Consider the following 66,900-nt stretch of genomic DNA (forward strand, 5'->3'; position numbering starts at 1 on the left):
TTTTCTTTGAGACTGAGTTTCACTCTGTCGCCCAGGCTGGGGTGCGGTGGCACAATCTTGGCTCACTGCAACCTCTGCCTCCCAAGTTCAAGCGATTCTCATGCCTCAGCCTTCCGAGTAGCCGGGATTACAGGTGCCTGCCACCATGCCCAGCTAATTTTTGTATTTTTAGTAGAGACAGGGTTTCACCATGTTGGCCAGGCTAGTCTCCAACTCGTGACCTCAAGTGATCCACCTGCCTCGGCCTCCCAAAGTAGGATTACAGGCATGACCCACTGCACCCAGCCTGCTTTGTTTTTTGAGACAAGGTCTTGCTCTGTCACCCAGGCTGGAGTGCAGTGGCATAATCACAGCTCACTGCAGTCTCAAACTCCTGCGTTCAAGCCATCCTCCTGCCTCAGCCTCCCAAGAAGCTGGGACCACAGGCGGACACCACCATGCCTGGCTAATTTCTTTTTCTTGTGTAAAGATGGGGTCTCGCTATATTGCCCAGGCTGGTCTCAAACTCCTGAGCTCAAACAATCCTCCCACCCGGGTCTCCCAAAGTGCTGGAATTATAGGTGTGAGCCACTGTGGCCAGCTAATTATTGTTGTCTTAAGAGTTATTTATGGCCGGGCGCGGTGGCTCAAGCCTGTAATCCCAGCACTTTGGGAGGCCGAGACGGGCGGATCACGAGGTCAGGAGATCGAGACCATCCTGGCTAACACAATGAAACCCCGTCTCCACTAAAAATACAAAAAAATTAGCCGGGCGTGGTGGCGGCGCCTGTAGTCCCAGCTACTCGGGAGGCTGAGGCAGGAGAATGGCGGGAACCCGGGAGGCGGAGCTTGCAGTGAGCCGAGATCGCGCCACTGCACTCCAGCCTGGGCGACAGAGCGAGACTCCGCCTCAAAAAAAAAAAAAAAAAAAAAGAGTTATTTATGTATTTTAGATACTCCTTTATAAGTGTTTTGCAAATATTTTCTCTTAGTCTGTGACTCGTCTTTTCATTCTTTTTTTTGTTTGTTTGTTTTTTGTTTTTTTTTAAAGACAGGGTCTTGCTCTGTTGCCCAGGCTGGAGTGCAGGGGCACAATCCTAGCTCACTGCAGCCTCTGAACTCTTTGGCTCAAGTGGTCTTCCCGCATCAGCCTCAGCCTCCCAAGTAACTGGGACCACCAGCACACGCCACCACACTCACCTAACTTAAAAAAAATTTTTTTTTTAGAGATGGGGTCTCTCTATGTTGCCCAGACTAGTTTCAAACTCCTAGGCTCGAGCAATCCTCCCGCCTTGACCTGCCAAAGTGCTGGGATTACAGGCACAGGTCACTGCACCCGACCTCATTCTCTTAACATGTTTTAAAGGTCTCAAACACATTCAGAGTCCCCTGAAAAGCTCATAGACCCAAGGCAGATGTGGTGCCTAATTGATTTTCTTAAAAAATAGCAAAAAAAAATTCTCTACACAGGTAGAATAATGGGCATATCTGGGGGAAATGGCAGCTGTTAAGAAACCAGACATCCAGGAGTCACAGCTGGCAATCCTTCCTCCAGGAAGCCCACCAGGATTGCATCAGCCCATGGCACTCTCTTCTGCCTCTCAATCCTTGACAGGTGTGTGAAGCTGGCTTCAGCTTCTCCTGCACACCTATCTCAGTGCTGATCATTGTCCCCTAGGTCAGAGACCTGAGGCGCCCTTTGGATGTCTCCCTGGCTCCTCACACTCCCGAGACTCCACGCTGTCCTCAGCATCTCTCCCAAAACAACTGTTCCTCACAGGTCCCTGTTTCAAAGTCCACCCCATCCAATCCCTGGGCCAGAGCCCTGAGCCTCACCCTGAATCCCCTCCCTTCTTCCAGTTCATCAAACTTATGACCCATTTACTCTGCCTCCTCCTTCCTTCCCCACAGCCCCACCCTGGCCCAGCAACTGTCCTCACCCTCCATCCCTCATCCTGCTCCAGCCTCCTCCCTGGGTACCCAGCTCTAGTCTTACCCACCATCTTTCCCCACTTGCTGACTCAAAAACTATTTATTTTTGAGACACAGTCTTGCTCTATCACCCAGGCTGGAATGCAGTGGCGGGACCTTGGCTCACTGCAACCTCTACCTCCTGAGTTCAAGCGATTCTCCTGCCTTAGCCTCCTGAGTGGAGTAGCTGCGACTACAGGCGCAAGCCACCATGCCCAGCTAATTTTTGTATTTTTTGTAGACAGGGTTCCACGATATTGGGCAGGCTGGTCTCGAACTCCTGACCTCAAATGATTTGTCCACCTCAGCCTCTCAAGTGCGGGATTACAGGCGTGAAACACGATGCCCGGCCTAATTCAACAACTATTTCGAAAGCCAGGCTCTGAACTGGACACCAAGGAGAAAGTGATGGCCTAGGCAAGCCCGCTGAGTGAAAGTTCCATAAATACTGCCTTTCCTCAGGGCCCGTCTTCCTCTGCTCTGGTCTCATACTGATGCCCACAGCGCATTCAGCTCTCTGACGGGGCCCAGCAGGCTCGCCAGAGCTCCAGCCCTACTGCTTTCTGGGCATCCCGCAGACCTCTCACACCTGCTGTGTCCCAAACTGACCCACCCCTGCTGCTTATTTTTACCATCCCTACCTGGTGGTGTGTCTGTCTCCCCACTGAACTGTGAGCTCTGTACAATAGGGACAAGGGCTGTCGTGGTCACCATGTTGTCCCCAGCATCACCCAGCACAGAGTCAGCTCCCTGAGTTTATGGAATGGTAAGCACAAATGAATGGGAAAATGCATGCCAGGGAAATGTTAGGGTCATACTATCTGCCCCTACCCTCCACTCAGACATGGGACACCTGTTTCTGAAATCAAAGAGCAGTAAGTCCAGGATCTCATTCCCTGGTTCCAGTCCTCCTAGGCTGCAAGTCCCATTTTGTCAACAAAATAAAGGGGGCGGGCACGGTGGCTCACACCTGTAATCCCAACACTTTGGGAGGCTGAGGCGGGAGGATCGCTTTAGCCCAGGAGTTCAAGAGCCCAGAAGCTGAGACTAGCCTGGGCAACATAGTGAGATCCCATCTCTATTAAAATAAAAATGTTATTTTTTTGTTTTTGTTTTTTTTTTTTTGAGACAGAGTCTCGCTCTGCCGCCCAGGCTGGAGTGCAGTGGCCCGATCTCAGCTCACTGCAAGCTCCGCCTCCCGGGTTCACGCCATTCTCCTGCCTCAGCCTCCCGAGTAGCTGGGACTACAGGCGCCCGCCACCTCGCCCGGATAGTTTTTTGTATTTTTTAGTAGAGACGGGGTTTCACCGGGTTAGCCAGGATGGTCTCGATCTCCTGACCTTGTGATCCGCCCGTCTTGGCCTCCCAAAGTGCTGGGATTACAGGCTTGAGCCACCGCGCCCGGCCTAAAATAAAAATGTTTAATTAAAAGAAGAAGAAGAAAATAAAGGGAAGCATCAAGGACTGTTTTGCCTCTTTCGGGTTAGCTGGTAGTGAGCGAGAGAACGAGGGAAGGCGGGCGGGGCCGCCGTCTCTCCACGCCCTTTTCATTTCCACTCAAGGAGACCCACCTGGGAAGAGTGAGCGCTGCAAGACCCAACCTTACCACGCTAAGGTTACTACGCAGCGCCGGAGCCCGCTGTCTGCCCGGCAACCGATGACGTCCTGTTGGCGCGTCCGTGACGTCAGAGGCGGGCGCCACACTTGAAGAGGCTGAGGGAGGCGGTGGCGCAGCTGTGGCGCTGTCATGGAGCTAGCGCGGGAAGCGCGGGAACTGAGTTGCTGGGCGGCCGAAGAGATGGGGGTGCCCGTGGCAGCCCGAGCCCGGGAATCGACGCTGCGCAGGTGAGGACCGCTCCTGGAGTGAGGACTCCCCACCCTGGAGATTGAGTCTCCGGGAGTGAGAGCTCCACCCCTCATTGAGGACTCGACCCCCCATTCCCCATCGAAAGTGACCCGAGTTACTGAGGGCTCCCTGCCCTGGGAGGCTTCCCAGAGTGAGGTCCCTAGCACTGGTGAGAATCCTCCACGAGTTAGTGAAGATCCCTCTCCGTATGGAAATAGGATCTCCAGGGTGAGGCTGTCCCCGCAGCACCTCCCCTTCCCACCCTTACCCCAACCAAAAAGGACACTCAGGAGTTAGCCGTGGCCACCCCATCGGGATTGAATCTGTAGGAGTGATGCCCCACATCTGGCCATGAGATGGCACTTCCTGGCAGTACATCCCCCACCTCCACCTCTGAATGTGACTGGATAACCCTCTCCCAGGAGAAAGGGAGCCCTCGCCACTCACCCCCACCCCCACCCCCCATCCCCCACCCCCGCCTTCCCGGGGAATGAGAATACCACCATACTTAGTGCAAAGATCCAGTCCCTACAAAAAAAAATGTTTTACCAATTAGCCGGGTGTAGTGGTGCCTGCCTGTAGTCCTAGCTGTTCTGGAGGCTGAGGTGAGAGGATCGCATGAGCCCAGAAGGTTAAGGCTGCAGGGAGCTATGATCATACCACTGCACTCCAGCCTGGGCAACAGAGCGAGACTCTGTCCCTAAAAAAAAAAAAAAAAAAAAAAAAAAAAAAAAAAAAAAGCAAAAAAAAGTTTGGGCCTTCCCTCCCCAAGAAGTGAGAACTCCCTAATAAAGACTCCCTACCACCATCACCTTGGGAATGAGGATCCCACACCCTGTGTGCTGCCCCAGGCATACGCTTACACACTGTCCCCACAGGCTGTGTCTGGGCCAGGGGGCTGACATCTGGGCCTACATCTTGCAGCATGTGCACAGTCAGAGGTAAGTTGGGCTAGAGTAGGGGAGGGGGCACAGGTGAGGTCCGTAGTAACTCCTCCTTTTGCCTCTGCACTGTAGGACTGTCAAGAAGATCCGAGGAAACCTACTCTGGTAACTGCTTCTTAAAGCTATCCCTTCCTATCCCCACTCCCATCTAGCCCTGTCCTCACCACAGCATCACACCTGTTGCCCTCCCCACTGGAAGCCCCACTCATCCACTGACTCTGGTCTCATTTTCCTAGGTATGGCCACCAGGACAGTCCACAGGTAAGAAGCATATGCTGCAAGATTCTCTTTCATCCGAAAAATGATTTGTAGATCTCCTGCTCTAAGCCCAACCAGGTGCTGGGTGATGCTGGGGACAATGGGTCACAAGATAGCCCTGATCCCCATCCTCATAGGGCTTAAAGTCCAGTGGAGATAGCATTAGCTCAGCTGGGAGCAGTGGCTTACACCTGTTATCCCAGCACTTTGGGAGGCTGAAGCGGGCGGATCACCTGAGGTCAGGAGTTCGAGACCAGCCTGTCCAACATGGTAAAGCCCCATCTCTACTAAAAATAAAAAATTAGCCAGGTGTGGTGGTGCACACCTGTAATCCTGTCTACTTGGGAGGCTGAGGCAGGAGAATTGCTTGAACCTGGGAGGCAGAGGTTGCAGTGAGCCGAGATCACTCCACTGCACTCCAGCCTGGGCAATGCAGTGAGACTCTGTCCAAAAAAAGAAAAAAATATAAAGAGATAGTATTAGCTGGGGGCAGAGAGGTGGGACATGGATATGTGGCATCAAAGCTGCTGAGAAGAGATGAAGGGACAGGTTTGGGAGAGATGCTGAGGCCAGTGTAGGACCTAGTGGGTGTAAGAGGCTCATATGACACCTGAGGGGAGGCTTCCAGGAGTCCTTGGGACTTCTAGGTGCAGGGCTCCAGGAAGAGATCAATACTAGGACAAAGATGTGGTTGTCATCAGCACAGACAGGAAACAGGAAACAGGCTGGAAGTATGGGTAAGACAATCCTAAGAGGAAGGAGGGAGCCAGTACCCTAATGCTTCTGCGTCAGACACAGAAACTGCTGAGCAAAAACCCTTTGCCACCAGTTGAGGAGCCTGGTACCCCCAAAAGACAGGCCAGGCTGAACCCCGATCAGACCGTGCATCTCACCCTGAATCTGATCCTCCCAGGTCCGTCGGAAGTTAGAGCTGGAAGCTACTGTGACCCGCCTGCGGGCAGAAATCCAGGAGCTCGACCAGAGCCTGGAGCTGATGGAGCGAGACACTGAGGCTCAGGGTGAGCCATGGGGCCAGAAAATGGGCAACAGAATGTGGGCCGGGAAAGGTGCTGATGGCCACCCTTGTTCCTCCTACAGACACAGCCATGGAGCAGGCACTTCAGCACACTCAAGACACCCAGCGTCGAGCTCTCCTCCTCCGGGCCCAAGCTGGGGCCATGCGAAGACAGCAGCATAGGCTCCGAGATCCCATGCAGCGGCTGCAGAATCAACTGAGGCGCCTGCAGGACATGGAGAGGTGGGCCTCAGGGACCCACCCTCACCAGGCTGGGCAGCCAGACATTCTCTTAGAGACCTCAGGGCTCTGCCCCGATCCCTTCTTGGGTTCCAGAATTCTCAACTCCCACCATTAGGATGGAAGGTCCATGAGGCCAGGAGGTTTTGTCATCTCAGTCACTTATATTTCCAGTGCCTAGAATAACAGCTGTATACCTAGAACACCAGCTCTGGGGAAACAGCCACAAACAAAGAACAAGTCCTTGCCCTCCTGGAGCTTACACTGTGACACGGAGAAGACAGATAGTAAACTAGGAACCAAACAGACCCTATCATTTCTGGTAGAGATGAGTGCTGTGAAGAAAAGCCTGTAATAGAAGGGAGAGGGAGATGCTGCCCTAGCGAGGGAAGGCCTCTGAGGAGGTAACATTGAACTGGGAGAGGAATTTCTGTGCAGAGGGAATAGCAAGAGCAGAGGCAGCGTGCTCAGCATGCAGGAAGAGCAGCCAGGGGCCAATGTCAGCTCGAGTTTCTCAGGCAAGACTGAGAACCTGAGGAGGTGAAGTTGGAGGAGTGGACAGAGAACTGTGGATGATGTGTTGCGATTTTGCCCTGAGACTGATTCGTGCCCTGGCTTGGCCACTTAAAATTGAGTGACCTTAGGCTGGGTGCCGTGCTCACACCTGTAATCCCAGAACTTTGGGAGGCCGAGGCAGGCGGATCACTTGAGGTCAGGAGTTTGAAACCAGCCGACAAAAATTAGTCGGGTGTGGTGGTGCATGCCTGTAGTCCCAGCTATTCGGGAGACTGAGGCAGGAGAATCACTTGAACCCGGGAAAAAGAGGTTGCAGTGAGCTGAGATTGTGCCACTGCACTCCAGCCTGGGCTACGAGAGCAAAACTCCATTTGAAAAAAAAAAAAATTGGGTGACCTTGGGCAAGGTATTTAACTTCTGTGTGCCTCAGATTCTAAGATCTGTGGAATGGAGATAACATTAATACCAAGCTTATCGGGTAGGCATGATCGTTAGGTGGACTCAATCATATGAAGTGCTTAGAAAAGTGCCTGTTAACTGTTGTTATTGTTCTGGGGTTTTGTTGGTTTTTTTTTTTTTTTTTTTTTTTTGAGACAGAGTCTGGTTCTGTTGCCCAGGCTGGAGTGCAGTGGCAGCTCACTGCAACCTCTGCCTCCCGGGTTCACACCATTCTCCTGCCTCTGCCTCCCCAGTAGCTGGGATTATAGGCGCATGCCACTGTGCTCGACTAATTTTTGTATTTTTAGTAGAGACGGGGTTTCACCATGTTGCCCAGGCTGGTCTTGAACTCCTGACCTCAAGTGATCTGCCCACCTCGGCCTCCCAAAGCACTGGGGTACAGGCATGAGCCCCCACACTGCGCCCATTGTTACTCTGAATGTGCTGGGGAAACATCACATTATTTTGGAGGCATCTGAGCAGGGACATGATCTTCCTCGGGTTTTAACAGGATCATTGACTCCTGGGTGGAGAACAGTCTCAGGGGGCAAGAGCAGTGGAGAGGCTAATGCGATATTCCAGCTGGGAGGTGACAGTGGCCTAATCTGGAGACGGCTTCCGGGATCTAGGCTTAGTGATTCCTCTGACTGGCCTTGCTGGCAGTGAGAAGAGATGGGGCACAGACATCTGTTTTCCCAGGGACCCCAGCCCCAACTGCACTTCTCCCTCCAGGAAAGCCAAAGTAGATGTGACCTTTGGATCCCTCACATCAGCAGCTCTGGGCCTGGAGCCTGTGGTCCTGGTAAGAGTCCCCGATCATGGGAGAAGGGGCAGGGAGCCTGGAGTCAGGCAGACGCCAGGGTCCCCCTCAGGTCCCTTCCTCTTCTCCCCAGCGTGATGTTCGAACAGCCTGCACCCTCCGGGCCCAGTTCCTGCAGAACCTCCTGCTTCCCCAGGCCAAGAGAGGCAGCCTCCTGTGAGTGTTCCTATCCCCCAGAGACCCTGCAAAGAACCTGGGTTTTAAGAGGAGGGTGTCTCTTACTAATTCCTCAGACACTGAGCTTCTGGGCTACGTTCTATAGAAGGGGACAGACTCATCACAGTGACAGTCAGGTGGTCAGGGCTGTTGGGGGAGTGAGGAGGCCTGAGAGGCTCTGGGCACCCAGAGGCAGTGCCTTTCCCAGCTAAGAAGGTAGGGAGGGGAGAGGTTCTTTGGTGAGGAGGCTCAGCTGGGGTGAAGGGTCCAGAGAGTGTCCAGATGAACAACCCATGTAAAGGCCCCAAGGCCAGCAGGTTGGTATAATTGGGGAACTCAAGTCTAACAGGCATAGGGACGATGACAGCCCCTACCTTATAGGGCGGTGGTGATAACTAGAGGATAATTGACGTGTCTTGTAACATTTTCTGTCCCCTTACCCAACCCTACAGAACCCCTCATGAAGACCACTTTGGCACTTCCTACCAGCAGTGGCTGAGCTCTGCGGAGGTGAGAGGGCAGGGCTCTCAGGAAAGGCACACCCTCCCGCCCCATGATCAAAACTTAGGGTGCCAGGACCTAACTCTTGACGACAGCCCCATTCCCATGGGGTCTCAGCTCACAGCCCTGCCCCGATCCTGCCCTGACTTCACCCTCCCTCCCAGTAGATGCTGCTGACAAACCACCCCCCGGGCCACATCCTGGCTGCCTTGGAGCACCTGGCTGCAGAGCGGGAGGCAGAGATTCGGTCCCTGTGCAGTGGGGATGGGCTTGGCGATACAGAGATATCCAGGTGTGGGGCAGGGTATCCCTACAGTTGGGGAAGGCCACGTGAGTGGGTGAGCTGGGATAGCCTCAGGACCTGGCCCAGCCACCTGCTGACGGGGTGGAACTGAAACCCACTGCCCAGTGGGGTGGCAGGACTGACACTGGCCACCCTCGAGTACCAAGGCAAGGCCACTGCACGGCTCCCTCAGCAGCTCTTTCCCCACCCCAGACCCCAGGCCCCGGACCAGTCAGACTCCAGCCAGACCCTGCCGTCCATGGTTCATCTCATCCAGGTGACCCCAGGGCTCGCCTCCCCACCGCATTCCAAGACTTCCTCAATCCCCTCACCCATGGATCATGCCCTGGGTGTACCCTGACTCTGTACCCCCCTTGCAGGAGGGCTGGCGGACTGTGGGTGTGCTGGTCTCCCAGCGGAGTGCCCTTCTGAAGGAGCGGCAAGTCCTGACCCAGCGCCTCCAGGGCCTGATGGAAGAGATGGAGAGACGCGTCCTGGGATCCAGTGAGAGGTGAGGGGCTCCCCAAGCAGGGGCCTCTAGGCTGTCTCGCTTCTGAGCGTCTCAGCCCATTGGACTTTTTCAGCCCCTGTGACTCCCATCCCTCTCTCCTCTCCCTGTGGTTTCTCTCCCTGGTTTATGGTCCCTTGTGTGGCTCAGTCGCCCTCCTGTCCTTTGCTCTCCTCCGCTTGCCCTGCAGGCAAGTGCTGATACTGGGGCTTCGGGGCTGTGGCCTGTGGGCGGAGCTCAAGGCCCTGCGCGCTCAGAGCCAGGAGCTGGAGGATGCAGCCGGGCATCGGCAGCTCCTGCTGAGGGAGCTACAGGCCAAACAGCAGCGGATCCTGCACTGGCGCCAGCTGGTGGTGAGAGGCTGGGCCTGGGAAGAGGTGGCGGGGCCTTGTGGAGGGCCAGAGGGGAGGCTTGAAAACTGGCTAAGAACTGGACCTAAGCCCAGTGTGGTAGCACATGCCTGTGGTTCCAGCACCTTGGGAGGCTGAGGTGGGAGGATCACCTGAGCCCAGGAGTTCAAGGCTGAAGTGAGGTATGATCACACCACTGCACTCCAGCCTGGGTGACAGAGCAAGATGCTGTCACTTAAAAAAAAAAAAAGAATGCTGTCACTTAAAAATTAAGAACTGGGGCCGGGCGCGGTGGCTCAAGCCTGTAATCCCAGCACTTTGGGAGGCCGAGGCGGGCGGATCACAAGGTCAGGAGATCGAGACCACAGTGAAACCCCGTCTCTACTAAAAATACAAAAAATTAGCCGGGCGCGGTGGCGGGCGCCTGTAGTCCTAGCTACTCAGGAGGCTGAGGCAGGAGAATGGCGTGAACCCAGGAGGCGGAGCTTGCAGTGAGCCGAGATCGCGCCACTGCACTCCAGCCTGGGCAACAGCGTGAGACTCCATCTCAAAAAAAAAAAAAAAAAAAAAAATTAAGAACTGGGCGTCCTAGGCAAGAGCCCAGGTGAGACTCCCAGGCAGAAGCAGGACCTAAGTAGAGAGGCGCACTAAGGCTGGGAGCTGGGAGGAGTGAATCTCAGGGTATCCTGGTTCCTCAGGAGGAGACCCAGGAACAGATCCGCCTGCTCATCAAGGGTAACTCAGCCAGCAAGACCCGCCTGTGCCGGAGCCCAGGGGAGGTGAGATGGGCGTTGGGCTGAGGTCTGGGTAGGGCTGGATCTGCCAAGATGGGGCTGGGTGGACGTGGGCTGCCCCACCCATCCCTCGCCTTCCCCGCAGGTGGTATCTCTGGTCCAGCGAAAGGTGGTCCCTACATCTGAGGCAGTGGCACCGCAGAGCCGGGAGCTGCTGCGCTGTCTGGAGGAGGAAGTCCGGCATTTGCCTCACATTCTGTTGGGCACCCTGCTGCGGCACAGCCCTGGAGAGTGAGACTGGGGCCGCCCCATCCCTGCCCTGCATCCCCTGCCATGGGTGACTGTCGCTCCCTGAACCTCCTCAAAAAAGATAACCCCAGACCCCCAGTGTTCCCAGGCTGCCAGACCTCACCCTTGGGTCGGCAGCCCTGGTCTTGGCATCCTAGGCCCCAGACCCACCTTGAAATTCCTGGGTCCCCAGAGCCTCCAAAACCCAAGGCCTCTTCTCAGTACCCACCCAACCCAGACTTCTCCCCACCCCTAGGTTGAAGCCCCTGCCCACAGTCCTCCCATCCATCCACCAGCTGCACCCCGCATCCCCAAGGGGCTCCAGCTTCATAGCACTGAGCCACAAGCTGGGGCTGCCCCCAGGGAAGGTGAGTGCCTGTCTCCTGTGACCTGTCTCCCCAGCCCCGCCCCAGATGACTATCCTTCCCTCCCCTTCCAGGCCTCGGAGCTGCTCCTGCCGGCAGCTGCCTCTCTTCGCCAGGACCTTCTGTTCCTGCAGGACCAGCAGAGCCTCTGGTGCTGGGATCTGCTCCACATGAAGACCAGCCTGCCGCCGGGCCCTCCCACCCAGGGTAGGCCTGCCCTGCCGCCCCATCCAGCCTCCCCACCCATTCCCACTACCAACAGCCTCCACGAGTCCTTACCAGCAACCCCGTTGCTTACACAGTGTCCACTGTGTGCTAAGGGCTTTAAACATTCTCCCTTCTTTCATCTGCACAGCAGTCCCATGAGGTAAGTGCTGCTGTTCTCTCCATTCTACAGAGAAGGGAACTAAGACGCAGAGGTTAGTAGGTTGCCCAAATGGCAAAGCTGGAATTTGAATCCAGGTGGTGTGAAATGGGTCCGTGCTCCCAACCACTAAGCCACACTGCCCGTCGACTTTCCACGTGTTCATTCATCACCGTCACGTAGTATACCTCAGCAGTTCAAAGCCTGGGAATCCTCTCTGCCCTGTCTCTTCCTAACTGTGCGGCCTGCCCGTGCCTTAGCTTCCTCTTCAGTGGAGTAAGCATAAAGCAATGTCTTACCGAGGTGCTGGGCAGATTCAGGCAGGGGACCCGCACAGGGCACTGAACACTGCCTGCTATGCAGTAAGCACCCTGCGTCTCCAGTGTGATTAGCATCATTGTCTGTGTACACACACAGTCTCTTGGAGTCATGACCATGAGGAAAGGGACTTTAAGACCCCCAGTTTACAGATGAGGATACTGAAGGTGAGAGAAGTTCGTTAATTCCTGGATTCACTCACCAGATACTCACTGGGTGTCTGCCAGGTGCCGGCCCAGATGGCTTGATGGGGAGTGAGGAGAAAGGTCCCCACCCCAGGGGTTTCCCCAGGATGGAAGTAAAGAGTAAAGAATGAAAGGATAAATACATGGAAGAGGAGAATTGATGAGAAATGAACTGGCAGTGCCAGCAGCACTGGAGGAAGAGACTGTGTTCAAGCCTCTGAGTTTGGGGCCCCCTGCCCTCCACTTCTCCACGAGGGGAGGGAGCAGTGTGCAGGAGCAATGAGAGCAGCCCCAGACCCTGCATGGCCTCTGCCCACCATGGCCTCTGCCCACCTCAGCCTCTGCCTACCATGCCTTTGGCCCACCGTGCCCTCTGCCCACCTCATGCGTTTTTTGGTTTTGCTTTTGTTTTTTTGAGACAAGGTCTCATTCTGTCACCTAGGCTGGAGTGCAGTGGTGCCATCCCGGCTTACTGCAGCCTCAACCTCCTGGGCTGAAGCCATCCTCCTACCTCAGCCTCCCGAGTAGCTGGGACCACAGGCATGCACCACCATGCTTGGCTAATTATATATTTCTTGTAATCATGGGCATCTTGAACGCTACACATCTATCATGGAACTCCTGGTTCTCTCTACTCCAAAGAGCAATTTTGTTCCTCCTCTTCTTGTTTCCTCCCTTGTTAAATTTTCTCACCCTCCTCATCCAAGTGCTGCACCCAGAAACCCAGGGGTCATCCTGAATTTCCCCATCTCCCTAATCCCCCCACCCCCACCAGCTTCAACCTCTTAGCAAGCCCTAAGGGTCCCATCCCCAGAGTTCTCCCGGCCCTCTGCCCCACTAGCCTACAGCTCCAGTAATTCCACCTGACAGCAGACGGAGCTGAAGAAAGAGCCAGTGTCGTGAGCAAGGTCACAGGGCAGGGATGGGATGGGGTCAGGATTCAGGCCCAGCTTGTCTGATCACGCTGCTCGTCGACACTTGCTGAGCTGGGCCTGTTCTGCACACATGGAGAGGGAGTAGGCCCAGTCCCAGTCCCAGAGGAAAGCACCACTATCGTGAAGCTAGAGCAGGTGGAGGAGGAAGCCTTGGGGCGAGGAGTGTTGGAAGGGCCTCCAGGAGGAAAGATGCTCTCTACTGTGGGCCCTGGGGATCGGCCAGGTTTTGCCACATCATGAAACTCAAATACTACTGAAGAGCTTGGACTCTGCCTTGGGGGTACTGGAGAACCTTGGAGGGTTCCAGACAGGAGGGAGAGCATCAGATTTAGGCTTCAGGAAGATCCCTGTGTATAGTGCAGAGGGTAAGCCAGAGCAGGAGACCGAGGCCTGGAGCAGAGGAGAGGAAGAAACGCTCAGAAGACTGAGCGGACAGGCCATGGAGATTGATGGACTCTCAGGGGTAGGGAGGAAAGCATCCAGAAGGAGGCCTGGGTGGGGCCGGGGGGATGGTGTGGACTGCCCTTAAGATGAGAACCTGGGAGGAGGGACAGGTCCTCATCTCAAGGGCAGTCCCTCAGAAGGGGACTTCCAGGCTGGGAAGAGGAGACAGACTCATCATTAGTTTGTGGGAAATGCTGAGGTCAAGACTAGGGGACTGGAGACTTGGGGACTCATTGCTGTAAGGTACCAGCGAGCCAGAGGACTCAAAGCTGCCTCCCGGCTTTCTCACCCTCAGAGCTGCTGCAGATCCAGGCATCCCAGGAAAAACAGCAGAAAGAGAACCTGGGGCAGGCTCTGAAGAGGCTGGAGAAGCTGCTGAAACAGGCGCTGGAGCGAATCCCTGAGCTGCAGGGGATCGTGGGGGACTGGTGAGAGGGGAACGTGCTGTGGGTGGGAAACAGAAAAGTCAGGACTCAAGCCGGGGGGCTGGTGAAAAGGAGCAGGCCATGGTTTTGCGGGGAGGCCAGCGAGGGTCTGGAGGGCCAAGCCTTCTCTTTGATGCCATGCCCTTCCCCAGGTGGGAGCAGCCAGGCCAGGCCGCCCTCTCTGAGGAGCTCTGCCAGGGCCTGTCCCTGCCCCAGTGGCGGCTGCGCTGGGTTCAGGCCCAGGGGGCCCTGCAGAAGCTGTGCAGCTGAAGAGAGAGTTCAAACAGAAGCCGAGAACTTGACACTGTTCACCCCAACACCTCACCTCCCCCAGGACATTTGGAAGAAAGCGGCGCCAGGATTCCTCGGCCGTCATCCCCACCCGCACCTGCAGTCCCCTCACGTGCTGTTCTGTTGCCCCGCTCAGCTCCCTGGCCCCTGTCCTTTCATCACTTTTATTCTCAGCAAAAAGTAATTGAGCACCTCCTCTAGGCGCTGGGGAGTCCACACTGAACAAAAGAGCCGGAAGACCCTGTCTTCCAGCAGTTGAGTTCTAGGGCAGGGAGACAGAGTTTACAAGATAAGGAAAATATACATGTAGGCCGGGCGCGGTGGCTCAAGCCTGTAATCCCAGCACTTGGGAGGCCGAGACAGGTGGATCACGAGGTCAGGAGATCGAGACCATCCTGGCTAACATGGTGAAACCCCGTCTCTACTAAAAAAAAAAAAAATACAGGCCGGGCGCGGTGGCTCACGCCTGTAATCCCAGCACTTTGGGAGGCCGAGACGGGCGGATCACGAGGTCAGGAGATCGAGACCATCCTGGCTAACACGGTGAAACCCCGTCTCTACTAAAAAATACAAAAAACTAGCCAGGCGAGGTGGCGGGTGCCTGTAGTCCCAGCTACTCGGGAGGCTGAGGCAGGAGAATGGCGTGAACCCGGGAGGCGGAGCTTGCAGTGAGCTGAGATCCGGCCACCGCACTCCAGCCTGGGTGACAGAGCGAGACTCCGTCTCAAAAAAAAAAAAAAAAAAAAAAATACAAAAAACTAGCCGGGCGATGTGGCGGGCGCCTGTAGTCCCAGCTACTCAGGAGGCTGAGGCAGGAGAATGGCGGGAACCCGGGAGGCGGAGCTTGCAGTGAGCTGAGATCCGGCCACTGCACTCCAGCCTGGGCGACAGAGCGAGACTCTGTCTCAAAAAAAAAAAAAAAAAAAAAAGGAAAATATACATGTAGTATGCTGCAGGTTAACTGCTGGGTGGGAAATCCAGCAGGGGGTGGGAGGTGTGATTTGAATTGAGTGCCACACTGCCCAGATCACACTCCATCAAGGGGTGAGCAGGAGCAACGGGGTGGCTGAGGAAGAGCTTGCAGCTCAAGGCAACAGCACATGCAAAGACCCTGAGCCAGGATGTGCTGGAATAAGGGCCATAGAGGTGGACAGTATAGGTTGGGGATAAGGAATGTATTAAAAGATGAGAATGCCTTCTAGTTTGTATAGTTTCTTTTTTTACATGTAAATCAGCCATTTGGAATTTATCCTAGCACATGGATCCAATTTTGTCTTATTTTACATATATCCTAGTAGCACTTACTGAAATTCCTAGTCAGAGTGGCAGTTGCCTCTGAGGGAAGGTGGGCGGCTGGGATCAACTGAGGAGGAGACACAGAAATGTCCTAGCTGATGGGAATGTGCTGTGTTGAGAGCAGCGGAGGTGATGCAGGTATAGAGATTTGTCAGAGCTCATCTAGCTGTAGTCTTAAGGCCTGTGCATTTCACTGCATGGGTTACTCCATTTATAAAGCAAAGCCTTATGCTTTTGATATGCCACCTTTTTATGCGCTAAATGTCCATGTTTAATTGGATTATATCTGGCTTCTTTCCAGAACTGCTTTGTATTTAACCCTCCATGTGCCATTCCCACAATAGCTTAATAAAAAGGCTTGTGATACATTGTCATATCTGTTTTTGTTTTCTTTTGTTTTTGTTTTTGTTTTTGAGATGGAGTCTCACTCTCTTGCCCAAGTTGGAGTGCAGTGGTGTCATCTCAGCTCACTGCAACCTCCGCATCCCAGGTTCAAGCCATTCGCATGCCTCGGCTTCCCAGTAGCTAGAATTACAGGCACGCACCACCATGCCCAGCTCATTTTCGTACTTTTAGTACGGACAGGGTTTCATCATGTTGGCCAGACTGGTCTTGAACTCCTGACCTCTAGTGATCCGCCAGCCTCAGCCTCCCAAAGTGCTAGGATTACAGGCGTGAGTCACCACACCCAACCACATGGTCATATCTGAAATGGCTGGATGCTCTTAGGTGCTCTTTTTCTTTTTCTTTCTTTTTTTTTTTTTGAGACAGAATCTGGCTCTGTTGCCCAGGCTGAAGTGCAGTGGCACGAACTCAGCTCACTGCACCCTCTGCCTCCTGGATTCAAGCAATTCTCATGTCTCAGCCTCCTGAATAGCTGGAATTTTACAGGCACCTGCCACCATGTCTGGCTAATATTTGTATTTTTTGTAGAGTCGGAACTTTACCATGTTGGCCAGGCTGCTCTCCAACTCCTGGCCTCAAGTGATTCTGCCGCCTCTGCCTCCCAAATCGTCGCCTACTGGGATTACGGTTTCCCCTATCTCGGTAATTTTTTTTCCCCAAATTAAGTGAACATTAGATTTAATTTGCCTGACCCCAGAAGAAAAACAGGCACAGATGGTAGTTTTACTGGTGTTGCAGTAAGTTTTCAAATTTGGAAGTTTGGCAGCTTTATGATCTTAAACCTTGCTGTCCATCTCTCACACAACTCCTCTGTTGGCCTCCAGAGCCCCTTCACTCTCCCAGCTTTCCTCCTGCCCCTGGTTGCTATTTCCCAGCCTTTCCATGTTGGCTTTCCCATGCACAGTCCTTAGTGTTCCTGCTCCTCCTCTCTCTCCTCATCACAGTTCCCAGCCCCCACCTTCAACTGAACTCAACAAAATCTTCAACTTCATATGGTAGTCACATTGTTAGTAATAACACTGGCATTTTTATTTTGATAAAATAGACCGTTTAAATTTTGAGATTCTACCTTATATTTTTTGAAATTACATACTAAAGCAAATAAGTAGTGATATAATGTCATTGGGGACCGAGATTTTTAGTGTGAATGAAAAAAGATAACAAATATAAACTCAAAGAAGTAAACACCTGTAGTCTTTCATATGAACTGGAAATATCAGAATAAAGTCATGATTTTTCTCTTTCTAAAAAATATATATTTCCCTGGTTAAGTCCCCTGAAAAGGTCTAAATATAATGACACCCCAGTAACTGAGCAGCACTAGTGTACAGACTGTGGTCTCTTTTTTTTTTTTTTTTTTTTTTTTTTGAGACGGAGTCTCGCTCTGCTGCCCAGGCTGGAGTGCAGTGGCCGGATCTCAGCTCACTGCAGGCTCCGCCTCCCGGGTTCACGCAATTCTCCTGCCTCAGCCTCCCCAGTAGCTGGGACTACAGGCGCCCGCCACCTCGCCTGGCTAGTTTTTTGTATTTTTTAGTAGAGACGGGGTTTCACCGTGTCAGCCAGGATGGTCTCAATCTCCTGACCTCGTGATCCGCCCGCCTCGGCCTCCCAAAGTGCTGGGATTACAGGCTTGAGCCACCGCGCCCGGCCGACTGTGGTCTCTTAAGTGCCATTTCTGACTAAGAACTAGGGACTCTTGTGAAAACAGCTGATTCTAGGTCTGGGGCAAGAAATGTGCAAAATGTGTACAGGATATTTTGTGCCAGGAAGCAAAGAAGTCCTCCAAGACTACTGTGGCCAAGTCAAAGGAACTCAGGAGCCAGTCTGAAGGGCTCTCACTGGCCAAAGGTGGGGCATGTTGAGCAGTAAAAAGAACCACAGTGGTTTGAAGCACATCAAATATGCCTGAATCTGTAAGTTCATGTTGATACTCATATACTTCATTAAAATCACCTTTGAAGAATACTAGGCACCCATTCATTATTTTGAAAAATTTTATATGTAAAAGAAGCATGTTCTCTATTTTTCTTATACGTACAAGTAACCAATTTTTTTGTTTGTTTGTTTGTTTGTTTGAGACAGGGTCTCGTGCTGTCACCCAGGCTGGAGGGCAGTGGTGAGATTTTGGCTCACTGCAACCTGTGCCTCCTGGGTTCAAGTGATTCCCCTGCTTCAGCCTCCCAAGTAGCTGGGATTACAGGAGCGTGCCACCATGCCCAGCTAATTTTTGTATTTTTACTAGAGACCGGGTTTCGCCATGTTGGCCAATCTGGTCTCGAACTCCTGACCTCAGATAATCTGCCCGCCTCAGCCTCCCAGAGTGCTGGGATTATAGGTGTGAGCCACTGTGCCCGGCCTAAGTAACCAAATTTCTGATGAAGAGGTTATTTATGGAAGAATCACAACTAATAACTTCAGAGAAAATACTAGAATTCAAAAACCACTATTTGCCATGAATTAATTAAGTGATGGATACAAGTAATGATGATGAAGGGCTACTAAAACTATTAGGGGAAAGGTTGATTGGGCTGTCTCAAAAAATAATAACAAAAATAAAAGGCCAGGCATGGTGGCTCACGCCTGTAATCCCAGCACTTTGGGAAGCTGAGGTGGACAGATCACTTGAGGTCAGGAATTTGAGACCACCCTGGTCAACATGGTGAAACCCCATCTCCTCTAAAAATACAAAAATGAGCCAGGCATGGAGGCACAAGCCTGTAATCCCAGCTACTCCAGAAGCCGGGGCAGGAGAATAGACTGAACCCGGGAGGTGGAGATTGCAGTGAGCTGAGATGGCACCTGCACTGCAGCCTGGGTGACAGCGAGACTGTCTCAAAACAAATACATAAATTAAAATTAAAATACAAAATAAGAGTGTCAGACCTCTGAGCCCAAGCTAAGCCATCATATCCCCTGTGACCTGCAGGTATACATCCAGATGGCTTGAAGCAACTGAAGATCCACAAAAGTGAAAATAGCCTTAACTGATGACATTCCACCATTGTGATTTGTTCCTACCCCACCCTAACTGAAACGATATATTCTCCGCCCACCTTTAAGAAGGTACTTTGTAATATTCTCCCCTGCCCTTAAAAAGGTACTTTGTAACATTCTCCCCTGCCCTTAAGGTACTTTGTAACATTCTCCCCGCCCTTGAGAATGTACTTTGTACACCTATCCCAAACCTGTAAGAACTAATGATAATCCCACCAGTCTTTGCTGACTCCTTTTTCGGACTCAGTCCGCCTGCACCCAGGTGAAATAAACAGCCTTGTTGCCCAAAGTCTGCCCAATTGGTGCTCTCTTCACACGGACGCGCGTGACAAAGAGAAGAATAGATCAAGTGAAATCCAGACGTGTTTAATATTGGTAGCGTTTGAGAGGTACTTAAGAGTTCGTTATACTATTCCCCCTAATGTGCATGTTTGAAAATACTCAGAATAAAACACTTGTGAGGGCTACGGGGATAAAAAGAAAAAAAAAAAAGGGTCAGCTGTGGCCCAAGAAAGGACAGGGACCAAGCCCACGGACGTGCTCCTCTGAGTTGCACTAGTCTCTGGGCCTTGACTCCCACACTGAACAGCCTCCTCAAAAGTCTTCAGCTGTCGTCCAGGAAGCCCGGGTCAGGCGCTTCCTCCTGGGCGTCTCTGGTCTTCGTGGGAACCACAGGTCGGGTGTCAACCTACTCCAGGATAGGGGACCCCAGGCCTCCCAGCCTTGCCCAATCCTGGGGTTGACGCAGACTTTAGCGTCTTTTTAAACTTCCGGCGCAGGCTCCGCGGTGGCACAGGACGGTCCTCCGAAGTTTCCTGCGTTCTCAAAGGTCCAGATTCCACATTGGGGATGGGCCCAACTGACTTTGCTTCGCTCTCATTAGCCCGTGGTCCCCCAGGAAGGCGGGGCCGCCTCTCTTCGCTGTGCTCTCATAGGCCCAGGTTCTTGCGTTCTTGTGTCCTTCTCTCACTCTGATTGGCCTGTAGTCCCCTGAGGGTGTGGAAAAATCTCATTGGCTCTCGCGCCCGAACGTATGACGTCATGCGCCACCGCCCGTCGCTTTCGCTGGACGTCATCGTCGGGAGCCCACCCAGACGAAGGCTGAGAGTAGACAGCAGAACCAGCGGCGGCAGCTAAGCTGAGACAGTAGTAGCGGCGACGACGACGGCGGCAGCGATGGCTGGGGCGGGGCCAGCCCCGGGACTCCCGGGTGCAGGAGGACCCGTGGTCCCGGGTCCTGGCGCTGGCATCCCGGGCAAGAGCGGCGAGGAACGCTTGAAGGAAATGGAGGCGGAGATGGCCCTGTAAGGCCCGCGACAGGGAGTAATAAAAGTCGTCCCAGAGCCAGAGCCACCGAATCCCGGAGCCTCCAGGCCTCGATAGGCCAGAGATACGGCTCTAACATGGGGAAGTGGGACCTTCGGGATTGTGGGGGCGGGGATAGGGGAGAGGTTGGCAGGGGTGAGGGTCCCCTCGCGATATACCCAGAGTTACAAAATTGGTACGAGGTCCTGAGCGCTGGTGTCTGTTCTTCTCCTCCAGGTTTGAGCAGGAAGTTCTGGGGGCTCCAGTACCCGGAATCCCAACTGCTGTGCCTGCGGTGCCCACGGTCCCCACGGTCCCCACGGTAGAAGCGATGCAGGTCCCAGCGGCTCCTGTGATCCGTCCAATTATCGCGACCAACACATACCAGCAGGTACGGCTGAGCTAAGGCATATAAGTTAGGGAACACAATGCCTCGAACACGGTAGGTGTTTGTGTACAGAGAGCTGTTGACGTTTTAGCTTGTTGACTAATTAGCATGACAAATATTTTATGTGCCAGGCACTGAGAACACAGTAATGACTGAGGGAGACATTTCTGCCCTTTGGGCACTTATATTCTAGAGCATGTTGTCCAGTAGAGCTTTCTGCAATGATGAGAATGTTCTGATATATTTTAAATTCATATTTAATAGTTCGTTATTCTCAGTCACATTTCAAGTGCTCAGTAGCCAGCTATATATGACTAGTAGAGAAAGAGAGAAATTATTGAGAATAGGCTGGGCGCTGGGTGCGGTGGCTCACACCTGTAATCCCAGCACTTTGGGAGGCTGAGACAGGCAGATCACAAGGTCAGGAGATCGAGTCCATCTTGGCCAACATGGTGAAACCCCGTCTCTACTAAAAATACAAAAATTAGCTGGGTGTGGTGGCACACGCCTATAGTCCCAGCTACTTGGGAGGCTGAGGCAGGAGAATCACTTGAACCTGGGAAGCGGAGGTTGCAGTGAGCCAAGATTGCACCACTGCACTTGAGACTGGTGACAGAGCGAGGAGACCAGTGACAGTGGAGTGAGCAAAGAGGAAAGTGGGAGGAAATAAGGACAGAGAGGTGAGGCCAAATCTTGGAGAGCCTTACAGCCATTTTAAGAACCCTGGCAGCCAGGCACAGTTGCTCTTGCCTGTAATCCCAGCACTGTGGGAGGCCAAGGCAGGTGGATCACGAGGTCAGGAGTTCAAGACCAGCCTGGCCAACATGGTGAAACCCCATCTCTACTAAAAATACAAAAATTAGCCAGGCGTGTTGGCGGACTCCTATAGTCCCAGCTACTCAGGAGGCTGAGGCAGGAAAATCACTTGAACCCAGGAGGCGGAGGTTGCAGTGAGCCAAGCTTGTACCACTGCACTCCAGCCTGGGCGACAGAGCGAGACTCCATCTCAAAAAAAAGGAATAGACTGTAAAGGACAAGGGCAGAAGCCAGGAGATGGAGGAAGGGGCTAGTACGGTAATCTAGACAGGAGCTAATGGTGGCTTGGATGGAGGTTGTGCATGTTAGATGGGGAGGAGGTTGGACACAGTTGCAGTCAGTGCTAAGTGCTGTGGGGAAGACGAAATAAGGTGGTGAGAGAAGCTGCTGCTCAGAGAGCCCTAGTGTGATCCCAAAAGCCTCCCCGAGAAGTGGCATTGTAGCTGAGACCTGAGATAGCCAGTCACATACAGAACATAAAGCATGAAGCTCTTGGTCTCTTGGGGTGAGCTAGCCTCAGCAGATGGGGAAGGCTGAGTCAGGCCCCTCACCCTGACCTCTTCCCCGACAGGTCCAGCAGACTCTGGAGGCCCGGGCAGCTGCTGCAGCCACAGTAGTTCCTCCCATGGTGGGTGGCCCTCCTTTTGTAGGCCCCGGTAAGTAAAGAGTGGCAAGGTGAGGGGGTTGGGCAATCAGGCAGGGTGGTAAAAAGGTGTGCCCAGGACTCTCCTCCCACCATCCTTGCCTCTTCCCTCCCAACAGTTGGCTTTGGCCCTGGTGATCGGAGTCACCTGGACAGTCCAGAGGCTCGAGAAGCCATGTTCCTGCGGCGGGCAGGTGAGTCTGGGGCCAGGGACCCCCACATTTAATCAGGCACTCTTGTTTACATGACTTCAGCCTCTTGCCTGAATCCTTGCTCTAAATCACCCTTTGCATTTCATCCCAACTTGATGTTGTCATCCTAAAGCACAAACCTGATCATGTCCTTCCTGATGATGTCAAGTCAATTTTGTTTTAACCTGATCACTGCAAACCAACCCTCCTGCTGTCAGTCCTAATTCCAAATTGCCACAGCACTTAACACCTCATAATAAGCTGTATCATTTCCTATTGACTATGGCTATCATCTTTTGCATCCTCTGAAATACAAGCTCCATGAGGGGCAGAAGTCTCAGTACCTGCCACATAGGAAGCATTATGTTCTGTCTGTTGATGGGATGAACAGACTGTTGAGACAAGCACCAGGCTCTTCCCCTGGCAGTCACAACACTACATGACCTTGCTTCTTGCAGGGAGAGATCCCCAGCAGCCCGAACATTTCTGGGATGTGCTAGCAGTGCTTTTGTTAAGGTCCCTTCTCTCCCTGCTCACTGTCACCCAGCTGTAATCTTCCAGCCATCCTCCCCCGCAGGCCATTTTCCACATTCCACCTTTTGTTCTTCAAATAACCTTTACTCATGCTGTTAACTTGTAGGACATTACTTCCTTATATGTATGAAAAGGATGCGTGTTCTTATTTGGATGTAAAATTCTGGTATAATCTTTGTTAAACCAAACATGCTACTTATGTTACCTAAACCCTGTTAAACTTTTTAATCTGATGATCTCTGAGAAGTTGTAATGTCTCTTAGTTTTTAGTATGGTTTTGATCAAAATGCAAATCTGACCTACTCCCCCTGCCCAGCTTCCAACCTGCTGTGGCTCCCCAGTGCCCTCAGGAGGACACCCATGGTTCAGCCAAGAATGCTGTGCTTTCAAAACAAAACAGCTCTACTTGGGTGTCTGCTGGCCGCTCAGCCCTTCTCATGACACTCTCTAAGCCCCGCTTCTTCTATTACAGTTACACTAAACTGAAAAGGGAAAGGTTTTGCTTATAAGTGTTCTCCCTGCCAATAATATTCGCAGTCACCCTTTGCCTAACACTTCACTATCCCTCGGGTCTCAGCTTACAGGTCCCTTTCTCCAGGAAGCCTTCCCTAGGCCTGGCTGGGTCAGAGGGCTCCCCTCTCTTAGCACTGATCCCGCTGCCTGAGCTTCCCCACTTCCAGCCCTGGTCCCCATTGTCTCTCCTTCTCTAGTGATGTCTCCGTTCGCTCCTCTGGACCAGGAGCTCCCTGAGAACCCTGGGTCTGTGGGTGTGTCCCCAGCATTGCCTGCCACAGGGCTGAGCCGGAGGAGCTCCTCAGTGGTAAATTTTCATGCAGTGAACCAGGGGAGAGGCCCCCAGGACTCCCCAGGAGGGCTCCCCAGACTCTTCTCCAGGATTTCTTGTATGCTGAGAGTGCACACACATACACGCACACATGCACACACACTTTGCCCCAAGTGCCCCTGTCCCCCATGACACACACCCCCATCTCTCTCTCCCACAGCTGTGGCCCCCCAGAGGGCCCCTATCCTGCGTCCAGCCTTCGTCCCCCACGTGCTACAGAGAGCAGGTGAGGGGCCAGGGTCATCATCCCTGCCACATAACTCCCCCCAGGCCCTGGAACTCCCCACTAACACCCTGACAGATTCTGCTCTCTCCTCTGCAGCAGCCGGCCCCCGCCCTATGGCCCTACGGCCCCCTCACCAGGCCCTTGTGGGCCCCCCTCTGCCTGGGCCCCCTGGACCACCCATGATGCTGCCACCAATGGCTCGGGCTCCAGGTCCCCCGCTGGGCTCCATGGCTGCGCTGAGGCCCCCTCTGGTGAGTGGACAGGGAACTAATGGTCAGACGTGCGGTGGACGGGGAGACCATCCATCCTGGCCCAATGGGCTATGTCTGAGTTGGCCTCTCCCCTGACTTTCTGTTTCTCTACCTTCTCACTCTGCCTTTATCTCTGTCTCTTTCTGCATCTGTCTTTCTGTGGCAAAATCTGTTCTCTCCTTTTGTGAAGCAAGTACAGAGAGAAACATGCTATTGGAATATTTCTCTTTTGATTGTTCCTGATGTTCTTGTCTGTGGCTGTCTCTCTTTGCCTACATTTCTCCTTCTCTGTGTTTGTCTGGCTGGAGACTCTGCCTGGGTGTCTCTTGGCTGCTCTCTGGCCTCCAGGCCCTTGCTTTGTTGGATGGAATGAGGATGAGAGTAAGGTCTGAGCCTGTGAGCCAGCCCCCCTCATGCTCTCCTCTTACCCACAGGAAGAACCAGCAGCACCCCGAGAGCTGGGCCTAGGCCTGGGGTTGGGCCTGAAAGAGAAGGAAGAGGCAGTGGTGGCGGCAGCGGCTGGGCTGGAGGAGGCTAGTGCGGCTGTGGCCGTGGGGGCAGGAGCTGCCCCAGCTGGCCCTGCAGTCATCGGGCCCAGCCTGCCTCTGGCCCTGGCCATGCCCTTGCCCGAGCCTGAGCCCCTGCCCCTCCCGCTGGAGGTCGTCCGTGGCCTTCTGCCCCCACTGCGCATTCCTGAACTCCTGTCCCTGCGTCCTCGGCCCCGGCCCCCTCGGCCAGAGCCACCCCCTGGCCTCATGGCTCTTGAGGTAAGCAGGGAGCCTAGTGGTGAGGGGACAGAGGGGACAAGGGGCAGACGGGCCCAGGAACTTCCACACAGACGGACCGGGCAGCAGGAGGACCTGGGGGAGGGAGGTGGACACATGTGCCCCACATCCAGAAGCACATCCAGCCCTTACTGTGGTGGCAAGAGGGCCAGGGACCAGCGGACAGTGGGAGACCCCAATACCAAGCCCTTTGCACCCCTCCCCTTTCCTCTGCAGGTCCCAGAGCCCCTGGGTGAAGACAAGAAGAAGGGGAAGCCAGAGAAATTGAAACGCTGCATTCGCACAGCAGCAGGGAGCAGCTGGGAGGACCCCAGCCTGCTGGAGTGGGATGCAGGTAAGCTGCTGAAGCTCGAGGTCAGGCATGGCTCGGCCAGGGTCAGACCAGGCTGCTGTCCTTGGGATGCAGACTGGGAGGGTGAACCTGGTAACTCCACCTCTCTCAGTAGGGTGGGCGCTGTTGTTAGCCCACCTTGGGGAGGGGAGGCTGTGGCTCAGGGGCTGGTTCCTCACCCAGCCATGGGCCAGAGCTCAGTGGAGGTGACAGGGACATGGGGCTTTGCAGCCCGTTTTACTCATGAGGTGCCTGGCTTCAGAGAGCATTCTTTTTTTTCCCAACTCTTAGAAAAAAAAATGTATTTTTTTTCTTTTTTATGAGATGGAGTCTCACTCAGTTGCCCAGACTGGAGTACAGTAGCGCAATCTCGGCTCACTGCAGCCTCCGCCCCCCAGGTTCAAGTGATTGTCCTGCCTCAGGCTCCCAAAGTGCTGGGATTACAGGCGTGAGCTGCTGCGCCTGGCTGGGAAAAATTTTAAACAAAGAATGGCACAGTAAACAGCCGTCTACCCACCACCTAGATTCTGCAATTAACATATTGCTGTGTTCACTTTTTTCCTCTTTGTGTACGTATATGGTTTCTTTGTTTTTAGCTCAGTCATTTGAAGCAAGTTATAAGTGAAATAATCACTTCTAAATATCTCAGTATTTATCTCCTAAGAAAAGAGATATTTTGGCCAGGCACGGTGGCTCACACCTGTAATCCCAGCACTTTGGGAGGCGGAGGCAGGCGGCTCACTTGAGGTCAGGAGTTCAAGACCAGCCTGGCCAACTTGGTGGAACCCCGTCACTACTGAAAATACAAAAAAATTAGCCAGGCATGGTGGGAGGCACCTATAATCCCAGCTACTTGGTTGGCTGAGACAGGAATATCGCCTGAACCCGGGAGGCGGAGGTTACAGTGAGCCGAGATCAGGCCACTGCACTCCAGCCTTGGCACTAGAATGAGACTCCATCTCAAAACAAAAAAAAAAAAAGAAAAGAAATGAGATACTTTTTGCATATCATAAGACCATCATCAACTCTAAGAAAATTAATTCTTCGGTATCTTATTTTTAGTTTATATTCATATTTCCCTAGGTGTCCCAAAACTCTGTTAGAACGGTTAATATTTTTGCCCTGAATTAACATGCATGCAGTTTTATGTCCCTCAATTATATCTTTTTGGTTTTTTTTTTTTTTTTTTTTTTTTTTTTTTTTTTTCCTGAGACGGAGTCTCACTCCATCACCCAGGCTGGAGTGCAGTGGCTCTATCTCGGCTCACTGCAGCCTCCACCTGCCAGGTTGAAATAATCGTCCTGCCCCAGCCTCCCAAGTAGCTGGGACTACGGGCGGGCGCCACCATGCTTGGCTAAGTTTTTATATTTTTAGTAGAGACGGGGTTTCACCATGCTGGCCAGGCTGGTCTCGAACTCCTGACCTCGTGATCCGCCTGCCTCTGCCTCCCAAAATGCTGGGATTACAGGCATGAGCAACCGTGCCTGGCCAAAATATCTCTTTTCTTAGGAGATAAATATTGAGAGATTTAGAAGTGATCACTTAAAACTTGCTTCAAATGACTGAGCTAAAAACAAAGAAACCATATACACACCCGGCCCTGATTATATTTTAATAAGAACAGTCTCTTTCCTACTTCGTTGTTTTGTATATATTTTTTGAAGTGTCCAGGGCAGTTGTCATGTACAAGGTCCCACCTTCTGAGTTTGGCCAGTTGTTTGCTTCTGGCATCGCTTAATTTCTGCTTAGAGTGTCCCAAATCACAGACACCATGGGGCAGCTGCAGCAATGGCCGAGGAAGGAGATAGACCCCTCCTGCCTCAGTGTTTGACTTCCGTCCCCTCTCCTGGGACCGTCCACCTGGCCCAGAGAAGACCCTAGCTCTGTGACCTTGGGCAAGTCACTTAGCCTGTTTTTTTTGTTTGTTTTTCTTCTTTTTTTTTTTTTCTTTTTTTTGAGACAGAGTCTCGCACTGTCACCCAGGTTAGAGTGCAGTGGTGTAATCTTGGTTCACTGCAACCTCCACCTCCTGGGTTCAAGCAGTTCTCCCACCTCAGCCTTCCGAGTAGTCGGAATCACAGGCACCCATCACCACACCCAGCTAATTTTTGTATTTTTTGGTAGAGATGGGGTTTTACCATGTTGGTCAGGCTGGTCTTGAACTCTTGAGCTCAGGTGGTCCACCTCCCTCGGCCTCCCAAAGTGCTGGGATTACAGGTGTGAGCCACTGCATTTGGCTCACTTAGCCTTTTAAGCCTCGTCTGCCTCCTCCCCTCCCTTGTGGAGACAGGGATTCTTTGGGACAGAGCATGTTCAGTGGAAGCACAGGCCCCACTCAGAGGCAGCATGAGAATGTCAGCTGGGTGCAGCCGTGGCAGAGCAGCAGGCAGCATGTCCAGGTCTCAAGGGGGAGTTAGGGCAGGCTTTGCAGGGGAAGCAGGGCTGAGGAAAGATGAAGCCCATGTTCCTGAGGTGCCATGACGGGCAGCCAGTGGGTGACGGGCCCAGGGGACCAAGGGATGCCGAGGCTCAGAGGAAAGGCCAGGGCTGGGGCAGAGTTAGGGGTGTTACTACGGGAATGAGTGAGGTGGCCCTGGGGTGGGGAGGGCAGTGCAGTTCAAGGTTAAAAGTAAGAACTCGGCCGGGCGCGGTGGCTCAAGCCTGTAATCCCAGCACTTTGGGAGGCCGAGGTGGGCGGATCACGAGGTCAGGAGATCTAGACCATCCTGCTTGAGTCTGGGAAGTGAAGGTTGCAGTGAGCCATGATCGTGCTACCACACTCCAGCTTGGGTAACAGAGAGAGACTCCATCTCAAAAAAAAAAAAAAAAAGAAAAAGAAATTCAATTTAAAAAAAGTAATAAATTTAACAAAAGAAGTACAAGAGTTGTACAATAAAAACTATAAATCTTGGCCGAGCACAGTGGCTCACACCTGTAATCCCAGTACTTTGGGAGGCTTAGGCAGGTGGATCACGAGGTCAGAGATCGAGACCATCCTGGCTAACACGGTGAAACCCCGTCTCTACTAAAAATACAAAAAATTAGCCGGGCGCGGTTGTGGGCGCCTGTAGTCCCAGCTACTCGGGAGGCTGAGGCAGGAGAATGGCGTAAACCCGGGAGGCGGAGCTTGCAGTGAGCCGAGATCGCGCCACTGCACTCCAGCCTGGGCGACAGAGCAAGACTCCGTCTCAAAAAAAAAAAAAAAAAAGTAAGAACTCAAGCCAGACGCCTGAGCTCTTGTCCCAACTCCACCACTTCCTGCTTGTGTCACTTAGAGCAGTGACTTGACCTCTCTGTGCCTCAGTGTAAAAGCATGGTTGGGAGTGCCAGAAATGGAAAACACCCCTCCAGGTGCCCGGCCGAGCTCCTGGCGCAGGGTCAGTGGGTGTTGACCATTATTACTAAGAGGTCCCTAGGCAGAGACGGGATACCTCCGAAAAGGTGGGGTCATTCAGACAAGGTAGACACCGGGCAAGGCCTCTGCATCCTCTGACGTCATCTCTCCCCCATCCCCAGATGACTTCCGGATCTTCTGTGGGGATCTGGGCAATGAGGTGAACGATGACATCTTGGCACGCGCCTTCAGCCGCTTCCCATCCTTCCTTAAGGCCAAGGTGATCCGTGACAAGCGCACAGGCAAGACCAAGGGCTACGGCTTCGTCAGCTTCAAGGACCCCAGCGACTACGTGCGCGCCATGCGTGAGATGAATGGTGGGTGTGGCCTCCCCTGGGGACTGTGGGCACGGCATGCGCTGACCTAAGCCTGACCAAGCCTGCCTTGAACCCTCTGTCTCCACAGGGAAGTATGTGGGCTCGCGCCCCATCAAGCTTCGCAAGAGTATGTGGAAGGACCGGAATCTGGACGTGGTCCGCAAGAAGCAGAAGGAAAAGAAGAAGCTGGGTCTGAGATAGGGTCTGTGGCCAGGCACCCGCTCCCACCTGGCCGGGCGCTGGCTCCTCCCTCAGTTCTCTTTGGAAAACCCCCAGCTGTCCACGCATCCCCTGCCCCAAAACCAGTTTCAATAAATTTATGTTCATTTCCACCCCTGGCTGGGCATGGAAGCACGCTGTGGGGAGCAGGGCTTGGCTTCCCCACACGTGGAAATGGCGGGGAGCCTTGAGAGTTTACCCAGACAAACACCCAGGCAGGGGCTTCTGAGCCCTTCCTGTGCACCCGTTCCCTCTTCAAACCTCTTCCACACATGCCGAGTGCCGCCTACTCCAGAGGAGAAAGGGGGCGCCAGTGGCAAGGGTTGAGCCAAGCTGAGGCCCACACCTGTGTCCTGGCTACCTCCTGTGTTCTCAGCACTAAGGTAGGAGATCTTCTAGGCCCCTTCCCTTCTGGAGCTCACAGCCTTCTAGGCCCTCCATCCAGCAGACTCACCAAGGGTCTGAACAGTGCTTGGAGACACAATGGTGACTAAAAGTCCTGGGCCTTGCACCCTTAGAGCTCAAGGTCCAGTGGCAGAAAATAGGCTCAATGCCCTGACAGAGCTCAGAGTGGTAAGGGCAGGATGGGGGCACCCAGGGCACTGACCTGTGGGTGAGGGGGCCCTTCCTGAAGGAACTGTCCACCCCCAAGTCTCTTCGGGCTTTCCAGCTTCTCCAGTCTGCCACGCCCAGCCAGCTCGCCGTGCTCTAAGTCTCGGTGGGCACCCCTCCATTTCTTGTCTCTAAGCCTCTATATCCCTTTTGGTCTCTGTTCTTTCCTTTGAAGCTGGGAAATGAAAAAGGAGGAGAGACCCACAGATGGAGAGAGAGAACAGAGACTCGGGGTCTGTCCCCCTCTTTTCCCAGCTCCAAGCTGGCCTCTGCCTGTCTGAAGAGGTGTCTGTGCACCGACTTGAATGCCAGGCTGAGAGCTTAAGCTTTACGTAGAAGGCAGCAGCACACCCCAAAAAGCTGAGAAAATTCAAGCAGCAGCAAGGTCCTAGGCAGCACAGATGTGTACTGGGCGCGGTGGCGCAGGCCTGGAATCCCAGCACTTTGGGAGGCCAAGGCACACAGATCACTTGAGGTCACGAGTTCAAGACCAGCCTGGCCAACATAGTGAAACCCCGTCCCTACTGAAAAATACAAAAATTAGTTGGGTATGGTGGTGGGCACATGTAGTCCCAGCTACTTGGGAGGCTGAAGCAGGAGAATCGCTTGAACCCCGTAAAAGGTTGCAGTGAGCCCAGATCGCACCACTGCACTCCAGCCTTGGTGACAGAGTGAGACTGTCTCAAAAAAAAAAAAAAAAAGAAAAAGCCCTGAGACCACCACTGTGGCTGGAAGTCTGGAAGGAGGCTGGGGCAGGGACCAAGCCAGAGGAGGGAGATGGCAGGGTCTGAGTATGGGGAGGAGAGGGGGGTCTCCCAGGGGGACAGCCATCAGAACTCTCCATTAGGAGGGAGCAGGTTGGGCAGGACTTTGTGGGGCATAAGTCGGGGGATGGACAATACCAAGGCCTCTCAGGGATGGAGGTCCCCCAGGAGAGGTGTCGAATTTCTCCTGTTCCTGTCTTCCCTGCCTTACTGCCCCCTCTCTGACGTCACATTTTCCAGTCCGGTCAGAGGCTGAGAGCCTCCCTCCCTGGCAGGAAGTGCCCTTTAGCCCCCTGCCACCTGGGCCAGACCACCCAGCCCCAGGATCCTCAAAGCCCCTTCCCCCCATCACTAGTCTTTCCTACCCCGATCCCCCTTGTGATCACTGCAAGTATAGGGGCATGGGAGGAGAGGATGGCTCCAGAAAGGACGCTTCCAAATGCATGTGATTCTCACTTCCGAGTGGGAGGAGAACAGTGGGTACAGGTGGACATGCAGAGTGGGGCAACAGGCACTGCAGACTCCAAAAGGCGGGAGCGTGGGGGAAACTGAACGGTTACCAGTTGGGTACGTTGTTCACTATTCGGGTGCACTAAAGGCCCAGGCCTGGCCGGGCGCAGTGGCTCAAGCCTGTAATCCCAGCACTTTGGGAGGCCGAGACGGGTGGATCACGAGGTCAGGAGATCGAGACCATCCTGGCTAACATGGTGAAACCCCGTCTCTACTAAAAAATAACAAAAAACTAGCCGGGCGAGGTGGCGGGCGCCTGTAGTCCCAGCTACTCGGGAGGCTGAGGCAGGAGAATGGCGTGAACCCGGGAGGCGGAGCTTGCAGTGAGCTGAGATCCGGCCACTGCACTCCAGCCTGGGCGACAGAGCAAGACTCCGTCTCAAAAAAAAAAAAAAAAAGGCCCAGGCCTTATCGTGACATGTATCCAGTAAGGAATCTGCACTTGTACCCCCTAAATGTTTTATCTTTTTTTCTTTTTAATGTACATGAGTCTTCCTGAGAACAGGGAGAGACACACACAGAATGTGGCAGGCGGAGGTAGAGATGGCGCTGTGAGCAGGAGGCTCAGGCAGAGATGAGAACCATCAGAGACTGTGCAGTGGGAAGGGAGACGGGGAGAAAACCAAGAGACAGATGGAGACAGACAAGGAGATGAGATAGGAACACTCAAAGACAGATGGGGAGGGACAGAAATGTCAGAAGAGACTGAGTGACAAAGCCTCACTGGAATCAGGCCCATGGCAACAGAGACCCAGCTTTAGAGATGCCAACCTGAAGAAAGAGGACAGGGAGACATGGAAAGACAGAGGCCAGCTTCAAGGACAGGAAGCCAGGACTCCCTTCAGGCCCCCGCACTGGATGGATAGAGGGACCAGTGATGCTCCAGGGCTCTGTGGCTCACCCCACACTGATTCCATCCCAGTCCCACTCCCACCCCATGGGACCCCATGGAGCCCAGTTTACTTTCTGTAAAACGGAAGGAGGAGCAGTGCCCCCCGATCTCCAGAAGAGCAAGTAGTTAATGATCAACAGGCTGCGTGGGGATTGAAAGATGCCTATATGCAAAAGTTACTTTTAATGGTAAATATTACGCACTTATTAAAATACAGCAGGATGGGCTGGGCACGGTGGCTCATGCTTCTGATTCCAGCACTAAGGCTAAGGCAGGTGGATAGCTTGAGGCCAGGAGTTTGAGACCAGCCTGGCCAACATGGCAAAACCCCATCTCTACTAAAAACACAAAAATTAGGCTAGGCATGGTGGCTCACACCTGTAATCCCAGCACTTTGAGAGGCCGAGGCAGGTGGATCACTTGAGGTCAGGAGTTCGAGACCAGCCTGGCCAACATGGTGAAACCCTGTCTCTACTAAAAATGCAAAAACTAGCCAGGCGTGGTGGTGGGCACCTGTAATCCCGCTACTCGGGAGGCTGAGGCAGAAGAATCACCTGAACCTGGGAGGCAGAGGTTGCAGATCGAGACTCCCTGTCAAAAAAAAAAAAGAATTAGCTGGGCATGGTGGTGTGCACATGTAATTCCAGCTACTTGGGAGACTGGGGCAGGAAAATCACTTGAGCCTGAGAGGCAGAGGTTGCAGAGAGCTGAGATCGTGCCACTGCACTCCAGCCTGGGTGACAGAGAGACTCTATCTCTTAAAAAAAAAAAAAAAAAAAAAAAAAAAAAAAAAGGCTGGGCGCAGTGGCAAGCCTGTAATCCCAGCACTTTGGGAGGCCGAGATGGGCAGATCACGAGGTCAGGAGATCAAGACCATCCTGGCTAACATGGTGAAACCCCGTCTCTACTAAAAATACAAAAAAATTAGCCAGGCGTGGTGGCGGGCGCCTGTAGTCCCAGCTACTCAGGAGGCTGAGGCAGGAGAATGCCCACCCGGGAGGCGGAGCTTGTAGTGAGCTGCGATCGCGCCACTGCACTCCAGCCTGGGCGACAGAGCAAGACTGTCTCAAAAACAAAAAAAACAAAAACAAAAAACTATAGGACGATGGGCACAGTCTGAAGCCAAGTTACCTGGGTTAAGGGTTGCAGACTTAGCGAATAAAAATATAGGACACTTGCGGGGCACGGTGGCTCACGCCTGTAATCCCAGCACTCTGGGAGGCTGAGGCGGGCCTATCACCTGAGGTCAGGAGTTTGAGAACAGCCTGGCCAACATGGTGAAACCCCATCTCTACTAAAAATACAAAAAAATTAGCTGGGCGTGGTGGCACTTGCCTGTAATCCCAGCTACTTGGAAGGCTGAGGCAACAGAATTGCTTGAACCTGGGAGGTGGAGGTTGCAGTGAGCTGAGAGTGTACCACTGCACTCCAGCCTGGGTTACAGAGCAAGACTCCGTCTGGAAAAATATTATATATATATACAGGACACCCAGTTATTGAATTTAAATGAACTATTTTATAGTTTAGGCATGTCCTAAATATTTCATGTATGTATGTATATGTTACATGTATAGCTGGGGTTTTTTTTGTTTTTTGCTGAATTATTTGAGCAAGTTACAGACTTTTTTTTTTTTGAGATGAAGTTTCACTCTTGTTCCCCAGGCTGGAGTGCAATGGCGCGATCTCGGCTCACTGCAGTCTCCACCTGCCGGGTTCTAGTAATTCTCCTGCCTCAGCCTCCCAAGTAGCTGGGATTACAAGCACCCGCCACCACGTCCGGATAATTTTATTTTTAGTAGAGACGGGGTTTCACCATATTGGACAGGCTGATCTCGAACTCCTGACCTCAGATGATCCACCTGCCTCAGCCTCCCAAAGGGCTGGGATTACAGGTGTGAGTCACCGCACCCAACCACAAGTTACAGACATTATAACATTTCATCTCTGAGTTCATTTCCTAAATGATATTTCATCCTGAATACCATTATCAAACCTAAGAAAATAATTCTATATTTCATATTCAGTTCATACTCCAATTTCCCCAATTGTCCTAAACTATTACAGCACGGAAGGCATGGGGTCTGGAGAAGGGCAGTGGGAGGATGTCTGCCTTAATTTCCCCCTTCATCAAATTAGAGTATGTATTGTACTTGCCTCATAGAAGGATGCAATGAAGGCGCATGGCACAGTTGGTTTCACACAATGAGCCCTCATTTAATGTTGGCTGTTATTGCTACTATCGTTATTGTTGAAATTGTTTTTGTCAATATTGTTATGATTGGCACTCCTGGGAAGCAGCCCCCAGGGGCCCGGTGGGGGATTGGGTCGGCCTTCACTCCTGCTCCACCCCCTGCAGTTACTCTGCCGATTGTGACGTCAGCTGACGCTGGGGGCGGGTGGGAGAATCTGGCCGGAAATCCCTCTTCCTGTTGCAGATAAGCCCAGCTCAGCCCAGCTGACCCCAGACCCTCTTCCCTCACTCCCCCCATGTCGCAGGATCAAGACCCTGGGCAGAGAGCCTGTTCACCAAGCCCCCCGCCCCGCCCCCATCACCCCGTAAACTTCTCCAGCCTCCGCCCCGCCCTCACCCAGCCCGCTGTTCCCCAAGCCCCGCTCCAAGCCCACGCCACCCCTGCAGCAGGGCAGCCCCAGAGGCCAGCACCCATCCCCGAGGCGGGGGTCGCGGCTCGGCCCCGCCCCTGCCCCTGCAACTTGAGCCTGGCTGCGACCCCTGCTCTGACGTCTCGGAAAATTCCCCCTTGCCCGGGCCCTTGGGGGAGGGGGTGCATGGTATGAAATGGGGCTGAGACCCCCGGCTGGGGGCAGAGGAACACGCCAGAGGTGAGCCATGAACTGAGGACTAAATGCCTGGGTGTCTGGGTTAGGAAGGACCTGGGGACTAGACTCCCAAGAGGCCGGGGGCCTGGACTCCTGGGTCTGAGAGAGGAAGAGAGAGCTGGGGTCCCTCACTCCCGGGACCAAGATTCTAGGCTCCTGGGGAAGGAGGGAGCGGAGGCCTGGACTCCTGGCTGTGAGGGAAGCCAGGGCTGGGGCCCAGACTCCAGGGCCTCCAAGTGTCACCAGCTCACCCATTGCCATCTGGACTTTTCCCTACCCAGAACACTCAGAAGGCATCGCATCCATGGACCTGTGGAACTGGGATGAGGCATCCCCACAGGAAGTGCCTCCAGGGAACAAGCTGGCAGGGCTGGGTAGGCTGCCAGGGCTGGGTAGGCTGCCGGGGCTGCCACAACGTGTGTGGGGAGGGTGTCCAGGTGGGGCCTCTGCTAACCCTAAACCCTTATCGCCTGCAGAAGGAGCCGAATTAGGCTTCTATGTCCCTGATGTGGCACTCCAAGGGGACACGCCGACAGCGACAGCAGAGACATGCTGGAAAGGTGGCTGCGGGCTGGGACCCCTGAGTGCTGGAAAAGAAGCGGGGAGGGTGGAATCCTAGGGAAAAGGGAGGAGGGGGGCGTGCCTAGGCTCCTGGGACTGGGTGGGGAGGGGCCGCGTGCTTGACTCCCTGAGGGTGAAGGAAAAGGGGGCGCGGGGTGCTGAAATAGGGCCTGGGGGGTCATAACTCCCAGTCCCTGACAAGTAAAGACCAGAGAGTGGGTAGTTGAGGGTTCTCTGTCATTGCTCACACTCCTCCATAAACTCAGGTACAAGCTCATCCCTGACAAGCTTTCCACAGCTGGACTGGGGCTCCGCGTTACTGCACCCAGAAGTTCCATGGGGGGCGGGTGAGTGTGGGGAGAGGCGGTGGGAGGAGGGGACTGGGGACCCGAGGCACCAGGGCTGGAGGTGTAGACTCCCTGATCTTTGAGGACTGAGAACACCTGCGCTCTCAAGGTGGCATGGCCTGGATCAGGGACAGCCCGGCCCCAAGTGCCAGGGCTGAGAGCTTAGACCCCTAGAGTTTTTGAGGGTGCACCTGGGCTCCCCTCACTCAGGGTCCGTTACTCCTCACAGAGCCCAACCCTCAGGCCCTTCCGTGGTCGGGGGACTGGACAGACGTGGCGTGCACAGCCTGGGACTCTTGGAGTGGCGCCTCGCAGACGCTGGGCCCCGCCCCTCCCGGCCCGGGCCCCGCCCCTGCTGCCGGCTCCGACAGCGCCGCGGGCCACAACTGCATCCCCGCGGAGGGAGGGGCCACCTTGTGGTCGCGCGCCCAGGCCGCCGGGAGCAACACCACCTGGGACTGTTCTGTGGGCCCCGACGACATCACCTACTGGGGCAGTAGCCTGGGCGGGGAGCCGCGCACGGACTGTACCATTTCGTGGGGCGGGCCCGCGGGCCCGGACTGTACCACCTCCTGGAACCCGGGGCTGCGTGCGGATGGCACCACCTCTTTGAAAGGGTACCAGAGTTCAGCTCTCACCGTTTCCTCCGAACTGAGCCCGCAGTCGGACCGTGCCAGTTTGGCTCGATGCCCCAAAACTAACCACCGAGGTGAGAAGACCACAAAGACTGCAGGGAGGGCGAAGCTGGAGTCTTGAGCTGGGACCCAGGCACCTAAGGGGGCGGGACCCAAGAGACTGACAGCGAGGGGGCGGGGTTTAGGGACCATGGACTCGAGGGAGGAGGGGCCGGTGGCCCGCACTCCTCTCCTCCAGAGGGCTAAGACACTGGTAGTCTTATAGGGACCAAGGGGTGAGGAGGACCCAGGCTGCTGGATTATATAAAACGAAAGCGATGAAGGCCCAGACTCCTGGGTCTCCAAGATGGGGAGGCCAAACTGCTAAATCTCTGAGACTGGGGCCCTGGACGCTTGAGTCTCCAAGACTGACTGTTGGGTCCCCTATATAGAGGGATTTGAACTCGTGGATCTCAGAGAAGGGGAGGATCCGGACTCCCGAGTTGGGACGACCCGGACCTCTAGATCATTGAAGTGGTGTGATCTAGGGCCGGGAAGACTGAGTATGCCCCTCCCTTCATCCCGCAGGGCCCATTCAGCTGTGGCAGTTCCTCCTGGAGCTGCTGCACGACGGGGCGCGTAGCAGCTGCATCCGTTGGACTGGCAACAGCCGCGAGTTCCAGCTGTGCGACCCCAAAGAGGTGGGGCAGCTCCCCCGCCCAGCCAAGTCCTGCTCTGTTTTCTCCAGTTCAATTTAGCCCCGCCCAAGGGCTAGGTTCAATCGCCTAGGCCTTGGCCCCGCCCCTCCCCGGCCCACTTGGGGCCCCGCCCAACCCTTCTCAAACCCAGTCTCCCGCCTGGACTTCTGCCTCAACCAACCCAGTCTCCACCCGGCTCCGCGGGGCCTCGCCCAGGTCTGCACTGCACACCGCCCCCAGGCCCGGCCCGCCCAACTATTGCCAAGCCCCGCCCCTTCCCACTCCGACCGAGCCCGGCCTCTGTCCTAGGTGGCTCGGCTGTGGGGCGAGCGCAAGAGAAAGCCGGGCATGAATTACGAGAAGCTGAGCCGAGGCCTGCGCTACTACTATCGCCGCGACATCGTGCGCAAGAGCGGGAGGCGCAAGTACACGTACCGTTTCGGGGGCCGCGTGCCCAGCCTAGCCTATCCGAACTGTGCGGGGGGCGGAAGGGGAGCAGAGACACAATAAAAATTACCGGTCAGACCTCTTGGCGCGTGCTCCTCTGCTGCATTCTTCCCGCTGATACTGACTACACGCGCTAGGGAGCCTAAGTGTGCAGCTCCACATGTTGGAATTTGGCCTCCCCACCTCGGAGACCCCAGGCGTCTGGGCCTTCATCTCTTTCCTCTCACATAATCCAAGAGCCTGGATCCTTGCTCCCTAAAAGACTGTAGTGCCTTAGTCCTCTCCTCCCCGAAGACCCTGGAGTGCGGGCCACCAGCCCCAAGTCTCTTAAGCGCCTAGGTCCCTAAGCCCCGCCCCTCGCTGTCAGTTTCCCGGGTCCCGCCCCCTTAGGCCCCGCCTCTCGACTCAGCCTTCACTCCCTCCGCAGTCTTCGCGGACCACCCACCTCCGTGGTTAGTTTTGGGATAACGAATCACCTACCTCCAGTGCTGGGCAATGACCAAAGGAGACCCAGACCCTTAGGGAGCCTGCCATGTGCCCGCCCTGTGATGAGAGAGGCAAAGAAACTAAACCCAAAGCCCATAGGGCCTACTGTGTGCCTGCCCTGTGTCAGGACTTGTAAAGGAATCAGACCCAATCATGAGAGTATATCTGCTGTGTCCCCTTAAAGAGAAGACTCAGACTCCGAAAAGGGCTTGCTGTGCTGTGTGTCCTCCCAGTGCAAGGGATCGTCAAGGAATTAAAACTAGTGCTTGCACCCCAACACCACTCACCCTTTCCCCACTCCAAGCTTGACACAGGACTCAGACCAACACTCTAAAGACAGCCTACACCATTCTGAGAGCCACTGAGCTCCTAAAGAGAGCCTGCTGTGTGGTCGTCCTGTGGGCGATGCTGGGGATAGAGCAGGGACGAAGACAGCCGTGGACCCTACCCTCAGGGAGCTCACAGTCCAGTGGGAAGACAGACCCATCACCAGAATGTTTTGAGCTGGGATGAGAAGACTCCAGGGAATCGAGGGAGGCCAAAAGGAGAGACTTGACCTAGCCCAGGAGGAGAAGGGTCAGGGGAGACGCCCTGGAGGAGGAGACAGCTGATTTGAGAAGTCAGGTAGACAAAGAATGTTTCAGGCAGAAGGAACAAGATCAAAGGTCCAGAGGTGGACGATCTCATACCACTGCTCAAAACTATTAATGTGGGCCAGGCATAGTGGCTCACACCTGTAATCTCATTACTTTGGGAGGCTGAGGCAGGAGGACGGCTTGAGGCCAGGATTTCCAGACCAGCCTGAGCAACATAAGGGAGACCCCCATCTCTGTTAAAAAAAAAAAAAAAAATTAAAAATAAATGTGGCTACAGCAGCAACAGGGACCAATTCATAAAGGATCTGTGGGCCACGGTGAGGAGCCCAGACTTTGTCTCCAGGGCTCCTGAGGAGCCATCGAGGGTTTTGTTTGTTTGTTTTTAGAGATGGAGTCTCACTCTGTCACTCTGGCTGGAGTGCAGTGATGCAATCTCAGGTTACTGCAACTTCCGACTCCCAGGTTCAAGCAATTCTCCTGCCTCAACCTCCCAAATAGCGGGAATTACAGACACGCACCACCACACACAGCTAATTTTTGTATTTTTAGTAAAGATGGGGTTTTCACCATGTTGGTCAGGCTGGTCTGGAACTCCTGACCTCAGGTGATCCGCTTGCCTTGGCCTCCCAAAGTGCTGGGATTATAGGAGTGAGCCACCATGCCTGGCCCCCATCAAGGTGTTTTAAGCAGGGAGAGGGATTTGGGTTTTAGGAAGACCTCATTGCAGGGGATGAATACATGCATGTAAACAGGTAATTCCACAAATAACCACAATGTTGATGGACACAGAATGTGTAAGAAGAGGTCCCTAACCCAGTTCCATCTGGACACTGCACCTCAGATGGTGTGGGAGAAGCTTTAGAGGCCAGACAGGGGAGGAAGGAAAGCAGTTCTCTTTCATAGCTCCCTCTCCTAGTCCCCAAATGCTTCCTTCAGTTCCACAAGAAATTCTTGCATTCAGCAAATATTTATAGAGTACTTCCTGTGTACCAGGCACTGCTTTAGATACAATGGTGAATAAGGCAGACAAAAATTCTTCCTTTATGATGATTCTTTTCTATTGAGGGAGGCAAAAAGAGGTAAACATAATTTAAAAGAACAGATATAGCCGGGAGCGGTGGCTCACGCCTGTAATCCCAGCACTTTGGAAGGCCAAGGCGGGCAGATCACCTGAGGTCAAAAGTTCAAGACCAGCCTGACCAACATGGAGAAACCCCATCTCTACTAAAAATACAAAATTAGCCAGGTGTGGTGGCGCATGCCTGTAATCCCAGTGATTCGGGAGGCTGAGGCAGAAGAATCGCTCTAGCCTGGGAGGTGGAGGTTGCAGTGAGCCAAGATCGCACCACTGCACTCCAGTCTGGGCAACATGAATGAAACTCTGTCTAAAAAAGGACAAATTGGCCAGGGGTGGGGTGGCTCACGCCTGTAATCCCAGCATTTTGGGAGGCCGAGGTGGGCAGATCACCTGTTCAAGACCGAGGTCAGGAGTTCAAGACCAACCTGACCAACATGGTGAAATCCCTCTCTACCAAAATCACAAAAATTAGCTGGGAGTGGTGGCGTGCACTTGTAATTGCACCTACTCGGGAGGCTGAGGCAGGAGAATCACTTGAACCCAGGAGGAGGAGGTTGTAGTGAGCCAAGATAGTACCACTGCACTCCATCCTGGGTGACAGAGTGAGACTGAGTTTCAAGAAGGAGAGGAGAGGAGAGGGGAGAGAAGGGGAGGGGAGGAGAGGAGAGAAGGGCCAAATTGTGTAGATCATTTATAAGGACATTGGCTTTAGACTAGAAGTCAGACCCGTGTTCCTCTGGCTGGGTGGACATACTGCAGAGGGCAGCTGGAAGCCAGGAGACCAGGGAGTGGGCTGCTGCAATAGTCCAGTCTGAAGGTGATGGTGGCTTAAACCAAATGTGCTAGAGGAAGATTATGGATATAGTTACAGGCAGAACCAACGGGATTTCTTGATAGGTCAGCTCTCAGGTGTGAGAGAAAGATCGGAAACAAGGACAACTCTGTGGCCAGAGGACAGAGTTAGCCATTTTCCCAAATGGAATCCTTTCTGCCAGACCCTTCATAGATCCAAGCTTTAACTCCTAACCCCACCTGCCTGGGATGCAAGACTGGTTCTTGAGCTCTTGGCCACTCAAATCTTTGTTAATCTGTGCTTTCAGAGGTTTGGGAAAAGATGGTAACCAGCAGGGAGGTAAAATCTGGGCATTCCTAATACCCTGACGAGTGACACCTAGGGAGAGATTGGTTCGTTTTCAATCCCCTAACAATTGGCGCTCTAATTATTTAATATTATAAGGGTAGGGATTTCTGTGTTTTGTGCAGCGTGCTTTCTCAACCCTTATAGAAGTGCCTGATGGCCGAATACAGTGGGTCACGCCGGTAATCCTCACGCTTTGGAAGGCCGAGGCGGGAGGATCGCTTGAGACCAGGAGTTCGAGTCCAGCCTGGGTAACATAGCAAGACCCCATCTCTACAAAATACATATATATGGATCCAGGAGTAGTGGCGCGCACCTGTAATCCTAGCTACTCGGAAGGCTGGGGCGGGAGACTCGCTTGAACCCAGGTGGTGGAGGTTGCAGTGAGCTGAGATCGCGCCACTGCTCTTCAGCCTGGGCGACAGAGCGAGACCATAGAGTAAGACCCTGTCTCAAAAAATTTAAAAAGGGCCGGTCGCGGTGGCTCACGCCTGTAATCCCAGCACTTTGGGAGGCCGAGGCGGGCGGATCACGAGGTCAGGAGATGGAGACCACGGTGAAGCCCCGTCTCCACTAAAAATACAAAAAATTAGCCGGGCGCGGTGGCGGGCGCCTGTAGTCCCAGCTACTCGGAAGGCTGAGGCAGGGGAATGGCGTGAACCCGGGAGGCGGAGCTTGCAGTGAGCCGAGATCGCGCCACTGCACTCCAGCCTGGGCGACAGAGCGAGACTCCGTCTCAAAAAATAAAAAAAATTAAAAAAATAAAAGAAAAAACATTTTTAAAGAAAAGAAATAACCGACACAGAAAAAGCGTTCAATAAATATTTCTTGCATGAATAAAAGTAGTTTCTCTGGGACATTTTTACCCGCACCCACCCTCCAGCCAGCCCAGGGATCTATAACGCTCCCTCGGACAAGACCCGGTAACCACAGGCGCCCGAGCCCCAGCCGCGCAAGCTCACGATTGGGCCAGAAGTGATGATGAACAAGCATTCAACTCAATAGAAAGTCGTAGTTCTCTTGCTGGGCGTGGCTTGAATGGCTTCGGTGGCCTCCTCCTGCGAGGGAGCTCTAGCCTCTGGAAAGACTCCTCTAGTCCCCACCTCGCTCAGCTTCCGGCTGGTCGTAGTTCCGCTTCCTGTCCGATTCTGGTATCTTTGCTGAGGGTGACATTGAGCTGCAAGTTGCATCTGGGGTGCCTTTAGGTGAGTGTGGAGGGTTCTGGAACCTGGGACCCCAGTCTAGCGGGCCGAGGAGCCGGACCCCAGCTTCCCTGAGAACGGGTTGAGGCTTCCGGCTGGCGGCGTCCGGCCTCCCTGCGTCCCGGGGCCCTGTTCTGTTCATCGTAAGGTCTAACAATGATAAGGTTCTTCCTTGATGCCGGGCAACGTCCCAAACAACTTTAATTCATTTAACTCTCTCAGCAGCCCTGTGAGAGAGGGCCTGCGATTATCCCCTTTTGTCAGTAAACAGGCTCAGAGATACCAAGCGACCTAGCTGAGCCTACACAGCGAGCAGGATTTGACCCAGGAGTTTGTCCTCCAGGGCTCTTCACGGCCAATTCACAGGCGTGGCCTCCCGCGGCTTGCCTGGGCCGCAGCCTGGCTCCCGGGTGTCCAGTCCATCCTCCCTTTTGGGCGTTGGAGGGGCTGCAGAGTCATTTCCGATGCACCCTCATCCTCAGATACCGGGTCGAGATCTCGCCGCTAACGATCCTACCGATTGCGTCTGTGCCCCAGCAGCTGGTGTTTTACACCCCACCTCCCCATCGAAAGACTGTTTTAGTGCTCCGGACCCCCACCACCACCTTGCGTCGCTTGAATCTGACACTGCTCTGCAAGTCTCTGTATAGCCCCACGACTCCTAGGATTCACTGGAATATAGTAGACACTTTCTCTCAGGTTCCTGACGAACACTGTCATTTCTTCAGAGACATTATATTAAAGGTTTTTTTTTTTTTTTTTTTTTTGAGACGGAGTCTCGCTCTGTCGCCCAGGCTGGAGTACAGTGGCCGGATCTCAGCTCACTGCAAGCTCCGCCTCCCGGGTTCACGCCATTCTCCTGCCTCAGCCTCCGGAATAGCTGGGACTACAGGCGCCCGCCACCTCGCCCGGCTAGTTTTTTGTATTTTTTAGTAGAGACGGGGTTTCACCGTGTTAGCCAGTATGGTCTCGATCTCCTGACCTCGTGATCCACCCGTCTCGGCCTCCCAAAGTGCTGGGATTACAGGCTTGAGCCACCGCGCCCGGCATATTAAAGGTTTTTAACCCTGAGTCCGCAGGGTTGGTAGAATTCAAGGAATGCTAGTACTTGAATTAGGGTGGGGGGTGGAATTACATCTGTGTTTTTACTAACCTTTTGAGGTAACAGCCTCGGTCGTACTAGCAGCAGCTGTGATTTTGTTAGCAATCAAAATCATATATATTCCTTTTTTTATTTTTTTCTCCTTTTCTGAGACAGGGTCTCTGTGTCACCCAGGCTGGCGTGCAGTGGAGAAATCTCGGCTCACTGCAACCTCTGCTTCCCTGCGCAAGCGATCCTACCTCAGTAGCTGGAACCACAGGCATGTGCCACCACACCTGGCTAATTTTAATTTAATTTTATTTTATTTTTTGAGACAAGGTCTTGCCTCCCGAGTAGCTGGAATTACAGGTACATGCCACCACCCCAGCTAATTTTTTGTATTTTTAGTAGAGTCAGGGTTTTACCATGTTAGCCAGGCTGGTCTCGAACTCTTGACCTGAGGCGATCTGCCCACCTCGGCCTCCCAAAGTGCTGGTATTACAGGCGTGAGCCACCGCTCCCGGCCAATTTTAATATTTTTTTGTAGAGATGAGATGGGGTTTCACCATGTTGCCCAGGATGGTCTTGAACTCTCGGGCTCAAGCGATCCTCCCACCTCAGTGTCCCAAAGTGCTGTGATTACAGGTGTGAGCCACCGTGCCCCACCCAAAATCACAGATATTCTTATATCACATTATAACTGCAAATGTCACAAAGTACTATATTCATTTATGATTACTTCAAAATTGTATTCTTTTTTTTTTTTTTGAGACAGTGTTTTTGCTCTGTTGCCCAGGTTGCAGTGCACTGGCACAATCTCGGCTCACTGCAACCTCTGCCTCCTGGGTTCAAGCGATTCTCTTGCCTCAACATCCAGAGTAGCTGGGATTGAACCCAGGTGGTGGAGGTTGCAGTGAGCTGAGGTCGCACCACTGCTCTCCACGCGAGCTAATTTTTGTATTTTTAGTAGAGACAGGATTTCACCATATTGGCCAGGCTGGTCTTGAACTCCTGACCTCAGGTGATCCACCCCCCCCCGCCCCGACCCCGGCCTCACAAAGTGCTAGGATTACAGGCGTGAGCCACTGCACCCGGCAAAAATTGTATTCCTTAATGAATCCTCAGCTGGATATAACTGGTTTTCTTTGTGATGCTGTGCAGGTTTTTTTCTCTTCTTCGTGTACTCATGGAACCTATGCAATTTTTAAATACATTTAAACATATTCAGGCTGGATTTGGTGGCTCCCTCCTGTAATCTCAACATTTTGAGAGGCCAAGCCAGACGGATCATTTGAGATCAGGAGTTCGAGACCAGTCTGACCAACATGGTAAAAACCTTGTTTCTACTAAAAATCAAAAAAATTAGCAGGGCATGGTGGCGGGTGCCTGTAATCTCAGCTGTTCGGGAGGCTGAAGCAACAGAATTGCTTGAACCTGGGAGGCGGAGGTTCGTGAGCCTAGATGGTACCACTGCCCTCCAGCCTGGGTGACAGAGCAAGACTCTGTCTCAAAAAAAGAAAAAAAAATATTCAGCGAGAGGTTTATGGGATTCATCAGACTGCTGAGGAGTTTGTGGCACCAAAAAGATTAAGAATCTTTGCAGTGTAGATTATGCCAACAACGGAGGCAGCCCACCATTTATATTTATGCTGTTTAACCTTAGAAAGTCACTTAGACACCCTGTTCCTTCCTCGTCTGGGCAATGGTGATAGTAATAATTCCTACCTTTTAGAGTAAAGTAGGAGTAATGTGTGTAGAACAGCACCTGGCATGTAGTAAGCACTCAGTGAGTGTTAGCTCATGTTATTTGGGGACCAGGCTTGATTTTGCTGAGGAGTTGTACCCCAACCCTGCCGTGACCGCCACATTCAGATATGTGAATTTGTCTTGCCCCTCATCTCTGTGTATGTTGAGAGGCAGGAACTTGTCCACACTCAGCCCATTCTTCTGTGCCTGCCCTCTTCTATTGATCCTGGGTAGTCTGGCTTGCTGAGGGGCCCTGGGGCCCCTGTCAACACCCACTCCTTTCGCCTCCAGGATTCAGCACCATGGCGGAAGAAGACATTGAGACCAAAATCAAGAACTACAAGACTGCCCCTTTTGACAGCCGCTTCCCCAACCAGAACCAGACCAGGAACTGCTGGCAGAACTACCTGGGTAAGCAGGACCTTTTCCTGGCCACATACCTCGAGTCACTCACCGCTTGCCTCTTCCTAGAGGACTCATCCACCCCAGCGTCCTCCCTTTTGTTCTGAACATCCTTACTCTGGAAGGCCCATACCTCTCATCACCTGCTGTTCAGGTCCAGGCCAGGGTTATAAACTTTAGTTCCTGCAATGATTTTTTTTTTTTTAATTTAAATTTTTTATTATTATTATGTTTTTTTGTTGTTGTTGTTGTTGTTGTTGTTTTCCGGAGATGGGGTCTCACTGTCACCTAGGCTGGAGTGCAGTGGTGCAGTCATAGCTCACTGCAGCCTCAACCTCCTGGGCTCAAGAGGTCCTCCTACCTCAGCCTCTCGAGTAGCTGGGACCACAGGCCCACACTACTGCACTTGGCTAATTTTTTTGTAGAGAAGAGGTCTCGCTTTGTTGCCCAGGCTGGTCTCAAACTCTTGGCTTCATGTAATCTTCCTGCCTTAGCTTCCCAAAGTGTTGGGATTATAGTTGTGAGCCACTGTGCCTGGCCCCTACAATGATTTTTTTTTTTTAAGCTGTATGTGTGTGTGTAGTGTAACATGTACAGAAAGCACATAACAAACATATACAGCTAAATGAATAATTCTAAAGTGAACCCCTTGTGCAACCATAACCTGGATAGAAAAGCAGACATTGCCCACACTCTTATCTCCCCACCTTCTTTATTTATTTATTTATTTATTTATTTATTTATTTTGTTTTTTCGAGATGGAGTTTCACTCTTGTTGCCCAGGCTGGAGTGCAATGGAGCGATCTTGGCTCACTGCAACCTCTGCCTCCTAGGTTCAAGCGATTCTCCTGCCTCAGCCTCCCTAGTAGCTGGAATTACAGGCTTGTGCCACCATGCCCGGCTAATTTTGTTTTTTTAGTAGAGATGGGGTTTCTCCATGTTGGTCAGGCTGGTGTCGAACTCCTAACCTCAGGTGATCCGCCCACCTCAGCCTCCCAAAGTGCTGGGATTACAGGCATGAGCCACTGCACCTGGCCTCCCTGCCTTCTTTTTCTTTTTTTTTTTTTTTTTTTTTTTGAGATGGAGTCTCTCTCTGTCACCCAGGCTGGAGTGCGGTGGCCGGATCTCAGCTCACTGCAAGCTCCGCCTCCCGGGTTCACGCCATTCTCCTGCCTCAGCCTCCCGAGTAGCTGGGACTATAGGCGCCCGCCACCTCGCCCGGCTAGTTTTTTGTATTTTTTAGTAGAGACGGGGTTTCACCGTGTTAGCCAGGATGGTCTCGATCTCCTGACCTCGTGATCCGCCCGTCTCGGCCTCCCAAAGTGCTGGGATTACAGGCGTGAGCCACCGCGCCCGGCCCCTGCCTTCTTTATGTCCTGTCTGGAACACAACACCCTGCTCTCCCCAGTAGAGAAGTGACCCCACTAACTGGGGGTGATCACATCTTTGTTTTTGTTTGTTTTTGTTTGTTTGTTTTTGAGACTGAGTTTTTTGCTCTTGTTGCCCAGGCTGGAGTGCAATGGCACAATCTTGGCTCACTGCAACCTCCCCCGCCTCCTGGGTTCAAGCGATTCTCTTGTCTCAGCCTCATGAGTAGCTGGGATTACAGGCACCCACCACCATGCCCAGCTAATTTTTTGTGTTTTTTGTTTTTAGTAAAGACGAGGTTTCACCATGTTGATCAGGCTGGTCTTGAACTCCTGACCTCAGGTGATCCACCCGCCTCGGCCTCCCAAAGTGTTGGAATTACTGGCGTGAGCCACTGCACAAGGCCTCACATCTTTGTTTTACCACCATGTTTTTTATTTTATTTTATTGTATATATGTTATGTATATTATGTTATTTTGTTATGTTATTGATGGAGTTTCTTTCTCGTTGCCCAGGCTGGAGTGCAGTGGCACGATCTCAACTCTCTGCAACCTCTGCCTCCCGGGTTCAAGTGATTCTCCTGCCTCAACCTCCTGAGTAGCTGGGATTACAGGCGCCCGCCACCACACCCAGCTAATTTTTTTTTTGAGACAGAGTCTCGCTCTGTCGCCCAGGCTGGAGTGCAGTGGCGTGATCTCGGCTCACTGCAAGCTCTGCCTCCCAGGTTCATGCCATTCTCCTGCCTCAACCTCCCTAGTAGCTGGGACTACAGGCACCCGCCACCACGTCCAGCTAATTTTTTTGTATTTTTAGTAGAGATGGGGTTTCACCATATTAGCCAGTATGATCTTGATCTCCTGACCCTGTCGTCCGCCTGCCTCGGACTCCCAAAGTGCTGGGATTACAGGTGTGAGCCACTGCACGTGGCTTTTTTTTTTTTTTTTTTTTTTTTTGAGATGGAGTCTGGCTTTGTCACCCAGGGTGGAGTACAGTGGTGCCATCTTAGCTCACTGCAGCCTTCACCTCTCAGCTTCAAGCAATTCTCTGCCTCAGCCTCCTGAGTAACTGGGATTACAGGCACCTGCCACCATGCCTGGCTAATTTTTTTTTATTTTTTTATTTTTAGTAGAGACAGGGTTTTACCATCTTGGCCAGGCTGGTCTTAAACTCCTGACTTCGTGATCCATCCACCTCAGCCTCCCAAAGTGCTGAGATTACAGGTGTGAGCCACCGTGCCTGGCCAATTTTTTTTTTTTTTTTTTTTTTGAGACAGAGTCTTGCTCCGTTGCCCAGGTTGGAGTGCAGTTGTGCAATCTCAGCTCACTGCAACCTCCGCCTCCTGGGTTTAAGCAATTCTCCTGCCTCAGCCTCCTGAGTAGCTGGGACTACAGGCACGTGCCACCACACCCGGCTAATTTTTTGTGTTTTTAGTAGAGACAGGGTTTCACCATGTTGGCCAGCCTGGTCTCGATCTCCTGACCTCGTGATCCACCTGCCTCAGCCTCCTAAAGTGCTGAGATTACAGGCATGAGCCACCATGCCTGGCCAATTGTTTGTATTTTTAATAGAGACAGGGCTTCACCATGTTGTCCAGGCTGGTCTCGAACTCCTAACCTCAAGTGATCCACCTGCCTCGGCTTCCCAAAGTGCTGGGATTACAGGTGTGAGCCACCATGTGCAGCTACCACCGTGTTTAGATTCACCTCTTTGTGAACTTTATAAATACTGTGTGTATTCTTTTGTGTTTGGATTTTTTCTTTCGAATACCTTCTCAGATCTATACATGCTGTGGCATATAACTTGCTCATTTTCATTGCTGTTCAGTTTTCTACAATTTATTCTACGCCTGGACACTTGTGTGATTTTCATTTTGGAGTTCTTTCAAATGATGTGGCTGTAAACATCTTTATAAATGTAATTTTGCTGGATGCGGTGACTCCCACCTGTAATCCTAGCACTTTGGGAGGCTGAGGCAAGCAGATCAAGACCAGCCTGGCCAACATGGCGAAACCCTGTCTCTACTAAAAATACAAAAAATTAGCCGGGCATGGTGGCAGGTGCCTGTAATCCCAGCTACTCGAGAGGCTGAGGCAGGAGAATCACTTGAACCCAGGAGGAGGTAGGGGTTCCAGTGAGCCAAGGTCACACCATTGCACTCCAGCCTGAGTGACAGAGCGAGACCCTACCTCAAAAAAAAAAAAAAAAAAAAAATGTGTTCCAGCTCTTGATCTGGGCTGACTTGAACCCCTTTCTTCACAGACTTCCACCGCTGCCAGAAGGCAATGACCACTAAAGGAGGCAATGTCTCTGTATGCGAATGGTACCAGCGTGTGTACCAGTCCCTCTGCCCCACATCCTGGGTATGTGCCTCCTACCAGGGCCCTTGGGATGCTGGGGTGGGGTCTTTGCAGAGGGGAGCGTGGTGGCTTGGTGGGAGCTCATCTGTGAGGGGCAGAGGGAGGACAGGGCTCCACACTGTCCCAGGACTCAATGCCTTTCCTCCCTCCTAGAATTGCCTCCCTTTCTCCTTCTGTTGATGCCTCTCAACCAGTCAGGGCTCTCAGCTGAGGTGACCAGGGCATCTTGCTAGATGTAGCTCACTCATGCACTCTCCAAATACACACTCAGCACTGGGTTCCCATCCCTGTATAGCTCACAATTCTGTGCAGTCCTGTCCTTTTTTATTATGAGCATTTTCTTTTTCTTTCTTTTTTTTTTTTTTTAAAGACAGTCTTGCTCTGTTACCAGGCTGGAGTGCAGTGGCGCGATCTTGGCTCACTGCAACCTCCGCCTCCCAGGTTCAAGCGATTCCCCTGCCTCAGCCTCCCAAGTAGCTGGGACTACAGGTGTGCACCACCACGCCCAGCTAGTTTTTTGTATTTTAATAGAGATGGGGTTTCACCATGTCAGCCAGAATGGTCTCGATCTCCTGACTTCATGATCCACCCGCCTCGGCCTCCCACAGTGCCAGGATTATAGGTGTGAGCCACCACGCCCGGCCCTATTATGAACATTTTCAAAGTAGAGAGAATAATTCATTGACCCCAAATACATCCATCACCCAAAGTGAATAGTTATCAAGATTTATCCACAGTTTCTTCATCTACCCTTTTTCTTTTTCTTCTTTCCTTTGCTGAAGTATTCTAAAGCAAGTCCCAGACACATCATTTCACCCCTGCCTACTTCAGTGTAGACTTCTAAATAATGACACAGTAAGAGAGTCCCTTCAGCCCTGATCTGAGCAAATCTGTTGTCAATATTTAATAGCTCTTTGCTATGCCCCTGCCCTTTGTTTAAAAAGCAAAAACAAAAACAAGTTTTTAAAGACAGGGTCTCACGATGTTGCCTCGGCAGGACTCGAACTCCTGAGCTCAAGTGTTCCTCCTGCCTCAGCCTCCTGAGTAGCTGGGACTATAGGCATGTGCCACTGTGCCTGCCTCTCTCTGTCTCTCTCTCTCTCTCTCTCTCTCTCTCTCTCTCTCCCCCCCTCCCCCTCCCTCCTCTCTCTTCCTCTCTCTCCCTCTCTCCCTCTGCCTCCCTCCTTCTCTCCCTCTGTCCTTCTCTCCCTCTCTCCCTGTCTCCCTCTCCCTCTCCCACTCTTTCTCTCTTTCTTTCTTTTCTTTTCTTTCTTGAGTCTCACGCTGTTGCCCAGTCTGGAGTGCAGTAGCATGATCTCGGCTCACTGTAACCTCTGCCTCCTGGGTTCAAGTAATTCTCCTGCCTCAGCCTCCTGAATAGCTGGGACTACAGGCATGAGCCACCACACCTGGCCCAATTTTTGTATTTTTTTGTAGAAATGGGGTTTCGCTATGTTGCCCAGACTGGTCTCGAACTCCTGAGCTCAAAGCAGTCTGCCTGCCTCAGCCTCCCAAAGTGCTGGGATTATAGGCGTGAGCTACCGCACCCAGCTGAATCTTTCAAAATAAAAAAAAATTACCCTTCTTTAACTTGGCAATTCCACATCTAGGCATGCTACAAAAATCTTCATGTACAAAGATGCCCATTGCAGAGCTGTTTGTAATGGGGAATATTTGGAAATAACCCAACTTAAAACATTTATCTTGATAGTCTTTATGGAGACTGTGGTGATCTACGTGCTGGCACACGGAAAGAATGCTAAGACACAGGAAAAGCAAGTTGCAGAACAATCTATATAGTAGGAGTCAATTTGCAAGGATGGAGTTTTTATGGTGTGGTGTGTGTATGTAAATAAAGTAGGCATACACTGATGGCACTTATTATGGGCCAGCTATGTTGTTAGCACTTTGTTTTTTTTTGTTTTTTTTTGTTTTTTTGAGATGGAGTCTTGCTGCTCTGTCTCCCAGGCTGGAGTGCAGTGGTGCAATCTCAGCTCACTGCAACCTCCGCCTCCCAGGTTCAGGCAATTATCCTGCCTCAGCCTCCCGAGTATCTGGGATTACAGGCGCCTGCCACCACGCCCAGCTGATTTTTGTATTTTTAGTGGAGACAGAGTTTCACCATGTTGGCCAGGCTGGTCTCAAACTCCTGACCTCAGGTGATCCACCTGCTTCGGCCTTCCAAAGTGCTGGGATTACAGGCGTGAGCCACTGTGCCCAGCCATGTTAGCACTTTACATCACATGAGGTCAACATGCTAAAACAGCCGTATGAGGTAGGTACTATTGTTAGTATCCTCATTTTACGGAATTGGAAACTGAGGCCCAGAAAGGTTGAGTAACTTGCCCAAGGTCACACAGCTCGGAAGTGATGGAGCAGGGATTCAGATTCAGTCTCTCCATTGTCCATGCTTTCATCCACTGTTCCTTTCACCAGTGGTCCTCACCCTTTTTGGCACCAGGGACGGGTTTCATGGAAGACAGTTTTTCCACAGACAGGGTTGGGGATGGTGTAAGGATGAGTCCAGCATATTACATGTATTGTCCACTTTATTCCTACTATTATTACAATATATAATAAAATAATTATACAACTCACCATACTGTAGAATCAGTGGGAGCCCTGAGCTTGTTTTCCTCCAACGAGATGGTCCGATCTAGGGGTGATGGGAGACAGTAACAGATCATCAGGCATTAGATTCTCATACGGAGCGCACCGCCTAGATCCCTGGCATGCGCAGTTCACAATAGGGTTCGCACTCCTGTGAGAATCTAATGCCGCCGCTGATCTGACAGGAGGTGGAACTCGGGCAGTAATTTGAGCCTTAGGGAGTGCTTGTAAATATAGTTGAAGCTTCTCTCGCTCACCTGCCGCTCACTTCCAGTTGTGCGGCCCAGTTCCTAACAGGCCACAGACCAGTACCTGGTTGGGGCTCAGGGACCCCTGCCTTATAGCATAAAATGTGAGCACGTATGTATATAAAAACATTTATGCTTGTAACTGCCTGTGAGGCCCACAGAGTAGAGTGTTACTTTCAGGGAGTGTTAATTTGACATAGGCCTTATATGGGCCTTTTCATCTTTTTTTTTTTTTAATTTTTATTTTTGTTTTTAGAGAGACAATCTTGCTCTGTCACTCAGGCTGGAGGGCAGTGTGCAATGGTAGCATCATAGCTCACTGCAGCCTCGAACTCCTGGGTTCAGGCAGTTCTCCCACCTCAGCCTCCCTAGTCACTGGGACTACAGGTGCATGCCACCATGCCTGGCTAAGTTTTGTATCTTTTGTAGAGACAGGGTTTTGCCACGTTCACCAGGCTGGTCTCAAACTCCTGGGCTCAAGCGATCCTTCCACTTCCACCTCCCAAAGTGCTGGGATTATAGGCACGAGCCACCATGCCCCGCTTGTTTTTTGTTTTTTGTAGAGATGGGGGTCTTGCTGTGTTGTCCAGGTTGGTCTCAAACTCCTGAGCTCAAGCAGTCCTCCTACATTGGCCCCGCAAAGTGCTGGGATGACAGGCGTGAGTCCTGAGTCACCACACCCAGCCTCTATCATCATTTATACTAAGCATTGCCTGTGGTCAGTGGTGGGATTGCACTGTGTATTCCGTTTGGCACCTTTTTTGCACTTGACTGTATATCTTGAAGATCCATCCATTCATGCCAGAACATAAATCAGCCTCGTTTTGTTTTTTCACAGCTGCCTCCTATTCCATCTCCCCTATTTGGACAAACAGCATAGTGTTGACATGAGGTTTTCAAAGCAGGGCCCACCCTTGGAGCTCTGTACAGTGACAGATCTCCCCATCGACAGCTCTGCAGTGGGCCTGGGGTTTTCCTGCTGCCCGTTACTCTCCTCCCAGCACGTCAGCTTGTTCAGAACAGTGATTTCTGTCTTTTGGGGTCACTGCTGATTCCCCGGCCCCTGGAATAGAGGTTGGCACACAGCAGGTACCTGTGGATATTGGTTGAACAAACAGGTGGGCAAAGTGAGGAAGATAAGAAGTCCCCCCATGCGGTTTCCCTACCGCGGGGGGAATAACACTGTCTTTCCACAGGTCACAGACTGGGACGAGCAACGGGCTGAAGGCACGTTTCCCGGGAAGATCTGAACTGGCTGTACCTCCCTGTCCTCTGTCCTCTGTCCTTCTCCCAGGATGGTGAAGGGGGACCTAGTACCTAGTGATCCCCACCCCGGGATCCTAAATCGTGACTTACCTGCTAATAAAAACTCGTTGGAAAAGTGAGACCATGCGTGTGAATGGGCTAGGCAGTGGCAAGAAGCTGGGCTGGAATCAGTGCCCTGACCAGGGAGGGGCTTCAGTGAGTATTTTTTCTGTTTTGTGTTTATTTTTTTAATTTAATTTAATTGTTTTATTTTGTTTTTGTTTTTTTATGATAGAATCTCATTGTGTCACACAGGCTGGAGTGCAATGGCATGACCTCTGCTCACTGCAACCTCCACCTCCGGTGTTCAAGCGACTCTCCTGCCTCAGCCTCCCAACTAGCTGGGTCTACAGGCACACTCCACCACGCCTGGCTAATTTTTGTATTTTTAGTAGAGATGGGGTTTCACCATGTTGGCCAGGCTGGTCTCAAACTCCTGACTTCAGGTGATCCACCTGCCTCAGCCTCCCAAAGTGCTGGGATTACAGGCATGAGCCACCGCGCCCAGCATTTTTTAACTTAATTTTATTGAACCTTGACTACCCTCTCTGTGCCAGTCAATGAGTCAAATAGTTGATTATACAGAATAACCTAAGTACCTATGTGTGCAACCACCCTACATAATTTTAAAGCAAATCCTGGAGATTATATTTTATCCAGAAATAAGAAACTATATGTATCTCTTGGAGATACCATTTTTTTTTTTTTTTTTTTTTGAGACTGAGTCGCAATCTGTTGCCCAGGCTAGAGTGCAGTGGTGTCATCTCAGCTCTCTGCAACCTCTGCCTTCTGGGTTCAAACTATTCTCCTGCCTCGAGATACCTATTTTTTTTAACATAATTATTTACACCTAAGAAGTTAGTTCTTAATGGCCAGGTGCGGTGGCTCACGCCTATAATCCCAGCACTTTGGGAGGCCGAGGCGGGCGGATCACCTGAGGTCTGGAGTTCAAGACCATCCTGGGCAACACGGTGAAACCCCATCTCTACTAAAAATACAAAATTGGCCGGGCGTGGTGGCACATGCCTGTAATCCCAGCTACTTGGGAGGCTGAGGCAGGAGAATTGCTTGAACCTGGGAGGCGGAGGATGCGGTGAGCCGAGATCACGCCATTGCACTCCATCCTGGGCAACGAGTAAATCTCCGTCTCACCAAAAAAAAAAAAAGAAGAGTTCTTAGTATCTCATAAGCAATCTCCTGCACGATGTGTAACTTCTCCCTGTGTTGGGACCTGCTCTTTCATGCTGATCACGATGGTAGTTGGAAGTCATTTAAGTAGGCCAAACTGAAGGCCAGGCGTGGTGGCTCACACCTGTAACCCCAGCACTTTGGGAGGCCGAGGCAGGTGGATCACGAGGTCAAGAGATCCAGATCATCCTGGCCAACATGGTGAAAACCCGTCTTTACTAAAAATACAAAAATTAGCCGGGCACGGTGGTGGGCGCCTGTAGTCCCAGTTACTCGGGAGGCTGAGGCAGGGGAATGGCGTGAACCCAGGAGGCGGAGCTTGCAGTGAGCCGAGATCGCGCCACTGCACTCCAGCCTGGGCGACAGAGCGAGACTCTGTCTCAAAAAAAAAAAAAGGCCAAATTGAGAGCTGTTCTTCATGGTGCCCCCAAAAGAACTGCCACACAATAACAGCCCAGAATATCCCCAACAGACGTGTCAACAGGGACCTAGCCAGCATGACCAGCTGCAACATTCTTGTGGCTGAACTGGTGTGTCCTAAAAAACCTTTCAAATGACTGGGGCGCAGTGGCTCACACCTGTAACCCTAGCACTTTGGGAGGCCCAGGCAAGTGGGTCACGAGGTCAGGAATTCAAAACCAGCCTGGCCAAGCTGGTGAAACCCATCTCTTCTAAAAATACAAAAATAAAAATACAAATACAAAGATTGGCCAGGGTGGTGGTGCACGCCTGTAATCCCAGCTACTAGGGAGCTGAGGCAGGACAATCACTTGAACCTGGGAGGTGGAGGTTGCAGTGAGCTGAGATTACACCACTGCACTTCAATCTGGGCGACAGAGTGAGACTCCATCCCAAAAAACAAAAATAAACTTCAAATGGTGACAAACTTGTCTGGTGCATTCACATGAGCAGAGATGATTCTTGTATGGAGAGAAATGGCCCCAGAGATAGATCTTGTGAAATAGCTGCTCATGAGGAAAAGTGGCTGTAGGGGCTGGGCACGGTGGTTCATGCCTATAATGCCAGCACTTTGGGAGACCGAGGCGGCCAGATAACCTGAGGTTGGGAGTTCGAGACCAGCCTGACCAACATGGAGAAACCCTGTCTCTACTAAAAATACAAAATTAGCCAGGCGTGGTGGTGCATGCCTGTAAGCCCAGCTACTCTGGATGCTAAGGCAGGAGAATCGCTTGAACCCAGAAGGCGGAGGTTGCTGTGACCCGAGATTGCGCCGTTGCACTCCAGCCTGGGCAACGAGCGAAACTCCGTCTCAAAAAAAAAAAAAAAAGCGGCTGTAAACAGGATCTTAGTGCATACACAGGGAGCTTGAGGGATCGTGGGAGGAGGTTATGACGTGGGTTGGAAGTAGCAAAGAACTTAAACACCATGAAAAAAAAATTTTTTTTTGAGACGGAGTCTTGCTCTGTTGTCCAGACTGGAGTGCAGTGGTGTGATCTCTGCTCACTGCAACCTCCACCTCCTGGTTCAAGCAATTCCACCTCAGCCTCCCGAGAAGCTGGGATTACAGGTGCCTGCCACCACACCCAGCTAAAATTTTTTTTGTATTTTTAGTAGAGGTTTAGAGAGTAGTTTTAAGGCCGCGCGCGGTGGCTCAAGCCTGTAATCCCAGCACTTTGGGAGGCCGAGACGGGCGGATCATGAGGTCAGGAGATCGAGACCATCCTGGCTAATATGGTGAAACCCCGTCTCTACTAAAAAAAAAATACAAAAAACTAGCCGGGTGAAGTGGCGGGTGCCTGTAGTCCCAGCTACTCGGGAGGCTGAGGCAGGAGAATGGTGTGAACCCGAGAGGAGGAGCTTGCAGTGAGCTGAGATCCGGCCACTGCACTCCAGCCTGGGAGAGAGAGCGAGACTCGGTCTCAAAAAAAAAAAAAAAAAAAAAAAAAGAGAGAGTAGTTTTACCATGTTGGCCAGGCTGGTCTCGAACTCCTGACTTCAGGTAATCCATCCACCTTGGCTTCCCAAAGTGCTGGGATTACAGGCATGAGCCACACCGTGCCCAGCCAACACCATGAAAATTTCAAATGAAACAGGATGGCCAATGAAAAGTCAAGGTGCTGGACTCCTTGAGTCCAGCTGCCCAGTTCTGCCCAGGGTTTGCCACCAGTGCCAGTGTTTCCTGTACATTCCTTTGGAGATAGCTCATACATCTAGAAGTATTTGTAAATATATTGATCTGATTGGATACGATGCCCGTTTCCTCCCTGATGTACTACTTCCATTTGCTCACACGGCCCCTGCCACACTGGCCTCTTCAGTGCACAAGAACTGTGAGCAGATGAGGTATTTCGACATACTAGGCTGGCTCCAACGCCCTTATGCTTCAGTCCTTTACGCTTGCTGTTTGCTCGACCCGGAATGTTTGGCCACCAGGTGTCCACAAGCTCACCCCTCACTGCCTTCAGGTCTTCATTTAGGGAGACCTTCTCTGACCACTCAGCCTTCACCTTCAACTCCTCCCCCTTTGTGCCCCTTCACTCCTTTTGTTTCTTTCCCTTTTTAAAAATTTGTATTTATTTATATTTTAATTTTTGGAGACGGAGTCTCTCTGTCGCCAGGCTGGAGTGCAGTGGCGCAATCTTGGCTCACTGCAATCTCAGACTCCCTGGTTCAAGCGATTCTCCTGCCTCAGCCTCCCAGGTAGCTGGGATTACAGGCGCGCACCAGCATGCCCAGCTAATTTTTGTATTTTTAGTAGAGACAGGGTTTCACCATGTTGGCCAGGATGGTCTCCATCTCCTGACCTTGTGATCCCCCCAGCTCAGCTTCCCAAAGTGCTGGGATTACAGGCGTGAGCCACCACGCCTGGCTTTGTTTCTTAAGCACTTACCACTAACATGCCAAATATTATCCTTCATCATTGCACCACTGGAATGTAATTTCCACGTGGGCAGATTTGAAAATATATATTTAATTCCCCCTTTCAGCTCTTTTTTTTTTTTTTTTTTTTTTAGATAAGGTCTTGCTCTGTCACCCAGGCTGGCATGTAGTGGCGTAATCTTGGCTCACTGCAGCCTCCCCCGCCCAGACTCAAGCCATCTTCCTACCTCAGCCTCTCAAGTAGCTAGGACCACAGACATAGAAAACCATACTCAGCTAGTTTGTTTGTTCGTTTGATAGAGACAGGGTTTCACCATGTTGCCCAGGCTGGTCTCAAACTCCTGAGCTCAGGTGATCCGCCTGCCTTAGCCTCCCAAAGTGCTAGAATTACAGGCCTGAGCCACCTGCACGCCGGCCTGCTTTTTTCCAAATGTTCTAATCTTTCTCATTTTTTTTTTTTTGACGCAAGACCTCGCTCTGTCACCCAGCCTGGAGTGCGGAGTGCGGTGGCCTGATCACAACTCACTGCAGCCTTGAATTCCCAGGCTCAAGAGATCCTCCCACCCCAGCCTCTCGAGTAGCTGGGACTACAGTCATATGCCACCATGCCCAGCTAATTTTTGTATTTTTTTGTAGCGATGGAGTTTGCGCATATTGCCCAGGCAGGTCTGCAATTCCTGGGTTCAAGTGATCCTCCCACTTCAGCCTCCCAAGGTGCTGGGATTACAGGCATGAGCCACTGCACCCAGTCCAGCTGTTAATCTTATTGATGATTAATTACATGTGATGGGTTACTTCTCAGTTGCTGCTTTCAAGGTTCTCTTTTTATCTTTCAATAATTTGATTATGATATGTCTGGTGACGGATATCTTTGATTTAACCTATTTGAAGATTGTTGAGCTTCTTGGCTCTATAGATTGATGTTTTTTTCATCAAATTTTGGGAGTTTCAGCCATTCTTTTTTCACATATTATTTTTTACTCCCTCTCCTGCTGGGACTCCCATTGTTTGATGATGTCTCATAGGTCTCTGAAGCTCTGTTCATTTATCTTCATTCATTTTTCTTTCTGTTCCTTAGACTTGATCATCTCAACTGATCTGTTCTCACATTCACTGATCTTTTCTTCTGCCTACTCAAATCTGTTGTTGAACCCTCTATTGATTTTTTCTTTTCTTTTTTTTTTGAGACAGAGTCTCACTCTGTTGCCCAGGCTGGAGTGCAGTGGCGTGATCTTGGCTCACTGCAAGCTCCGCCTCCCAGGTTCAAGCGATTCTCCTGCCTCAGCCTCCCTAGTAGCTGGGACTATAGGCATGCGCCACCATGCCTGGCTAATTTTTTGTATTTTTAGTAGAGACGGGGTTTCACTATGTTGGCCAGATGGTCTCGGTCTCTTGACCTTGTGATCCGCCCACCTCGGCCTCCCAAAGTGCTGGGATTACAAGTGTGAACCACCATGCCTGGCTGTTTTTTTTTTTTTTTGGAGGGGGGCACGGGGACAGAGTCTGACTCTGTCGCCCAAGCTGGAGTGCAGTGGCGTGATCTTGGCTCACCACAACCTCCACCTCCCAGGTTCAAGTGATTGTCGCCTCAGCCTCCCAAGTAGCTGGGACTACAGGCACATGCCACCATGCCCGGTTAATTTTGTTTATTTTTAGTAGAGACAGGGTTTCACTATGTTAGCCAGGATGGCCTCAATCTCATGACCTCGTGATCTGCCCACCTCGGCCTCCCAAAGTGCTGGGATTATAGGTGTGAGCCACTGCGCCCGGCCCATTTGAGTATTTTCATTTTAGTTACTGTAATTTTCAAGTTCCAAATTTCTGTTTAGTTCTTTTTAAATAATTTCTGCTTTTAGGCCAGGCATGGTGGCTTACACCTGTAATCCCAGCACTTTGGGAGGCCAAAGTGGGAGGTTCACTTGAAGTCAGGAGTTTGAGACTAGCCTGGCCAACACTCCGTCTCAAAAAAAAAAAAAAAAAAAAAGACGGTATTCTTTAGCATGTGTTCAGCTAATGATTGGACAAAGATTTCCTTAGCCTCCAAGAACCAATAATCTCCTAGCCTTTGCTGAGGCATGGTGGGCCATGCAATTGAGCCAGGCAGTTGACAACTCTGCCATCGTCATGACTTCTCCCAGGAAGGCACACATCCTCAAGGTCAGCCCAATGTAAGAAGACTGGGTTCTCATCTCTGGTCTTTCTTGAGCCTGCATATACTCCTGGGCATGCACACAACCCTATGCATGCATGTAACCTTCTAGATTTCCAAGAATATTTTGGAGTTTTTCAAAGCCTTCTCATTCCCCAGCTTTATCTTTTAAACTTTTTCATTAGCCTATTATTGGCCTCAACTGTTATTCATTGCTTAGGCAGCTGCCTAGTTGAGCAATTGCATACAATTGTGTTTCACAAAGGCCCCTGGGGAAATAATTCTGACGATGTATGAGCTCTAAGGTCAAATATAGACAATATTGCAAGCAGGGGCTTCCAAGGAACCACAAGACGAATCAAATAATTCTGACTTTCTGGGAGTCAGGCTTTTAAGGAGTTTCATCCTCTTCTGCTCCATTTGGTATATGCCAGGCTGCTAGTTTCCACTGAGAATGCCGGCACTTAATATTCAAGGCTACCATGGAGCTGGAGTGGGGAAATGGAACTAGGGCAATTAAAAATGTCACGAAGTACAAAAATTAGCTGGGCGTGGTGGCGGGTGCCTGTAATCCCAGCTACTTGGGAGGCTGAGGCAGGAGAATCGCTTGAACCTGGGAGGCGGAGGTTGCAGTAAGCTGAGATCACGCCACTGCATTCCAGCCTGGGCGACAGTGAGACTGTATCTCAAGAAAGCAAAAATAGGCCGGGCGCGGTGGCTCAAGCCTGTAATCCCAGCAATTTGGGAGGCCGAGACGGGCGGATCACGAGGTCAGGAGATCGAGACCATCCTGGATAACACGGTGAAACCCCGTCTCTACTAAAAAAAATACAAAAAACTAGCCGGGCGAGGTGGCGGGCGCCTGTAGTCCCAGCTACTCGGGAGGCTGAGGCAGGAGAATGGCGTGAACCCAGGAGGCGGAGCTTGCAGTGAGCTGAGATCCGGCCACTGCACTCCAGCCTGGGCGACAGAGCGAGACTCCGTCTCAAAAAAAACAAAAAAACAAAAGAAAGCAAAAATAAAAATAAATTTTTAAAATATCATAAAGTTCACTGCTCCAGGATTCAGCTGCTTTTCCTTTTTTTTTTTTTTTTTTTTTTTTTGAGACGGAGTCTCACTCTGTCACCCAGGCTGGAGTGCAGTGGCCAGATCTCAGCTCACCGCAAGCTCCGCCTCCCAGGTTTACGCCATTCTCCTGGCTCAGCCTCCCGAGTAGCTGGGACTACAGGTGCCCGCCACCTCGCCCGGCTAGTTTTTTGTATTTTTTAGTAGAGACGGGGTTTCACCACGTTAGCCAGGATGGTCTCGATCTCCTGACCTCATGATCCGCCCGTCTCGGCCTCCCAAAGTGCTGGGATTACAGGCTTGAGCCACCGCGCCCGGCCAGCTGCTTTTCTTGAATAAACACTTTTCAGATTTTTGTTGTTGTTGAGACAGAGTCTCTGTCGCCCAGGTTGGAGTGCAACCATGGCACGACCTTGGCTCATCGCAACCTCTGCCTCCCAGGTTCAAGCGATTCTCCTGCCTCAGCCTCCTTGACTAGCTGGGATTACGGGCACCCGCCACCACACCCCCTCCTTGAGTAGCTGGGATTACGGGCACCTGCCACCACACCCGGCTAATTTTGTATTTTTAGTAGAGATGGGGTTTCACCATGTTGGTCAGCCTGACCTCAGGTGATCCCCCCACCTCAGCCTCCCAAAGTGCTGGGATTATAGGCGTGAGCCACCGCGCCCGGCCAAAACAAATATTTTAAAATCTCAAGTGAGTTGACTAAAACCAAATTAACCATTTTAATCGGAAAATATCTCATGTATCTAATTACCAAACCAGTGCGTTGATGATGGGATTTTCAATGTCATTTGTTTGCCAAATTCGGAGGCACCGCAGTGGGGAACCACGGCTCCAACAGCAGAGGCAATACACGGCCTGGCCTTGGGGTTGAGAAGTTCTGGGGATGGTGTCCCCATCCCCAGATGGGGACCCGGGCCCGGGCCACCATTTTTGCCTGTGGAGCCAGCCCTGCGCCACAAGGGGGCGGCATCAGAGAGACCATGGCCTCTTGGGAGCCAGCTGCGGGGCATGGCCGTGGGCAGCATCGCCCCTTGGGGACATGCGCTGGCTCAGTCCCCACCGCTGCCGGGAAGCAGTCCGATGACACCCATTTCGTAGGTGGGCAAATCCACAAGCCAAGTTGCACCGGCCAGAAGAGGCGGAATCGGGATTCGAACCTAGGTTTCTCATTCTGCAGCCTGAAGAAATACATGTCTGCTTGGTCCATGTGTGTGTTGGGGGGCGACAGGGACTTTTCTTCAATCAAGCCCAGTGTGCCCCTCTTACTTCCTAGCACGTTCTTCTTCCCGCTCTTTGTACTCATCTCAGACTCCCCTCACACATCTATCCTGGGTGCCATCCTTTCCCTCAGCCCACTGCCCATGTAATCAGCCTCCTAAGCACCCCTTCCACCTGTCCCCTCATCTCCCCACTGCTCTGTCTTGGTGCAGCCCTGGCCTCGGCAGGGGTCCCTGCCTGGGCCTCCCCACGGGCTCCCGGCTTCACAGAGGAGCAGCCACCTGCCCAAGGTCACACAGCAGAAGAGGCACTTTTGGGATTCAGGACCCATCCATCTGTGGGTCTGAAGTGGATTTTTTGTTTGTTTTTGGAGACAGGGCCTGGCTCTGTCACTCAAGCTGGAGTGCAATGGCATGATCTTGGCTCACTACAACCTCTGTCCCCCAGGTTCAAGCCATCCTCCCACCTCAGCCTCCCAAGTAGCTGGGACCACAGGCATGAGTCTGGCTGATTATTTTTGTATTTTTTTTTTTTTTTGAAACGGGGTTTCACCGTGTTATCCAGTCTGGTCTCAAACTACTGAGCTCAAGCGATCCACTTACCTCAGTTTCCCAAAGTGCTGGGATTACAGGCCTGAGCTACCACGCCCTCCCCTGATTTGGATCTTTTTTTTTTTTTTTTTGAGATGGAGTCTCTGTCGCCCAGGCTGGAGTGCAGTGACGCGATCTCGGCTCAGTTTAAGCTCCGCCTCCCGGGTTCACACCATTCTCCTGCCTCAGCCTCCCGAGCAGCTGGGACTACAGGCGCCCGCCACATGCCCGGCTAATTTTTTTTGTATTTTTAGTAGAGACGGGGTTTCACCGTGTTAGCCAGGATGGTCTCGATCTCCTGACCTCGTGATCCGCCCGTCTCGGCCTCCCAAAGTGCTGGGATTACAGGCGTGAGCCACCGCGTCCGGCCTTGGATCTTACTCCTACTTCCAGGAAGGCCCATGTCCTAGCAAGAGAGATGCCAGGTGGTGCGCGCACCCCTCCACCCCCAACTCCACCACCAATGGAGCCTGGGACCCAGAGGCCATGGGTCCTACACAATCTGGAATTTCAAGTCTATAAATCATGGGGGTGGCAGGGAGCCCATAGAAGCTGTTCACCCATCCTGGTCTGCCGGCTCGGCCTCCTGTCCACCCCCTGCCGTGCCCCAAAACACACATACACACCCTCCCTCCTTCCTGGGAGACCGGCCCAAGGAGGGGCCTGGGCATATATAGGAGCCACAGTGGTGGAGGTGGCCAGAGAGGCTGCAGACAGAGAAGGTGAGGAGGGGACTCTGGAAGTCTGGGTGTGGCATAGGGGGTCTGAGGCTCAGGAAGAGGCAGTGCCAAGTTCGGGCCAGTGACTGCCCCACCGGAGCCTGGGTGTCCTCTTCTGCAAAATGCCTCCCCGCCAGGGCTGTGGGCACATCGGTACCAGCCTGGGCCCTGCAGAGAGCTGGAGCAACCCCTCGCAGCTGGGGTGTGGCTCAGAGATGGGGGGTCCGGCTGGCCCTTTACACTCCTGGCCTCATCCTTGCTCATGTGTCCCAGGATGATGGCGTCTGCAGCAGCAGCAGAGGCTGAGAAGGGATCTCCAGTTGTGGTGGGCCTGCTAGTTGTGGGCAACATCATTATTCTGGTGAGACTCGCCCCAGTGCTGGGAGCCAAGTGGTTGTGTGGTGGGGAGAGGGCAGTCCTGAGCTCGGGGTGGGGGATGAGGGTCCAGAATTGTCTCTTGGGCAGACTCAGTGATCAGCACAGCCTGGGTTTAAATCCCAGCTCTGCCTCTCCCCAGCTCTGTGACCTTAGCAAGCGACTGTCCCTCTCTGTGCCTTCTTTCCTCATCTATAGATTGTGTCCTCATTGCATGAGCTGTTGTCATGTGGATTAATCCATGTATGGTCCTCAGCTCAGAGAAAGTGCCCGACCAATGCTGGCTATCACCATCAGCATCACTATGGATATAAAGTGACCGCCTGGTGCACAGGAGGCCACAAGAAGGAAAAACAAGTGTCTTTCAATTAACGTTGGGTTTTGGTTTTGTGTTTTCTCGTTTTGTTTTGTTTTGTTTTGTTGAAACGGAGTCTCACTCTGTCACCCAGACTGGAGTGCAGTGGCCGATCTCAGCTAACTGCAACCTCCAACTCCCGAGCTCAAGTGATTATCCTGCCTCAGCCTCCAGAGTAGCTGGGATTACAGATGCACACCACCACACCTGGCTAGTTTTTTTTTTTTTTTTTTTTTTTTGAGACAGAGTCTCACTTAGTCGCCCAGGCTGGAGTGCAGTGGCGCGATCTCGGCTCACTGCAAGCTCCGCCTCCCGGGTTCACGCCATTCTCCTGCCTCAGCCTCCCGAGTAGCTGGGACTACAGGCGCCCGCCGCCTCGCCCGGCTAATTTTTTGCATTTTTAGTAGAGACGGGGTTTCACAGTGTTAGCCAGGATGGTCTCGATCTCCTGACCTTGTGATCCACCCGCCTCGGCCTCCCAAAGTGCTGGGATTACAGGCGTGAGCCACCGCACCCGGCCTAGTTTTGTTTTTTTTTAGACGGAGTCTCCCTCTGTCACCCAGGCTGAAGTGCAGTGGCGAGATCTCAGCTCACTGCATCCTCCACCTCCTGGGCTCAAGCAATTCTCCTGCCTCAGCCTCCCGAGCAGCTGGGATTACAGGCACACACCACCACACCCGGCTACTTTTGTATTTTTAGTAGAGGCAGGGTTTCTACTGTTGGCCAGGCTGGTCTTGAACTCCTGACCTGAGATGATCTGCCCACATCAGCCTCCCAAAGTGTTGGGATTACAGGTGTTAGCCACCGCGCCTGGCCTTGTGTTTGTTTTAGAGACAGGGTCTCGCTCTGTTGACCAGGCTGCAGTGCAGTGGTGTGATCCTATCTCACTGCAGCCTGCAACTCCTGGGCTGAACTGATCCTCCCGCCTTAGCCTCCCAACTAGCTGGGACTACAGGTGCACATCACCACATCTGGCTAATTTTTTTATTTTTCGTAGAGACAGGGTCTCACTATTGCCCAGGCTGGTCTCAAACTCCTGGACTCAAGCAATCCTCTTGCCTCGGCCTCCCACAGTGCTGGGATTGCAGGTGTGAGCCACCTTGCCTGGCCCATTTGTAATTTTTATGGCCATGGCTATGTTCCCCTCCTCGGGGAAAAACAGCACCGTCAAGGGAGGGCAGGTGAACGAACCATCTCCTCTGTGCCAGTCCACTGCTCCAGCCTTTCCACGTGGCATCCCCTTTCATCCCCGAAGCAACTGGCAGCTGGGGCGTGAGGGTCGGTTGTCTGGCTGGGTCTCTTCTCTCCTGGCCTCTGCTCACCCTCATCGCTGCTCATAGAGGGCGAGGTCTTTGCCCACTTTACTGTGAGGGCAGTGGGGGCTCCAAATGGGGAAGGAACTTGCTGGTGGAGATGCCTGGTGCCAGGGCTGCTGGCCCCGAGCAGACCTTCCTAACCTGCCGCTCTGTCCAGCTGTCAGGCCTGGCCCTGTTTGCCGAGACCGTATGGGTGACAGCCGACCAGTACCACATATACCCACTGATGGGAGTCTCAGGCAAGGATGACGTCTTCGCTGGCGCCTGGATCGCCATCTTCTGCGGCTTCTCCTTCTTTGTGGTAGCCAGTTTTGGTGTGGGCGCCGCGCTCTGCTGCCGCCGGTCCATGGTCCTTACGGTGAGGCCCCGGGGGTGGGAGGATGGGGACATTGAAAACGGAGTTCAGGGCCGGGCGCGGTGGCTCAAGCCTGTAATCCCAGCACTTTGGGAGGCCGAGGCGGGCGGATCACAAGGTCAGGAGATCGAGACCACAGTGAAACCCCGTCTCTACTAAAAATACAAAAAATTAGCCGGGCGCGGTGGCGGGCGCCTGTAGTCCCAGCTACTCAGGAGGCTGAGGCAGGAGAATGGCGGGAACCCGGGAGGCGGAGCTTGCAGTGAGCCGAGGTCGCGCCACTGCACTCCAGCCTGGGCAACAGCGTGAGACTCCGTCTCAAAAAAAAAAAAAAAAAAAAAAAAAAGAAAACGGAGTTCAGCATCACTGAGTCATAGTAGCAGGTGCCGCCCCAGCCACTAGTGTGAGTTCCCCACAGTGTCACAGTCAGGGATCCCAGGCATCATCTCACTCAGTCTTCCCACAGCCCAGTAACCCAGGCTCTGCAGTTACCCCCATTTAATGAAGAAAACAGGCAGAGACAGGGGAGTGGGGCTCTGCACAGTGGGAGGACTTGAATAGCAGGGCTGGGAATTTTTTTTTTGGTAAAGATGGGGGGGGGGGTCTCACTATGTTGCCCAGGCTGGTCTCGAACTCCTGGCTCAAATGATTCTCCTGCCTTGGCCTCCCAAAATGCTGGGATTACAGGCTTGAGCACCTCCACCTGCACCCAGTGCAGGACTAGAATTTGAACCCCTGCTAGCTGCTCTCCAGAGTCTGTGCTCATGAACTCTGCCAATAATAGCACAGCTACCATTTAATAATGGTTTACTACATGCCACGAGCTGTTCTAAATGGTTTACTGGATTCGTTCATTTATTCCTCATAGTCCACCAAGAGATACCTATCATCATCATGACCCTATTTGACAGAGATTGAAACTGAGGCTCGGAGAAGTGAAGTCACTTACCCAGGGTCACACATTGAGACAGAGGCAGAGTCAGTTTCAACCTGAGCAGACCAGCTCTTGAGCCTGTGCTCTTAATCTCTGCCCACAACAATAACCCACACTTCCCAAGTGTCTCTCATGCACCTGACACTAGGGTAAGCAGTTTAGAAAATGAACTTCGTGGCCAGGTGCAGTGGCTCATGCCTGTAATCCCAGCATTCTGGCAGGCAGAGGCGGACAGATCACTTGAGGTCAGGAGTCCGAGACCAGACTGGCCAACATGGCGAAATCCCATCTCTAAAAAAAAAAAAAAATTAGCCAGACGTGATAGCAGGCACCTGTAATCCCCGCTACTCAAGAGGCTGGGGCAGAAGAATCACTAGAACCTGGGAGGCAGAGGTTGCAGTGAGCCAAGATCACGCCATTGCATTCCAGCCTGTATGACAGAGTGAGACTCCGTCTCAAAAAAAAAGGAAAGAAAATGAGCTTCCTCAATCTTCCCAGAAGCCCTTCACAGTTAGTGCTTTTCAACCCATTTACCAGATGAGGAAACAGGCTGAAAGAGGCCAACACCCTCTCCCAGGTGACCAGGAGACCTGGGATTCCAATCCAGGCCCCAGTGACACAGAGACAGCACTGTGCTTCCTCGACAGCCAAGGGTTTTCCAGATTCCCAGGAGCAGCCACTTATTTGATGAACAAATGCTTATGAGCAGGAGCTACGTGCTGAGCCCTACGCTGGGCACTGGGGCTCTGTGCTGAGTGAAACATAAAAGCCC

The 66,900-nt window shown here is 52.4% G+C and overlaps 5 protein-coding genes and 1 long non-coding RNA gene across 12 annotated transcripts in view; 5 read left to right on the top strand and 1 right to left on the bottom strand.

Annotated features, from left to right (window-relative positions):
- The first annotated feature begins 3,373 nt into the window (after positions 1-3,373).
- LOC105495514 (HAUS augmin like complex subunit 5) lies at positions 3,374-15,844 on the top strand. Of its 2 annotated transcripts, XM_011765166.3 has the most exons (19): positions 3,374-3,795; positions 4,675-4,737; positions 4,813-4,845; positions 4,977-5,001; positions 5,912-6,017; positions 6,097-6,256; positions 7,940-8,009; positions 8,101-8,183; positions 8,636-8,693; positions 8,852-8,976; positions 9,181-9,244; positions 9,348-9,478; positions 9,666-9,828; positions 10,524-10,604; positions 10,705-10,850; positions 11,104-11,215; positions 11,287-11,419; positions 13,754-13,886; positions 14,036-15,844. In XM_011765166.3, the coding sequence occupies exons 1-19, from the start codon at positions 3,698-3,700 to the stop codon at positions 14,151-14,153; spliced, it is 1,902 nt and encodes a 633-aa protein (XP_011763468.2). In that variant the 5' UTR covers positions 3,374-3,697; the 3' UTR covers positions 14,154-15,844. The 2 variants fall into 2 exon arrangements, with proteins under 2 accessions (XP_011763468.2, XP_070942450.1); XM_071086349.1 differs by lacking the exons at positions 11,104-11,215; positions 14,036-15,844 and having other exon boundaries at positions 3,375-3,795.
- Positions 15,845-19,926: 4,082 nt separating this feature from the next.
- On the top strand, positions 19,927-29,226 carry LOC105495513 (RNA binding motif protein 42). 3 transcript variants are annotated; one of them, XM_011765164.2, is made up of 10 exons: positions 19,927-20,173; positions 20,412-20,565; positions 21,950-22,034; positions 22,141-22,215; positions 23,751-23,816; positions 23,892-24,067; positions 24,502-24,834; positions 25,069-25,186; positions 28,700-28,894; positions 28,983-29,226. In XM_011765164.2, the coding sequence occupies exons 1-10, from the start codon at positions 20,046-20,048 to the stop codon at positions 29,093-29,095; spliced, it is 1,443 nt and encodes a 480-aa protein (XP_011763466.1). In that variant the 5' UTR covers positions 19,927-20,045; the 3' UTR covers positions 29,096-29,226. The 3 variants fall into 3 exon arrangements, with proteins under 3 accessions (XP_011763466.1, XP_011763467.1, XP_024652962.1); XM_024797194.2 differs by having other exon boundaries at positions 19,932-20,173; positions 23,913-24,067; XM_011765165.3 differs by lacking the exon at positions 23,751-23,816 and having other exon boundaries at positions 23,913-24,067.
- LOC139360223 (uncharacterized) lies at positions 24,015-34,242 on the bottom strand. 2 transcript variants are annotated; one of them, XR_011617464.1, is made up of 4 exons: positions 34,046-34,242; positions 32,095-32,482; positions 29,721-29,900; positions 24,015-24,549 (listed from the first exon to the last, which is right to left on the bottom strand). It is a non-coding gene; the product is annotated as an uncharacterized lncRNA (long non-coding RNA). The 2 variants fall into 2 exon arrangements; XR_011617463.1 differs by lacking the exon at positions 32,095-32,482 and having other exon boundaries at positions 24,020-24,549.
- Positions 34,243-34,468: 226 nt separating this feature from the next.
- On the top strand, positions 34,469-37,478 carry LOC105495511 (ETS variant transcription factor 2). 2 transcript variants are annotated; one of them, XM_011765163.3, is made up of 7 exons: positions 34,500-34,732; positions 35,011-35,103; positions 35,206-35,289; positions 35,557-35,637; positions 35,867-36,346; positions 36,840-36,952; positions 37,259-37,478. In XM_011765163.3, exons 2-7 carry the CDS (start codon positions 35,034-35,036, stop codon positions 37,457-37,459), a joined length of 1,029 nt encoding a protein of 342 aa, XP_011763465.2. In that variant the 5' UTR covers positions 34,500-34,732; positions 35,011-35,033; the 3' UTR covers positions 37,460-37,478. The 2 variants fall into 2 exon arrangements, with proteins under 2 accessions (XP_011763464.2, XP_011763465.2); XM_011765162.3 differs by having other exon boundaries at positions 34,469-34,732; positions 35,011-35,289.
- Positions 37,479-41,747: 4,269 nt separating this feature from the next.
- On the top strand, positions 41,748-53,094 carry LOC139360224 (cytochrome c oxidase subunit 6B1). 2 transcript variants are annotated; one of them, XM_071086351.1, is made up of 5 exons: positions 41,763-41,899; positions 43,155-43,257; positions 45,015-45,134; positions 48,754-48,854; positions 52,906-53,094. In XM_071086351.1, exons 3-5 carry the CDS (start codon positions 45,026-45,028, stop codon positions 52,957-52,959), a joined length of 264 nt encoding a protein of 87 aa, XP_070942452.1. In that variant the 5' UTR covers positions 41,763-41,899; positions 43,155-43,257; positions 45,015-45,025; the 3' UTR covers positions 52,960-53,094. The 2 variants fall into 2 exon arrangements, with proteins under 2 accessions (XP_070942451.1, XP_070942452.1); XM_071086350.1 differs by lacking the exon at positions 43,155-43,257 and having other exon boundaries at positions 41,748-41,899.
- A 9,783-nt stretch (positions 53,095-62,877) lies between these two features.
- LOC105495510 (uroplakin 1A) overlaps positions 62,878-66,900 on the top strand; it is a 13,443-nt gene continuing 9,420 nt past the window's right edge. Inside the window, exons 1-2 of the mRNA XM_071086575.1 lie at positions 62,878-63,154; positions 64,997-65,197. Of these exons, the coding sequence (XP_070942676.1) occupies positions 63,056-63,154; positions 64,997-65,197 (300 nt within the window). The 5' untranslated portion in view covers positions 62,878-63,055. The remainder of the gene's footprint in view (positions 63,155-64,996; positions 65,198-66,900) is intronic.

This window comes from Macaca nemestrina, chromosome 20, assembly GCF_043159975.1.
Source record: "Macaca nemestrina isolate mMacNem1 chromosome 20, mMacNem.hap1, whole genome shotgun sequence".
NCBI lineage: Eukaryota > Metazoa > Chordata > Mammalia > Primates > Cercopithecidae > Macaca > Macaca nemestrina.

Bases quoted from the DNA above. Each gene is read 5' to 3' on its own strand.
- LOC105495511 (XM_011765162.3), top strand. From the start codon at position 35,034: ATGGACCTGTGGAACTGGGATGAGGCATCCCCACAGGAAGTGCCTCCA. The intron at 35,290-35,556 runs GTGGCTGCGGGC...CCATAAACTCAG, and splicing joins AGCAGAGACATGCTGGAAAG to GTACAAGCTCATCCCTGACA. The intron at 36,953-37,258 runs GTGGGGCAGCTC...CCTCTGTCCTAG, and splicing joins AGCTGTGCGACCCCAAAGAG to GTGGCTCGGCTGTGGGGCGA.
- LOC139360224 (XM_071086350.1), top strand. From the start codon at position 45,026: ATGGCGGAAGAAGACATTGAGACCAAAATCAAGAACTACAAGACTGCC. The intron at 45,135-48,753 runs GTAAGCAGGACC...CTTTCTTCACAG, and splicing joins CTGCTGGCAGAACTACCTGG to ACTTCCACCGCTGCCAGAAG. The intron at 48,855-52,905 runs GTATGTGCCTCC...GTCTTTCCACAG, and splicing joins CCCTCTGCCCCACATCCTGG to GTCACAGACTGGGACGAGCA.
- LOC105495513 (XM_011765164.2), top strand. From the start codon at position 20,046: ATGGCTGGGGCGGGGCCAGCCCCGGGACTCCCGGGTGCAGGAGGACCC. The intron at 20,174-20,411 runs GTAAGGCCCGCG...CTTCTCCTCCAG, and splicing joins ATGGAGGCGGAGATGGCCCT to GTTTGAGCAGGAAGTTCTGG. The intron at 24,835-25,068 runs GTAAGCAGGGAG...TTTCCTCTGCAG, and splicing joins CTGGCCTCATGGCTCTTGAG to GTCCCAGAGCCCCTGGGTGA.
- LOC105495514 (XM_011765166.3), top strand. From the start codon at position 3,698: ATGGAGCTAGCGCGGGAAGCGCGGGAACTGAGTTGCTGGGCGGCCGAA. The intron at 3,796-4,674 runs GTGAGGACCGCT...CTGTCCCCACAG, and splicing joins CGGGAATCGACGCTGCGCAG to GCTGTGTCTGGGCCAGGGGG. The intron at 5,002-5,911 runs GTAAGAAGCATA...TGATCCTCCCAG, and splicing joins GCCACCAGGACAGTCCACAG to GTCCGTCGGAAGTTAGAGCT.